Below are 72,089 nucleotides of genomic sequence, written 5' to 3'. Positions count from 1 at the left end.
CCGAGTGTGTAAGGAATAAAAATCAGTAAATAATAGACATGAGAGAAACATGGAGTAAAAGACTTGTCATGTACGTCTGCATAGCTCTGTGAATCATTTTATTTTTATAATGTCATGCATATGCATATAAATGTCATACCATGCATTGGTATATACGTTCATAACCTCATCAAGCCTCTGAGGGAATCTCATCATATCATTTCGGCCACTTTGGGCAAATCATCAATGTATACCAGCTGATCAGGTGGTGGTGCGTATATAACGACGTAGCCTTTTTCCATATCCCATATACATGTAAGTACATATATATAAGCGTATATAATGCCATCTTGTCATGGGTCAATGTACATGTATAAATGCATAAAATGCATAAGAAATACGTTAATAAGATTTTCTCGGAATGTCATAAAAATAATATGTTTGTCGGATAAATTTTATCAAATACGTATTTTTCTGAGAGCCATGAACAGAAGATATAATAATAAATTATATGGGGAATCAAGAATATAGACATCCCTAATATTTCTATGAATAGAGTCATTTATGAAAATTGTGCATTTGCTCGTTTCGTTCGTGTTGTATAGATCATGCCAAAAGAAAAGAAGGGATATTCTTAACATACTTGAACTGATTCTCGTAGAATTTGAAATTTACGCTTTACAAAATCAATCAACCAACATTATCAATTCTTGGTACGGATTTGTTTTGCTCTATAAAGAGCTCACGATCAGCCACTCTTCTATAAGAGATTCAGTTTGGATTTTTAAGGCAACATATGAATTCATACTGATGAAACATGAATCAAACTAGTTGTAGGAAGATGGAAACTCACGGCCAACCCACTCCTTAAGAGATTGAATTTCATTCTTGATCTTTAATCCTTGGTTACTAAGGAATAAACAAAGATTAGCTTGTATTTCTAAAGTGCATATATTTGTGTAAATCACGTTCAAAAGGCTTAAAGAATGCTAAAGTGCATATATTTGTGTAAATCACTTTCAGAAGGCTTAAAGAATGCTAAAGTGAATACATATATGCTATTTACGTTCAAAAGGCTAAGGAGAATATAAACATTGTTGTGTACTCTTATAATGTGACACCTTTCCATGTATTATTCGAGTCACTTAGTGGCTTTTTAACCACTTCCTAGGCTGCCACGTTGGTGGTAAGATCCATCAACCTTGTCCAATTATAATTAATTAGCAATTAACTTGGTAATTCTCCACTAATCTAACAATTAACCAATTACCCACATAATTAAGAATTATCTCAAATTACTTACAATACCACTCACTTTTAACATACTTTGTCACTTTAGTATCATGGTCATGTGATACCTTGTATGGCACTAGTCCATAGATACGGAGTATTATAGCTTAGACCATATTTTAGCCCAAAATGTCAAATTTTGACTAAATTCATTTTCTTTGGTTCGCTTACCCTCTCACCTTCACGAATTTACTTATCACTTATTTAAAATAACATAATACTTATAATCCCAAAATAATCTCATTCCCGAACTTATGTTGCTTAACTTACGATGAAACTTTAACGTACGAAAAATGTGGGATATAACATCTCATTTCCGAGTTTATATCAATTTACTTATGGAGTACTTTCACGTACAAACACATATAGTGTAATAGGCCAGGCCATGTATTATGCTCTTCTGGCTCGTTCAGAGGCAGTTACTTCCGACTCTGTCATCGTATGTATTATTCCAGTATGTTATAGAGATGCGTCTGTATTATTTAACCCAGACTCTACGTATTCATATATGTCCTATTATTTTGCTCCACATTTGGGTGTATCTCGGGATTCTTTGAGTTTCCCTGTTTATGTGTCTACTCCTGTGGGAGATTCTCTTATTGTGGACAGCGTGTATCAATCGTGCTTGATTTCTCTTAGTGGTTTTGAGACCAAAGCCAATTTATTATTGCTCAGCATGGTAGATTTTGATGTTATCTTATGCATGGACTAGTTGTCTCCACATTATGCTATTCTTGATTGTCACGCTAAGACCGTGATGCTGGTATGCTAGGCTTACCGCAATTAGAGTGGAGGGGTACCTTAGAGTATACACCTCGTAGAGTTATTTTATTTCTTAAGGCTCAACGAATGGTTGAGAAGGGGTGTGACGCGTATCTAGCTTATGTGATAGATGTCAGTATTGATACCCCTACAGTTGAGTCAGTTCCAGTAATGAAGGATTTTCTAGATGTGTTTCCAGCTGATCTTCCGGGCATGCCGCGCGAGAGAGATATTGATTTTGGCATTGACTTATTGCCGGGCACTCAGCCCATCTCTATTCATCCATACCGTATGGCTTCTCCTGAGTTGAAAGAGTGGAAGGATCAGTTGCAGGAGTTGCTTGATAAGGGCTTCATTCGGCCCAGTATGTCACCTTGGGGTGCTCCGGTCTAGTTTGTGAAGAAAAAAAATGGTTTTATACGTATGTGTATTGATTATCGCCAATTGAACAGCGTTACAGTGAAGAACAAGTATCCATTTCCTCGCATTGATGACTTATTTGATTAGTTATCGGTGCCAGGGTATTTTCCAAGATTGACTTGCATTCAGGCTATCATCGGTTGAGGATTCGGGAGCCAGATATCCTGAAGACTGCCTTCAGGACCCGATATGGTCACTACGAGTTTCTTGTCATGTCTTTCGGGCTGACCAATGCCCTAGCAGCATTTATGCATTTGATGCATAGTGTGTTGCAGCCTTATCTTGACTCCTTTGTTATTTTGTTTATTGACAACATTTTGGTGTACTTCCGGACTCAGGAGGATCATAAGTAGCACCTGAGGATTGTGCTTCAGACTTTGAGGGAAAATAAGTTGTATGCAAAATTTTCTAAGTGTGAGATTTGGCTAGACTCAGTGGCATTTTGGGTCATGTGGTATCGAGTGATGGGATCAAGGTGGATCCAAAGAAGGTAGAAGCAATGCAGAGTTAGCCTAGATCATCATCAGCCACAGAGATTCGCAGTTTTCTTAGTTTGGTGGGGTATTACGGTCATTTTGTAGAGGGATTCTCATCTATTACAGCACCTATGACCAGGCTAACCCAGAAGGAGAGCTTTCAGAAGCGCAAGATAGCTTTGACTACAACCCCAATATTGGTATTGCCTACATGTTCGTGGTCTTACAACGTATATTGTGATGCGTCATGGATTGGTCTTGGCGCGGTGTTGATGCAAGAGGGTAGGGTCATTGCCTACGCGTCCAGACAGCTGAAAGTACATGAGAAGAACTATCCTATCCATGACCTTGAGTTAGCAATTATTGTTCACGCCCTGAAGATTTGGCGGCACTATTTGTATGGTGTGCCTTGTGAGATCTTCACCGATCATCGGAGTTTGTAGCATCTATTCAAGCAAAAGGATCTTAACTTGCATCAGCAGAGGTGGTTAGAGCTTCTTAAGGACTATGATATAACCATTATGTACCACCCGGGGAAGGCAAATGTGGTGGACAATGCTTTGAGTCGCCGGACGGAGAGTTTGGGGAGCTTAGCATATCTTCCAGCAGCAGAGAGACCCTTAACATTGGATGTTCAGGCCTTAGTCAACCAGCTTGTGAGGTTGGATATTTCTGAGCCGAGTCGAGTATTAGCTTGTGTGGTCTCTAGGTCTTCCCTTTATGATCGTATCAAGGAGCGTTAGTATGATGACCCTTATCTGCTCGTCCTTCAGGACAGGGTTCAACGAGGTGATGCTAGAGATGTGACTATTGGTGATGATGACATGTTGAGGATGCAAGGCCGGATATATGTGCCTAATGTGGATGGGCTTCGGGAGTTGATTCTTGAGAAGGCCCACAGCTCGTGGTATTCTATCCATCCGGGTGCCACAAAGATGTACCAGGATTTGAGGCAACACTATTGGTGGAGGAGGATAAACAAGGATATAGTTGAGTTTGTGGCTCGATGTATCAACTATCAGCAGGTTAAGTATGAGCATCAGAGATCGGGTGGCTTGCTTCAGAGGTTAGAGATCCCAGAGTGGAAGTGGGAGCGGATCACCATGGATTTCGTAGTTGGGCTCCCACGGACTTCGAGAAAATTCAATGCTATTTGGGTGATTGTGGATCGGCTGACCAAGTCCGCGCACTTCATTCTAGTTGGTACTACTTACTCTTCAGAGCGGTTGGCTGAGATTTACATCCGAGAGATTATTTACCTTCATGGTGTCCCAGTTTCCATCATTTCAAATAGAGGCACACAGTTTACATCGTAGTTTTGGAGGGCCGTGCAGCGAGAGTTGGGTACTCAAGTTGAGTTGAGCACAACCTTTCACCCTAAGACAGACGAAGAGTCTGAGTGCACTATCCAAATATTGGAGGACATGTTACACATTTGTGTTATTAATTTTGGGGGTTCATGGGACCAGCTTCTGCCGCTCGCGGAGTTTGCATATAACAACAGTTATCAGTCGAGCAATTAGATGGCCTCGTACGAGGTTTTATATGGGAGGCAGTGTAAATCTCCGGTGGGATGGTTGGAACTGGGTGAGGCTAGGCTTTTGGGTACATACTTGGTCCAAGATGCATTAGACAAGGTGAAATTGATTCAGGAGCGGCTTATCACGGTGCAGTCTAGGCAAAAGAGCTATGCAGACATGAATGTATGTGATGTGTTTTTCATGATCGGGGAGAAGGTTCTAGTGAAGGTATCGCCCATGAAGGGTGTTATGAGATTCAGGAAGAGGGGCAAGTTGAGCCCCCGGTTTATTAGGCCTTTTGAGGTACTTCAGAGGATAGGGGAGGTGGCTTACAAGCTTGCTTTGCCACCTAGCTTGTTGAGTTGCATCCAGAATTTCATGTTTCTATGTCCCGAAAATATATCGGCGATCCGTCCCATGTTTTGGATTTCAGCACAGTTCAGTTGGATGGTGATATGACTTATGATGTGGAGCCGGTGGCCATTTTGGAGCGTCATGTTCGGAAGTTGAGGTCAAAGAACATTACTTCAGTAAAGGTTCAATGGAGGGGTCAGCCGGTCGAGGAGGCGACTTGGGAGACCAAAAGGGATATGCGCAACCGTTACCCTCATCTTTTCACAGCTTCAGGTATGTCTCGTTCGAAAACGAATGATTATTTTAAGAGGGGGAGGATGTGACGACCCGGCCAGTTGTCTTGAGAGTTAAACCCCCGATCCCTTATTAACTGCTTTACATGTATCTATTTATACTATTGTTAATTTTCGGGAGGCTTTTTGGAGTGTTTTGGGACACTTAGTCCCTAAATAGGAGCTTAAGCCTTAGGATTTAAACCGTAGTCGGAACTGTGTGGAGATGACTTCGGAATGGAGTTCCGTCGATTCTGTTAGCTCTATTAGGTGATTTTGGACTTAGGGACATGTCCGGATTATGTTTTGGAGCTTGGTAGCTCATTTAGGCTTGAAATGGAAAAAGTTAAAGTTTGGGAGATTTTGGCCGGCAGTGGAATTATTGATATCGGGGTCGGATTGCGATTTCGGAAGTTGGAATGGATCCGTAGGATTGAATATGACTTGTGTGCAAATTTTGGGGTCAATCGGACGTGGTTTGATTGGTTTCGACATCGGTTGTCGAATTTAGAAATTCTAAGTTCTTTAAGTTTGAATCGGAGGATGATTCATGATTTTAGCATTGTTTGAAGTCATTTGAGGGCTCGACTAAGTTCGTATGGTATTTTAGGATTGGTTGGTATGTTTGGTTGATGTCCCAAGGGCCTCGGGTGAGTTTCAGGTGCTTAAAGGATTAAAAATTGGACTTGTGCATATTCTGAAGTTTGCAAGTGAGCGAGCCTATTACGGCAGAGCGATCCCAGTTGGCCGAGATACAGAGCCAACTATGGAAAATTGGTCCAGTTCGCAGGTGAGCGAGCCTACTCGGATGCTTAACAGATGGAAAATTGGACCTGTGGTGGGAAGTCCGCAGGTGCGGCCCCGCAGAAGCGAAAAAGAGGTCGCAGGTGTGCTTTTAGTCTTGAGAGCCAGTGGTCGCAGATGTGACGGGTAAGCCACATAAGCTGAGCCGCATCCGCGGAAGGTGATCGCATAAGTGGATTGGGGAGGAAGCCAACTTTTCGTAGAAGCGGACGAGTTAGCGTAGAAGCGCATCCGTAGATGTGGATATAGGTGCGCAGGTGCGGAGTCTGGGGATTTAATGAAATTCTGCAGGTGCAAAGCTTTAGCCGCAAAAGCAGTTAATAGACCGCATGTGCGGTTTAACTGGCAGAAAAGGGGCTAAATCGAGGGTTTGATTCATTTTTGGACTTGGGGAGCTCGAAAATTGGCAATTGTTTGAGGGATTTTCAAAGAGAGCTTTGGTGTAACGATTCCTAACTCGTTTTTGGTTGTATTTTATTAATATGTAGTTGTTTTCTCCATTTAATTTCGGATTTGGATTGAAAAGTTGGGAAATGGGGGACAAGTTCCCCAGCCGAATTTCTGAGTTTTGATTCTGATTTAGACATCGGATTTGGATAATTTTGGTACGTGTAAACTCGTGAGTGAATGGATGTTCATATTTGGTAACTTTTACTCGATTCCGAGACGTGGGACTGGGTAGGCGCTTTTGGGCGAATTTCTAATTTTTTGCTTTAGCTTTGATTTTAGTAGCTAGATTAGTTCCTTATAGTTGTATTCATATTATGTAATTGATTTTGGCTAGATTTATGCCATTCAGAGTTGATTTTTATGGAAAGAGCGTTGTTTCAGATTGATTTGAGCTTGGTTTGAGGCAAGTGGCTTGCCTAACCTTGTGTGTGGGAGCTTCCCTTAGGATTTGTACTGTTTCGATATATGAGCGCCTTGTACGCGAGGTGACGAGTACGTACACATGCTAATTGTTGTAAAAACTCGATTTCTACTAAGTAACAACCAGTCTTGCCTCTTATTTGAGTCTTATCAATATGTGTAGTATCGTGCTAGACTAGAATATCATGCCTACTTGCCTTAACTATTTTTTCTTAACTTGTACTTAGGCTGAATTGTAGGATTCCGTGTTATAATTATTGAATTCTATTGTTTGGGCTGCATATTTACTTTGGGACTACGAAACAGTTTTCTGAAAAATCCCCATGTTCTGCATATTTATTTTGGGACAACGGAACGGTATTCCGAAAGATTCTCCTGTCTTGCATATTTACTTTGGGACTACGGAACGGTATTCCGGGAGATCCCCCTGCACATTTACGTTGGGACTACGAGATGGTATCTCGAAAGATCCAATGTTGCATTTCTTTGTACTGAGCTATTATCTTTCTATGATTTCTTTTTTGTTCAATTTCAGTACTTATTTTACTGCGATATTTCATTCTTGTCTTGCTTTATTACTTATATACCAGTAGGGCCCTGACCTGACCTCGTCATTACTCGACCGAGGTTAGGCTTGACACTTACTGGGTACCATTATGGTGTACTCACGCCCTTTTCTACACATGTTTTTCGTGTGCAGATCTAGGTTCTTCTTACTAGCCTTGTTCATAGTTGCAGTCGCTGCTGCTGCAGACTTCAAGGTACATCTGTCCGCGCCCGCAGATCCTCGGAGTCACCCTCTATCCCCTTATGTTCATTTTCCCTCTTTTCTATAGAAAGTGATGTATATAACAGTTAAGACTTCTTAGTAGCTTGTGACTTACGGTGTTCCGGGTCTTGGGGAGTGTTATGTATATGTTGCGAGTTGTTAATTGTATATGCCGAGCGACATTCAAATGCTTATTTAGATTTTTGTTACTGTTAGTTATTAATGTTCATGCTTTCATTTTATTTTCCGCAAAGTGTTAGGCTTACCTAGTCGTAGAGACTAGGTGCCGTCACGACAATTCACAGAGGGAGAATTTGGGTCGTGACAGCCATAGAGGCATGCGATATCACCTTATCTATTCCCTCTCTATATATATAGATTTCAAAATCCAAAAAGAAAAAATGGTTTAACATATGTCAAATTCCAACATAATAATAGTAAATTCCACTACAACTTAAGGTTAGGAAACATAATAAGTTTATAATTACATTCAACGACGAAATTCCACTTTAATTGCATCACGCATTATATGCCAAGTTTGTTAATGACTCATCATTTCTAATGTTAGGAGGTGTAGTTTCAAAAAATAGAATAATAAAATAAATAAAATATAAAATAAAAGTAATTACATGGAATCACAATAAATAAAGGTAGAGAAATAAAAGATAACTAATGTACAAAGAAAAATATAATTTAAAAAGAAATTAAAAAGTTAAAACAAAAGAAATAAAAAGTTATAAAGAAAATAAATTAAAATAAAAAAAGGAAAGAAACTAAAAAGAAACATTGTAATTACAAAGTGTAATTACCACCAATTCTTACCTCCCTTGAGAATTGGGGAGTGCAATTACACCCCTCCAATTACATATAATTCCATGCTGACCAAGTAATTACCTGGCCAAACAAACATACCAAATTATATAATTACATACCATTATACCCAAATCCAATTTTTTTGTGGCTTTCGAAACAGGCTCCTATTGATTAGTACAAATATTTTTGATCATTAGACGATGAGAACTTATAAAACACAATATTTGTAGATGTTTATTATAGAAATATTGTTGAAATCTTGTGAATAAAGTTATCAGATACCTCCGATGGTGGAAGCTAGCAAACAACTGAGTTAATGGTCGCGATACATACAAAATGGTCCTACACCATCATCACAAAACAAAACAAAACAAAACAAAAAGAAATCAAATAAAAATATACAAAGTTTTATTAATTAAATTTAAGGCCTCTTCTTAAAGTGTGATTTTAGGCTACCAATATCATTGAGCCGCACCTGGTTGCACCCCTAAGTATCGATAGTCTTAGTTATCCTCTGAACTTAGCTACTCCTATTTGGTATCCCCTCGACGATCTTATTCTAAAAAAGTGACATACACACGCTTACCACGTGGACTTTAATTCTGTACACATGGCATTCTTTATAGAGAAAAGGTCAAATTTGTTCCTCTACTTTAGTAAATTATCCATGTTTATCCCTAGTTCTACTATCGGTCTGAATATGTCCTTGTCGTTAAGAAAGTAAACAAAAATACCCCCAAACCTAACGGTTGTCCACGGTGGCAAAGGACTCCCTTAACAAAAAATGGCATGTAATTTAATAATTCTAAATTTTTATTTTATCCTTTTCTTCTTTTTTTTCCTCTCTTTTCCCCTAACATCTGAATCCCTTGCCTCCGCCATTAGCAAGCTTAACCACTAAACGCATGAAATAATTGGGTATCTAATACTTTGCGGCGGCGCCTTCAATAATCGTTCTCCACCTTGAACCACATTGAGAAAATCTCCTGCTACCATTTCAACTTCTGTCAACCGTCTTTCTCCTACATTTCAAAAAATCGCTAGATTTCATTTGTTAAAATCGCTAGTTTTCAACTGTTTCTTACAACAAAAAGGACTCAAGAACTGAAATTGCTTGCTCTTTTCATTAGTTTGGTTAATAAATTGTGTAGTATTATTCAAATCAACCATATCCAATAAGAAATAAACCAGTAAAATAGTGTGAAAGAAAATGCTATTAACCAATGTAAAGTAGATAACTTTTCAACCATATAGTATCAAGTGAAACCAAGCTGACCAAAAATTACAGGCCAAAATGCACAACGATAGGGGGCCGGAATCAGAGCTTCAAAGAAGCAAATGAACAAGACAAAATAAATGGGTGAAGATATCAAGATGCTGCTACAAATGGCGACAGATGTTGCGCAACTTCCGGCAAGATACCGGTGGTGGAGCCACTTCCATCCTGCCTTTCTGATTTTTGTACAGATCTATGTGTGTGTTTTCCCAATCTATCATATTTGGGGCTAGTGGTGCTCGTCGGCGTTTTGATTTTTTTGACCAGGATCTGGATATTGGTAAGAAGGAAGGTGAATCGTGGTCAAATAATCTTTGGGTCTGGTGGCTTCCGGTGGTGTTAAGATGGATCTGATTTTTAGTGGTGGCAGATATTTTTGGGTCGGTATGGTGGAGGGCAAGGGAGAGAAATGGGGATATTCTGAAGAGAGAGAAAAAAGAGAAAAGGTAAAAAATAAATATTTAGAATGAACTAAGAAAGAAAGGTAAGGGGTGAGTTATTTAATTACGTGACATTTTTTATTGAGTGAGTTCTTTGCCACGGTGGATATATAGCTATTAGGGTTGGGGGTATTAAACGTGGACAATTTACTAAAGTAGAGGGACAAATTTAACATTTTTCCCTTAGGAAATATGTTTTTTAATTTTTAAAATTCATTAATTCTTTAGGCCATCTATTTCGGTAAAACAATTTAAAGAAATTTGCAAAACTTCTAGAACTCCATTATTTAGGTTAATTTTTTTTATTTGGCTAAAAGCAGTACCAATGTTTAATTTGCAGCAAAGAGATTTGTACACATCAACATGTAGGATCTTTTGTCATTTCGATCCACATGTGGAAGTAACATGCAACTCTCAGAACCATAGAGGAATAGTTTAAAAAAGCATGTGAAACTCTATATTCCAATATACCTAGGACAAAATATTTTCTTTTAACTAATCGTTGGCAAAAGCGACTCGCGAGCTCTAATAGTACCACAAATATGTTAAATAATGCAACAATTGTTTTTAGAAGACCGTTGTGAATTCAAATAATACAATAACTAAGGGATAAAAAATGCTTATTTCTCAAACTTATAATATATGTATCACTCCAGACTTTGGAACTAATGTAGGTGAAATGTTGAAACTTGAAAGTGCATATAAAGTAATATGAATAAATTCAGACAAAGAAAGAAGAAAGTGAATTAAAATTTGGTTTCAAATAGTTTACTTTTTGTTGGAAAAACACTAAAAGACCAAATAAAAAGATGAAGAGTCAAAGCGGAGGAAATTGATTCACTTACGGGTACAAAATAAGAATCAGTGCATGAACTTTCAGAATTGCCTAACTTTTGCCAAACCAAATAGAGAAAATGACAAAAATGGAACTTTATGGTCGGGTAGGTTCAAAAAGATCTCTTAAATATACTCCTTAACAGTTTTGGTTTTTTAAGTTTTTCAAAAGTAAGCACTTACAAATATTTAACAAACTCTAATTGTTAAATTTAACAGAAAGTATGAAAAATAAGGATTTAACATGAACTCACATTTAGATGCCGTTCCTGCTATTTTTAATTTATTTTAGAGTTTGGCGCAAGTGCAACATTTTGAAGTGCCCTCTCTGCCACTTTTTATTTATTTTTGGTGTCTGGTGCAGTTCGGGTGTTGCAGTTATTGAGATTTTGACGGGTGCTTTCCACGTATTCTGTTAAATCTATCATGTGCTGCATAGATCTCACGGTAGGATTTTGAAATTACCGCTGTATTTTTGTAAAAATAGCTGACCATTAACACGTGCTTTGCTAATATCATTCAGCGCGCTAAGCGCAAAAAATATTTATTAGGGCAATATATACGAGTTCAACTAGGTATCGCGCCCTTATTTAAGGTGTTATACCTCAAATAATTGTACCCCAAACAGGTTTTTGCCTTATTTAAAGAGGTTAAGGATTTTCTAAAAATCCATTCATAAATATTCTCAAGTCTTCTGAAATATTTCTTCGTTAAGTTGTTTTGCATTTTGTCATAATGTCTGAAGAGTGAAGAATAAGGGTTTCATTATATTGGGAGGGGGGGAGGTTGTGGTGGCGAATAACTTAGAAGCTATAGTTTATCTCCACAGTATCATGTTAAGTTGACACTTATAATGAAGTATGATACATTGATATCGTTGTTATGTAAAAAAAAATGAGTGTGAGCAAACGTTCGGCAAACCTTAAAGTAACCGGAAGATATCCGTATTCTGTCACTCCGCAAATGGTTGCTTGTTATGCTAAGTTTAACATCAAGGACGATGAAACTCTAAGAGATTTTTTGAGGACTCCGGATGACTACCGAAAATTTCTTGTGATAAAAATATTGGAAATGTACGTCAAGGTTGAAGACGTTCGCAATAACGATGTTGCGCAAAGCAGGGATATCCCTCAGCCATCGGGTGGTTATTTTGGAGTAGTTTTAGCCGAACAGGTTCCGACTGAAAGAGTTTGGCATGATCTAAACTTATCTCCATAGGCGAATGAGGAGCGAGAAAATAATTTCTCTCCTAGTTTACATAATCCACAAGACGAGTGGTAAACTTCAATTTTTTTTTGTGTTACGATGTTTATTTTTGATACATTGAATTTGTATTAACACTCATATATTCCACATGGGGTACTAGACAGATATAAATTTTACAAGTTATGAACCAACGCCCAGTTGGAATATGCCTACTTTTGGTGTGTTGGATCATGGTGGTCCATCCGAGAGTCATCACCAACAGGATAATGTCCATCATGGGATGTAAACACATTACGATTTGTAAGTGAAGTGATAAAGCTATATGTAAAGTTTGGATCAATTTGAGTAACTCATTATTTTGTTGGTTGTGCAGTGAAAACGAGCAACTTGAAGGTCATGTCCTTACTCAATTGCCCGAAGACGACATATTTAATCGAGATTTGGCAGATGCACAGAGTCAGGAAGAGAATAGTGATTACGACAACAATGCCGATGAGTCTGGAGATGACTCACCCTTCCCTGATGAGGGTGATGATGAGGAGGAAGAGAATGTTGAACTTGATTTGACGAGGGAGCATGCTCTACCTCCCGTTAGACCAAGAATGTACGAGTCCCACGTGCCGTTTCATTCAAGGGAGATTCCCTACCTTGATCATTTGTCATGTATGCCGGATGTGGATGCCCTCAAAAGGGATATTGACGAAATTCAAACAGCAATGTGGGATGAATCTAGAGCAACGGTGCTGTCAAAGGGCATGCTTTTTCCCGATAAAGCGCGCCTAACCAGACGCGGTGCTAATGTATAGCGTAAAAGAGTGTCGTGAGATCACGGTATCAGAGTCATCTTCAGATGTATACAAGTTAGTCTTTCATAGATGGTTTACGGGCTGTAATTGGATGTTGCGTGCTAGGAAGTAGAAAACAAATATGTGGGTTGTGGGTAATTACTGATTGGCACCCACAATTGTGAAATGGACACATTCAATGAGAATCATTTTAACTTGAATATTGACGTGATTTCTCTTGTCTTGATTCCACACATTGAAGCATCCAAAAGGTACAAGATCAAAGAGAGTATAACATTTTTCCACCAGGAATATGGGTGTACCATTACAAAAAGAAAGGCATTTCTCGGGCGCAAACGTGCGTTTGAAATTGTTTATAGTAATTGGGATAAGTTCTTTGCATCTCTACCCAGGCACATAGACGCATTGCAACACTTTAACACCGGAATTATTGTTAAATGGAAGCTTGAGCGGAGTCCGAGAATACCAGAACATATATTCAAATATGTGTTCTGGGCATTTAAACCAGCAATTGATGATTTTCTGCATTGTCGGCCGGTAATATCCATAGACGACACTCATATCTATGGAAAGTATGATATTAAGTTATTGATCGTCGTTGCAGTAGATGCTAATGGAAGTATATTCTCCTTAGCTTTTGCTATTTGTGCCAATGAAAGCCAAGAGACGTGGACACTATTTTTGAACCACTTGAAGAAGAACGTTGTCAAAGAACGTTAAGGTATTTGTCTAATATCTGATCGACATCGTAGTATTTTAAGTTGTGTAAAGAATTTGTGTGCATGGCAGGAACCGTATACCTACCATCGCTACTGTGTGAGGCACCTGAAGGCCAATTTCCAGAAGGCATATCCCAGCAAGGATTTGCATGATTTAATGTGGATGGCTGTAACAGATCACCAAGAGTGTAAATTCAAGAGGCGCATGGAATCTATCAAGAAGGAAAATGAGGGAGCCTATCGTTGGTTGATGCGACATGAGCTTGACAAGTGGACTTTGCATGCAGATGGTGGTAGAAGATGTGGAATTCTGACTACAAATATGTCAGAGTCTTTTAACGGGTTATTGAAGTCTACACGTGGATTGCCTGTTACTTCCATGGTGTGGATGTCATTCAAGGAGATGGTAGAGAGGTTTGTCAAAAGGGCTAGAGGTGCATCGTCATTGATGGAAAGGGGTGTTGAATTTATTCCAATACCAATAAAAAGATTTGAGAAATACAGGTGGCGGGGTACATTGGCATTCATATTTACAATATTGCAACGAGCGAAATATTTTTAAAGTTCGCACTGCTATCCATCAAAACCGAGGGAATAATACACACACCATAAATGAAGCCAAAAGGTTATGCTCTTGTGGAAAATGGTCTATCTACCACATGCCTTGATCACATGCCATGATGTGCTTTCAATGTATAGGTTTCGCGGCAACCAACTACGTTGATAAAAAATATAGTGTTACTGCATACTTAAACACCTATAGTGGGTGGGTAGTTGCAGCCAGTGGGTGCTGGGCATTATTAGCCACCGGAACCATTTAATATGGTGTGTAACAAGGAGCATATACTTCAATGACAAGTGCAAAAAAGAACGCGTATACGGAACCAAATGGATGTTGGTGATACCGTTTATGCGCGTGAATTTGACATATGCTCGCAAAAGTATATGACCGTCGTAAATGTCCTTCAGTTGGTTAGGGTGGAGGTGGTAATTCAGATTCTGGTGGAAGTTCATCCAATGTGCCCAATTATCAAGGATACACGTAGTGTTTTGTTTCAATAATTTATTGTAATAAGTGTATGTACTTATTCATCTTGCAGAATGTATGAAATAAAATTATGTTTCCATTCTTGTTAAGTATTATTGATATTTAGCATTAATACTTCAGTATAACAATTTAGCATAAACCCATTTAAAAAAAAACAATTTTCATTCACCATTATCATCGCTGTCTGGCACAATTTCAATGTCACTGTCTTCATCTTCTTCGTCAACATCGTGTACGCACCCTTCGGGACAGAAGGCATCGTAATCTAGGCCCTAATTCACACACATTTCTTGAATTTCATCGTTATCATCAATAAGACCACTTTTTTGATTTCTACAATAATATGAGACTCCAACGTCTGTGATAGAAACTTAGATAGTCCCTCCCACTCGACAACTATTAGAAAAATAGGTTAATCATCGTCTTTATGCAATTCGTCATTTTCTAACAAATCTCAGTACTGATTCTCCATTCCTCCCAGGAAGTTAAGATCATCCATTGCATGATGAACAACTAGTGCCTTTTCCATCTCTAGAATCTCCTTCATCAAATGTCGAATCACTTTCGGTTCATCTTTGTGTGTATTTGTTTGGAAGGTTGAAGACAGTGCTTGTGGCACAACAATCCCATGCCAGCGACATAGTACTTCGTAATCACACCATTTTGAGTAAAGGGTAACCCATTGTAGTTTTTAGCCCCAAATTCACATACCTTCAAACTTTGTAGAATGCGAGACGCCCTCAATAATGTGCCCTGCAACTTTGTGATCAGTGTGTATATTGATAGGATTATTTTCCAAGGGACGCAGAACACTATGCCACTTGTCATCAACCAAGTCAGTGTAGAAACCTAACATATTTTTTTCAATGTAGGGATCGATAGTGTTAAGACGTGTTACATGGGGATCTGTTGAACTACCTTCACCTTTTTGCCTCTTTTTGAACCACTTGTTAAATGTTAGTGGCATATTTTTAAATGGATGCTAATGTTTATTCAAATAGTCTTTGAAATACGGATGACTTGGTTCAGTTTAAGCAGATGTCTTATACCCTAAAGAATCATTATCACGCAAAGCATAGCGCGATGAAATATCATGTTATATGTGTTGTCTTGTCGACCTGAAAAAGCTGTTGTTTCGCAAAAGCTATCTTATGGAAAAGCTGTATTGTACCCGAAAGAATCTTTAACACGCGAAGCATAGCTTGGCTACACTATTAGGATCATTCTCTTCACTACAAGAAATTTGATTTTTAACGACCATTTCTTCTTCGGGACATAAATCCGGTCGTTCTAAGTGTATTTGTAGCAACCAAATTTTTTTCCAGTCGTTAAAACTAATTTTTAGCTCAATATTAACGACGGGATAATATTAGGACGTTAAAATATAACACAACCGGTCGTTAAATAATTATTAATTAATAAAAACGTGGCGCTAACTTTTCCATATTTTTTTCCCAACCCACATATCCGCCAAATCTCCCGACCCCAACCCTCCTCCCCCCCCCAAAAAAAAAGGAAAAAGCCCTAAGACGCCGACTTCTCTAAACAATTGTATAAATCTAAAAAGCCCGAAGACGTTGACTTCTCTAACAGTTTGATAGTAAACCCCTGTTTTGAACGAAATAGCGTAGAACTGCTATGACAAATTCAAATAATTAGGGAAACTGCTCCACTCGTAAAATTTAGCGAATCAGCGAACGAAGCTGCTCGTCACCTCCATTGACAATATCTGCTGATCTTTGAGTTTCTTCTCATCAAGGTAAGGTTCAAAATTTTACCTTTTCTATGTGAATTGAGTAATAATTTCGGTAGAAAAGGCATTTGAACTAGGTGCAGGGATGAGAGAGGCCAGAGCATAGATTGTGATTTGACTCCCCATCTGTTAAGAGATATTTGTTTTGAACGAGCAATTGCTATATCTCCTATCACGATTAAACCATCTTCTCTAACAGTTTATTCTGAATGTCAATTTCGTACTATCAGTTTCACTGAGTGCCAAGTATAACTATCGAAATATCGGTCCTCCTAAAATTAAAGTTGATAATTTTTAGCTATTGTATAACTATAGGGTTGTGATCACACTTGTATGTAAATGGATGTTGGTGTTCACTTTGGTTAAAGAATGACACAAAATACAAAAATTATTTCTATCTATATATTGACTGATACTACGGTCAGGTCTGCTGGTTAATTGCTTATTTCAATCTGATCTATTATTGATTTTCAATCTTGGCCTCTCATCCCTTTTATATATGATGTCCTGCTTGAATGTAATTTTTTTGTGAAACTTGTTTCTTGTTTTAAACTATACAAATTTGATCAGAGGTATGGGGTATGAGAGTTGGCTAAGTTATTTGGTAGTATGTCTCTGTTTTCAATCTCAATTATATTGTAGTGCAAAAGATCTGTATGAAAGAATGAGCAAGGGTATGTTAGATATGTTGCACTTACCGGAGAGGTGGCTTATCCGGTTTTTGAACTTGTATCACAAAGTACTTCCTGCACATTCTTTACCTCCTCATTTATCACATGATCATGCTCATTGAGCAATGCTTCAAACGAGTTAGAAAACTCGATATTCTTTGATGTTATGACCTGGTCTTTCAGACCTGGAGATCTCCTATTTTTAGGTGATTGATGTGTCACTGCTTACTGCTGATTAGCAGGTGATCGAGCAACAACTGTCTAGTCCTCTCCAGCTATATTTTTTACTGTTCCATCTCCCATACCTATCTTCTTTGGCCCATATTAGAATTAGAGCTATTCCTCAAGCTAACTGTTGCAATTTGCTGCTGCCTGGAAGGTACAAAAGCGTGTGCATTTGGGCTTAAACCTTTCTTGCTTGACGCACTATTAGTTGAGTTGGAAACCTGCTCGTTATTCACCTTTGCTGCCTCTTCATTGGATCTAGGACTCGATGGAAACTGATCTGCCGCATCATCACTATCATCTTGAAGACTATCTGCATAATCTTCTTCATCCTCATCTATTTGATAAGCTCAGGTCTTACGAGTAAAGACTTCACTTGTAACAGGTTGTTGTTCCTTAGGAAAGCCATCTTATTTGTAGAATTTTCTTGAGAGATGGAGGCCATAACTTTTTCTACCTGATGGTTATTTCCAGTTGACATCAACTGCTGCCCAGAGTCACCCTCTTGCTCGCCAAACGATTCCAGAATCTATGAAGGAATCTCCCATGCTGATGTGCTTAGCGTAACCATGAAAGGCTTGGCCGTTGGATTGGGATTCAACATCATGGCCTGCTGTGTTTCCTTTATGATTTTAGTTACCTTCGGGTTGGAAATATGAAGAATTGGTGTGCCTACAGTAGGTTCTTGAATTCCTTCTACATTGCACTCATCAACAGTAACAATTGCCTGTAGACGAGCACCAATGTTCTTGGAGGTTTGCTGCTGCTTTTCACCACTTGGAGTGCTGTTTTGTCCAGCTTTTGAGAATGCATCACGATCCACCTGTTGCAAAATCTTCCCATCTTCTTTCCTGACTTATTCATGATCATTGATTAATGCATTAAAAGAATTAGAAACATCAGTGTTCTTTGATGCTATAATCTGATTTTTAAGACCTGGAGAATTTCTTTTGCTAGGGGATCGAGTTACAACTGTCCAAGCTCTACCTTTTGACTGATCAGCTAAACTCTTTTGAGACTGTTTAGCTTGTTCAAACACTGCCTTAACACCTGTAACAGCTGCACTATCCATAGCATCAACTCCTTCACGTTCCTTCCCCTCATCTTGTGTAACAGTAGCTAAAAAACCTACTGGTTTTTCAACTACATCAACAAGTGCAGCAGTAGATTTAGGATCCCCAACAGTAGGTCGATCACCAGTTGCATTCAATTCAACAATAGCCTCCAACTTCGAACCTATAGTAGCCGCTTCAATTCTAGCTTTTTCGACTGCCACTACTACATGATTCTTAGTATTGTTTCCTCGATCATGCCCTGTAACAGCTACACTACTCAAAGCATCTACATCTTCAAGACCTTGCCCTTCATCGTGCACAGCAGTAGGTTTAATAACTGCTGGTTTTTCAACCATCTCAAGTGCAGCAGTATTAGCTTGATCACCCATCTTATGCAAACTTGTATGGTTTTGTAAAGTTGATCCCACAGCCTAGTAAATCCTTGCTAACGCTGTAGCAGCAGGGAGATCCAGGAACTAGAGCTCCTTTCTCGTTCCTCGGATTGTCAAGAGCTTTTAAATTATCCATGTCATGAGTTACAAGAGCTTGGAGGATGTTTGTAGGAGTCAAATTATATTGTGCAGCCACTCCACTTGTAATAGCTACATGTCCAGTGGATTTTTGGATCAAATTAAGCTTAGAAACCGTACCTGATAGTTGTTGTCCAGTAAGAACAAAAGCAGCAGCATTAGGACTTAGCTTTGTCTTGATTTGCACATTAGGAGATGGACTCGCAACCTTCTTAACCACGGCTACTACCCCTTCCTTTGCTTTACCACCTTGTCGTGTTGACGAACCAGTTTCTTGAGTGTTTAGCTCCTGGGAATCACCAACATAATTTTCTTCACCTTCATCATACTCTTCTACTTGGTCAGCCCATGTCTTATGCTTACAGCTAACTGCCTCCTGTAGCTCATTTAAATTCTAGATAGGTTCATCATTCAACTCATCTTCACTTATCATGTCATCATGTTCTTCTCTTGTGCGGTCAGCCCCTCCTTTTGGTTGTTTTGTTGCTGACGACATCATGAATAAAGTTTGCTGGATGTTTGAAACTTGTAACATGTTGCCAGATCAATCAAATAAATCATTGGAAGGGATATCATGTTGGGATGTATTCAAACCAACCCCAACTATGCCATTGTTTTCTTTCACCTCTTGAAGAAATAGTTCTTTCGTTGGATTATGCAAAAACCAAGGCAGAACTTGCAAAGGATTCATGCTCTCCAGAATTTTAGCTCCAATTGTAGTAAGATAAACATTAGCAGGTGCAATAGAGTTACTGGAAGCTACCACAAGCTGCCCATTCTTATCTGTTGAATCCTTCTCTATGTTGGCACTTGTTAGCTGATCCTCCACAATCAGAACATCATAAGCATTTGTACTACAAAAATGCTTGTCACCACTCACCAGCAGATCGATTTGGAGAAAGAATTCCAGCTGATGCCTTCTTTTTGCGTGTTACTGAACTCCAGCCTTCCTCTCTATTCACATCCACTCCTTCCGTGCTACTAGAGTTTGCATCCTGTTCCAGTATCTCATTAGGATTAGTAGATGCATCATTAGCACAATCCTCCTGTATAGTTGTATTCCTGCTTAGCAGATTCTAGCGTCCCATTTCCTGCATAAGAGCCATTTTTACACCAGCAGTGGCATGATCAGCTATAGGTTTTTGTTGTTGATTACCATCTGTAATTACTGCCTTTACACCTTTAGGTGCTGCACTATCCAAAGCAACAACACTTTCAACATCTTGACCCTCATCATGCACACGAGTAGCTTTTAAAACTGCTGGTTTTTCAACTATTTCAATTGCACCAGTAGGTTGATCACACAACCCAGTTTTCTTCTCCTGCACAACAGTTTTTTGATGATCATTACTCTGCTCCTGCCTAGTATTAATTTGCCCATCAACTGTAGTAGCAACCTTAGCTTGAACACGATCAACACCAGGGCCCTTAGCAATTTACTTTTCCCCCTCCAAGTCATGAGAAACATTCTTCACAGCTGTAGCCTCAGAACCTGCTGGTTTACAGCACTTACAGCACTCACTACACCTCGATCATTAATCGTTTGAACCTCAGGAGCATTCAGTGCAATATTATGATTTTGTAGAGCAGAACCAACAGCCTGGTAAATCCTCGCTAAAGCAGTAGCAGCTGGAATGTCACGAGGGAGTTTAGAAACAGGTTTCTGTTGATCCATACTCAGTTGCCCAATTTCTATAGCATCAACCTTACCACTCCTACCTCCTTGATCAACCAGAGTAACCTCTTATTGTTCATTACCATATGTATCTCGAATCAAACCAGTACCATGACCAACAACATCAGCTGGGACAGTCTGCACAACAACAGCAGTCCCCGTCACACTAGGATTAGGATTGTCCTTCTCCATTGTTGAGCCTACCACAAAAACGCGTGAAGCCCTTCCTTGTTCAGCATCAACCAAGTTCCCTGTAAATTTAGCAAGCTCCAAATTTTGTTGTTTCTAACCATTCAAAGAGTCCCTAGCATCACCTTGCATTCAAATTTTGTTGTTTCTTTGCATTCAAAAAGTCCCTGGCATCACCTTGTTTCAGCATCAAGTCTGAAGCAGCCTTAAATTATGTTTTTTCTGACCAGACAACAACAACCCAATAAAATTACACCAGTAGGGTCTAGAGAAGGTAGAGTGTAGGGAGACCTTATCTCTACCTAGAGGGGTAGAGAGGTTGTTTACGAATATGGCAAGTTTTCTTCTTTGGTTGATAAATCAAGTTCATTACTTTAATAATACCCCAAGATGGCGTCATAAGTATTTACAAAGTGAATGAGTCGCTAAACAACATTTATCAATAAGTTTTTACAATCATCTAGGCATGAAGGTGATCATAGCAGACTTGAAGTGCCAACATGTTGGTAAAGCATGACTTATTTAGTAATTAAGTTGTTCGATTTGACTATTCCATGTTTGATTTGTTGAATGAATATAAAACATGACTAGACATGACCCCTTTTTTTTAGTCATTTTTTTCTGCCCTGAAGTTTTCAATTTCTCTACCTGAATTTTTAGTTGTTCACTTAAAATTCTTTCACATTCTTTTCCTTGATTGGTTATTTTGTTTCCTGAAATAACATTATTTTCTTAATCAACAATCACACTATAAGAACATCAATACATAGAAGTTCTTTTTAGTTTCCCTGATTTGTAGCTTATTTATAAAATCATTACAAAAAAATATTCTCAATTTTCAAAAGTACCAAAAATTTAACATATTTATTCATCCTTTAATGTAAAAATTAAGGTTGATTATTCAAACGGATTATAAAAATAATCTTCGAAAGTAGATTGATTAATATTCCTTAGTAAAGGTGACTAATATGTTTTTATTCGCTTATGTTCATTTCTTGTTCATTACTATACTAATATTTTTTGGTTGACTATATATGTATATCAATTTTGTGTATGCACCAGATTGTGGCACCTGATAAGCAATGGATGAAACTTATTTATGATCGACTTGATAACGCTTACATACTTGGGGTGGAGAACTTTCTGGATTATGCTTTTAAAAGATTGGGAAAAACACGCGAAATACGTTGTCCATGCGTCAAATGTTGTAATGTAATTTCAGGAATACGTGAGCTGGTTAGGTCACATTTAATAGTACACGGAATAGTTCAAAATTATACCTTTTGGTATCACCATGGGGAGAGATTAGGCGAGTCTTCTTCAGATTATGAATTTGTAGATAATAAGATCAATGAAAAGGGTGATGGTGAGGATTAAATACATGAAATTTTAAGAGATTTATATCCCATTTTTGAAGGAGACAATATGAACAATGATGGTGATTGGCAGTTTGAGGAGGAACCAAATATTGAAGCAAAAAGATTCTATAGGATCTTAAAAGATTTTGAGCAACCATTGTACCAAGATTCAAAAGTTTCTAAACTTTCTACTTTGGTAAAGTTGATTGATATCAAAAGTATTGGCAATTGGAGCAACACGTCATTTACAATGTTGTTGAAGCTTTTGAAGGAAGATTTATTGCCGGATGGATCAAACTTGACAGATTCATATTACGAAGCAAAGAAGGTAATTCGGCACCTAGGGCTTTCTTACAAGAAGATTGATGCATGTAAAAGTGATTGTATGTTATACTGGAAGGATGATAAGTCTTTTGAGTCTTGCAAAGTTTGTGGTGCATCTAGATGGAAGGAGGATAAACTTAGCGGGAAAATTAAATTTAAAAGTGGGAAAAAGATACCTTACAAGATTTTACGTTATTTCATCTAAATCCAAGACTTCAAAGATTATTTATGTCCTCAAAAATATCTTCTTTGATGAGATGACACCATGACAAAAGAGTTGATAATGGAATAATGAGGCACCCAGCTGATTCAATAGCGTGTAAAACGTTTGATGAACTTTATCAATCCTTTGCATTCGAGCCTCGTAATGTTTGACTTGGACTTGCTAGCAATGGTTTTCAACCATTTGAAAATTCCAAAACTCCGTATAGTATTTGGCCTGTGGTACTTATTCCTTATAATTTACCACTTTGGCTATGCATGAAGAAAGAAAATTTTATTTTGTCGATGATTATTCCTGATCCTGAGAGTCCTGGAGATGCTATTGATGTTTATCTCCAGCCTTTGATACAGGAATTAAAGGAATTGTGGGAATCTGGAGTGGAGACCTTTGATGTGTCAACTAAACAAAACTTTATGTTACATGCATCTTTATTATGGACCATTAATGACTTTCCCGCCTATGCAAATTTATTTGTATGAAGTACAAAGGGAAAACTAGCGTGCCCATACTACAATAAAGAAACTCACTCAATTAGGTTACAAAATTATAAAAAAACAGTGCTATATGGGCCATAGACACTTTTTTCCTCTTAATCACAAATGGAAGAATGATAAAGCATCATTTGATGGAACTAAGGAGCGAAGATTACCACCAAAACAGTTGTCTGGTGAAGATATACTTGATCAAGTGACTGATATAGATGGGTTACAACTAACAAATGATCCAAAGAAGAAGATTAAAATATCACATGAGAGTAGGGGTAATAATTAGAATAAGAAGAGTATTTTCTTTGATCTCCCATATTAAAAAAATCTTTTACTGTGGCATAACTTAGATGTAATGCACATTGAGAAAAATATATGTGATAATATTTTGGGGACAATCTTAAATATCAAAGGAAAAACCAAAGACACCATAAATACTCGGTTGGATTTGCAAGCAATGAACATTAGGAAAGAATTGCATCCAATAAAAATTGGGGATAAATATGACTTACCAACGGCATGTTACACATTATCTCCTGAAGAAAAGCACAGGTTTTTCAGTTTCTTGAAGAACTTAAAGGTCCCAGATGGATTTTCATCAAATATTTCCCAGTGTGTCAACCTTAAAGATCGCAAAATATCAGGTTTAAAAAGTCATGATTGCCATGTTCTTCTACAAAATTTACTCTCACTTTCTCTACGGGGCATGCTATGCAAATCTGTATGTGAACCGCTTATTGAGTTGTCTTTGTTTTTCAACGTGCTTGGATCGAAATGTTTAGGTGTGGATGAATTAGAGCAGATAGATGCCCAAATCCCAATAACTGAGTGCAAGCTAGAAAAAGTCTTCCCTCCTACATGTTTTTGATGTCATGGAGCACTTGCCAATTCATTTAGCTAATGAAGCTAAGATTGCTGGACCTTCTCAATATCGATGGATGTATCCAATGGAGTGATATATATATATATATATATATATATATATATATATATATATATATATATATATATATATATATATATATATATATATACACTTTATGAAACCATTTATTCATAATAGGGCTTGCGCAGAAGGTTCTATTGCAGAGGGATATTTAGCAACTGAATGTATGACCTTATGTTCAAGATATATACATACAATGGAAATAGAGTTTAATCGCCTTGAACGAAATTATGATGGTGGTATTATAAAATCAGATGGAGGTTTAACAATTTTTGTCAATCCGAAAGAGCTTTAAGAGGTGGCAAACCACACAAACTTGATTCAAATGAACTGGAGCAGGCACATATTTATATTTTGAAGAATTATGATGAAATTCAACCATTTCTCGAGTAAGTAATGACTTGTTTCAATAATTTACTTTTATGTACCTTCTCTATTTTTTTTAATTAAAATGACATGTTATTATGCTTTAATTATTTGTAGAGAGGTTTCACTAACTCCAGTTGATACCTCTCAAGAAAATTCTGATAGGCAATCCATTGGTTGGTTAAAAGAAAAGGTGAGTACTATTTAACATTAATATTTTTCAAATCAAGTATATAAATATTATTTGCTCTCATTCTCACGTGGTCCCATGATATACGTGACAAGTCATCGCGGTTACCTTATTAATGGATATAGGTTTCATGTGAAAGATTATGATAAAGGTTATAGAACTCAGAGCTGCGGTGTCACGACCCAAAAATCTATCCGGTCGTGATAGCGCCTATCGTGAAACTAGGCAAGCCTAAATCCAACATTTTTCTTTCATTTCAGTAAAACACCTTTTAAATTTAACAGCGGAAAGGTTTAACATAAATAAAAGCCCATTTAAACACAAAGTTACCCAAAATACGACACAACTGTCCCAATAATCGGGGCGTCACCGAGTACATGAGCATCTAATAGCCGGACATAGTCCACAAAATGTCTATGGAATTAAACATCAAAGTACAATAAGCTAAGGAAGAGAATATTGAGGTCTGCGAACGTCGTGCAGCTACCTCAATAGTTGTCAGGACCCAAACTAACCCTGTCGTAATGGCGCCTATCGTGGTACTAGGCAAGGCGACACATTACCAAAACGAATCAATATTTTTCATTTCAAAGATAGTTTCAAAGCTATTTAATATAAAACTTTCATAAGGAGTTCAAATCAAAACAAATGTGCGAAAAAGAAAAGCCCGACATCGGGTGTCACTAGTCATGAGCATCTACTACAATTTTGTCTGATAATATCGAGACTAACATATTATGGGCAATAATTAAATACAACTAAAGGAAGATAAGAGGGAGAAGAGCATGGCTGTGATCGCCAAGTAGCTACCTTGCTATCTCCGAGAAAATCTGTAACTGGAATAGTCAACAGCTGCTACCGTGTCCAGATACGCCTGGATCTGCATACAAGATGCAGGGAGTAACGTGAGTACGCCAACTTAGTAAGTAACAACAGTAAATAAAGACTAAGAAGTAGTGACGAGCAATAATGCAAGTAAAGTTCGTATCACAAACATTCAGAAAAATACGTCATGCTTTTAAAACCAGAGTTTGAATCAAATCAGCCCATTTAAATCCAGTTCCAGTAAAATTATTTAAAGACATCTTTCAACAGTTTTCAAACAAAGGCTCAATGCAAAGGTGAGCAAAAATGATGAAATCATAATTAGCGCCTCGGGCAAACATCACTCATATACAGCCCCTCGGGCAAACCTCACAATCACTCGTATACAGCCCTTCGGACAAACCTCACCATCACTCATGCCTCCCAGTCACTCAGCACTCGACACTCACACTCAGTAGGTACATGCGCTCACTAGGAGTGTGTACAGACTCCGGAGGGGCTCCTTCAGCCCAAGCGCTATATCAAGCCAAATCATGGCATGAATCAATGAGGCCCTCGTCCTGTATCAAATATGCTGCGGCGTGCAGCCCGATCCCATAAATATCCTCACAAATCAGGCCCTCGACCTCACTCAGTCATAAACCTCTCCAGCCTCTCGGGCTCTCAAAAAATCAAGGTTTTCAGCCCAAACAACATTTATATGATGCATCAAAAATAGAGTAATAGAGACTGAGCTATGCAATAAATATGTAAAAACGTGACTGAGTATAGGTTTTCAATCAAAACAATGCGAGGATAGCAAGAAAAGACCTCTGAGGGTCCAAACAATACTGACATAAGGCCTAAACATGGCATCCAGCCTGATTTATAGAAATTCTTTCTAAAACACATAAGAATCATATAGTTTCAACAAAATATTCAACTTTACAGTTCATACGGGATGAACCAAGTCACAATCCCCAACGGTGAACACCCACACGCCCGTCACCTAGCATGTGCGTCACCTCAAAATAGTCAAACCCGCCCCCGGGCCCACGTCTCGGAATCCAACAAAAATTACAAAACTTGAAAGCCCATTCACTCACGAGTCTAACCATACCAAATTTACTCCAATCCGATTACAAAATCCCATTCTAAACCCCCAAAATCCAACTCAAGAATTCTTCCTCATTTTCCCAAATTTTCCATACGAGGGCACAAGTTAAAGGATGAAATTAAAGGCATAATCGTGGAATTTGACCAAAATTAGATAGAATTCACTTACCCCAAACACCCACGCAAGAATCTCTCCAAAAATCGCCTTCTACCGAGATCCCATTTCAATTTTATCATATGAACTCGAAACCCTCTTTTTGAATCTTTTAAATCTGCCCAGATATACCTTTATCGTGATTGCGGAAATAGCCTCGCGATCGCGAATCACAAACAGGCTGCCCCACATATTTACTCTATACGAACACGAAAATCACGACGCGTTCGCGAACCTCTGCCACACAAACCTACACGATAGCAACCTGCCTCACGCCATCGCGTAGAGTAATCACCTCAGCTCCTCATCAGCTCTATTACTCCAACGCAAACGCGACACTGGCCACGCGTTCGCGAAGCACTACCTCACACACACACGCACGCGATCGCGACCCTAACTTTGCGATCGCGTAGAACAACTTCACCTCTACCCAAATAAGCTTACGCGATCGCGAACATACTCCTGCGATCGCGTATAAGGAAACCAGAAGAAAACACCAGCAGCTATCGACCATCCTCCAAAAGCCAAAAATGATTTGTTAATCACTCGAGGCCCTCTGGACCTCAACCAAATATACCAAAATATCCAATAACATCATACAAACTTAGTCGAGCCTTCGAATCACTCAAGACAACATCAAAATACCAAATTACCCTCGGATTCAAGCCTAAGAACTTCTAAACTTCCAAATTTCGCAAACGATGCTAAAACCTACCAAATCATGTCCGAATGGCCTGAAATTTTACACACACGTCACAAATGAAACTAGGAACCTACTCCAACTTCCAAAATTCCATTCCGACCCCGATATCAAATTTTCCACTGTCGACTAAAATCGCCAAATTTCCAAATCACATTCCAGGCGCGCTCCTAAGTCCGAAATCACCTAACGGAGCTAACCGAATCATAAAAATCCAAATCCAAGATCGTTTACTCATAAGTCAATATCTGGTTAACTTTTTTCCAACTTAAACTTCTAAATAGGAGACTAAGTGTCTCATTCTACTCCAAAATCAATTCGGACCTGAACCAACCAACATGATACGATAAAATATATCTGAAGAATACAAAAGGTTGAAGAAATGGGGGAAAACATGGCTATAACTCTCGAAACGATCGGCCGGGTAGTTACATCCTCCCCCTCTTAAACAAACGTTCGTCCTCGAACGAGTTCTAGAAACATACCTGGAGTCTCAAATAGGTATGGATATCTGCTCCAAATCTCCCGCTCGGTCTCCCAGGTGGCCTCCTCCCTAGGCTGACCCCTCCACTGCACCTTCACTGTATTTATGTCTTTTGACCTCAACTTTCGAACATGTCGATCCAAAATAGCCACCTGCTCCACATCATAAGTCATATCACCCTCCAATTGAACTATGCTGAAGTCCAAAACATGGGAAAGATCGCCAACATACTTCCGGAGCATGGAAACATGAATTACCGGATGCACACTCGACAAGATGGGTGGCAAAGCAAGCTTGTAAGCCACCTCCCCTATACTCTGAAGCACCTCAAAAGGCCCAATGAATCGGGGGCTCAACTTTCCCCTCTTCCCAAACCTCATAACACCCTTCATGGGTGATACCTTCTACAAAACCTTCTCCCCAACCATAAAAGACACATCACGGACCTTCCTGTACGCATAGCTCTTCTGCCTAGACTGCGCCGTATGAAGCCGCTCTTGAATCAATTTCACCTTATCTAATGCATCCTGAACCAAGTCTGTACCCAAGAGCATAGCCTCACCCGGCTCAAACCATCCTACCGGAGATCTACACCTCCTCCCATATAAAGCCTCATACGGAGCCATATGAATACTCGACTGATAACTGTTGTTATATACAAACTCCGCAAGCGGCAGAAACTGGTCCCATGAACCACCAAAGTCAATGACACAAGCGCGCAACATGTCCTCCAATATCTGAATAGTGCGCTCGGACTGCCCATCCGTCTGAGGGTGAAAAGATGTGCTCAACTCAACTTGAGTACCCAACTCTCGCTGCATGGCCCTCCAAAACTGCGATGTGAACTGAGTACCTATATCTGAAATGATAGAAACTGGGACGCCATGCAGGCGAACAATCTCTCGAATGTAAATCTCATCCAACTGCTCTGAAGTGTAAGTAGTACCAACAGGAATGAAGTGCGGACTTGGTTAGCCGATCCACAATAACCGAAATAGAATCGAACTTCCTCGAAGTCCGTGGGAGCCCAACTATAAAGTACATGGTGATCCGCTCCCACTTCCACTCCAGGATATCTAATCTCTGAAGCAATCCACCCGGTCTCTGGTGCTCATACATAACCTGCTGACAGTTGAGACACCGAGTTACAAACCCAACTATAGCTTTCTTCATCCGCCTCCACCAATAGTGCTGTCTCAAATCCTAGTACATCTTCGTGGCACCCGGATGGAATACCGCGAGCTGTGGGCCTCCTCAAGAATTAACTCCCGAATCCCATCTACATTAGGCACACATATCTGACTCTGCATCCTCAACACGCCGTCATTACCAATAGTCACATCCCTAGCATCACCTCGCCGGACCCTGTCCTGAAGAACAAGCAAGTGGGGGTCATCATACTGACGCTCCCTGATATGGTCATAAAGAGAAGACCTGGAGACCACGCAAGCCAATACCCGTCTCGGCTACGAAATATTCAATCTCACAAGTTGACATGCCAAGGCCAGAACATCCAATGCAAAGGGTCTCTCTGCTGCTGGAAGATTTGCTAAACTCCCCAAACTCTCTGCCCGGCGACTCAAAGTGTCGGCCACCACATTGGCCTTCCCTAGACGGTATAAAATAGTGATATTATAGTCCTTAAGAATCTCCAACCATCTCCGCTGACGCAAATTAAGATCCTTCTGCTTAAACAGATGTTGCAGACTCCGGTGACCAGTATAGATCTCACAATGAACCCTATACAAATAATGATGCCAAATCTTCAAGGCGTGAACAATGGCTGATAACTCAAGATCATGGACATGATAGTTCTTCTCATGGGTCTTCAACTGGCGCGAGGCATAGGCAATCACCCTACCCTCCTACATCAAAACACATCCAATGCCTATCCTCGAGGCATCACAATACACGGTATAAGAACCTGAAGATGATGGCAGAACTAACACTGGAGTTGTGGTCAAAGCAATCTTGAGCTTCTGAAAGCTCTCCTCACACTTGTACAACCACCTGAATGGAGCACCCTTTTGGGTCAAAATTGTCAAGGGCAATGCAATAGATTAAAATCCCTCCACAAAACGACGGTAGTAACCTGCCAAACCAAGAAAGCTCATAATCTCCGTGGCTGAGGACGATCTAGGCCAACTCTGCACCGCCTCTATCTTCTTTGGATCCACCTGAATACCCTCAGTGGACACCACATGCCCTAAGAATGCCACTGAACCGAGCCAAAACTCACACTTGGAGAACTTTACATAAAGCCTCTCCTCCCTCAATCTCTATAATACAATCCTCAAATGCTGAGCATGCTCCTCCTGGCTACGAGAGTACACCAGGATGTCATCAATGAATACAATAACGAAGGAGTCCAAATAGGGCAGGAATACATTGTTCATCAAATGCATGAACGCTGCTGGGGCATTGGCCAGCCCAAAAGACATCACCAAGAACTCATAGTGGCCATAACGGGTCCTGAAAGTTGTCTTAAGAATATCTGAATCCCGAATCTTCAGTTGGTGATACCCGGACCTTAAATCAATCTTGGAGAACACCCTCGCTCCCTGAAGCTGGCCAAACAAATCATCAATACGAGGCAAAGGATACTTGTTTTTGACTGTGACCTTGTTCAACTGCGTATAATTAATGCACATCCTAATGGAACCATCCTTCTTCTACACAAAAAGAACCGGTGCACCCCACGGTGACACACTAGGCCGAATAAACCCCTTATCAAGTAGTTCCTAAAGATGTTCTTTCAATTCTTTCATCTCCGCCGATGCCATACGATATGGTGGAATAGAAGTGGGCTGAGTGCCCGGCACCAAATCAATACAAAGTCAATATCCCTGTCAGGCGGCATGCCCGACAGGTCTGCAGGAAACACATCCAGAAAATCACGTACTACCGGAACAGAATCAATAGTAGGAGTCCCCGCACTAGCATCTCTCACAAAAGCCAAATAGGATAGGCAACCCTTCTCAACCATATGCTAAGCCTTTAAGTATGAAATGACCCTACTTGGTACATAATCTATAGAACCGCTCCACTCAACCATCGGAAATCCCGGCATCGCCAATGTCACGGTCTTAGCGTGACAATCTAGAATAGCATGACATGGAGATAACCAATCCATACCCAATATCACATGAAAGTCGACCATACTGAGCAGCAAAATGTCTACTCGGGTCTCCAGACCCCCAATAGTCACCACACATGACCGATATACATAGTCCACAATAATAGTATCGCCCATAAGAGTCGATACATGAATAGATGAAACTAAATACTCACGGGGTATATCTAGAAAATGTGCAAAATATGAGGAAACATATGAATTTGTGGAACCAGGGTCAAATAATACGAAGGTATCTCTGTGATAAACTGAGACAATACCTGTAATCACGGCATCTGAAGCAATAGCATATGGTATGGCTGGGAGTGCATAGAAACCGGCCTGACCACCACCCGATTGACCTCCCCCTCTAGGGTGACCTCTAGCTGACTGACCTCCACCCCTAGCTGACTGGGTGGGTGGTGAAGTAACTAGTGCTGAAGTTGATGGATGACTCCTCTGCTGAGGCAGACCTCCATGATGACGAGGACACTGCCTCCATATATGCCCAAACTCCCCACACTGAAAACAACCCCCTGATGCTGGTGAAGGGGGCTGAAGGGAACCCCTAGCACTGGGATAACTAGTAGAAGAACCTGGCATGGAGGAGCCCTGAACTGATGGAGCACGGGACGAACTCTGGGCTGGGAGGGCTCTAAGTGATGAGTGACCCTGATGAGAACTGTGAGAACCATGGCCCGATGATGCACCACGGTGAACTAGGCGAGCTGACTGAGCATGCCTGAATGGATGGACTCTGCCGTACTGGAACTGACCCCTTGAGGAGCACCGCTGAATCCACCCTTACCACGAGGCCTCTTGGCCTCCCTATCAAACCTCTCTTGACCACGAACTATCTCAATTCGCCGAGCAATATCTACGACCTCATTAAAAGTAGCACTAGACACTCTCTCTCTGGTCATAAGCAATCGAAGCTGAAAAACCGAGGCCATATATAAACCTCCTGATCCTCTCGCGGTCTATGGGAACCAACCGGATCTTATAATGGGCCAACTCGTAGAACCGCATCTCATACTGTGTCATAGACATATCACCCTGTCGAAGATGCTCAAACTGCATGCGCAACTCCTCTCTGCGGGACTGAGGTACAAACTTCTCTAGAAAGAGAACAGAGAACTGCTGCCAAGTAAGGGGTGCTGCGCCAGCCGGCCAACGCCTCTCGTAAGCCTCACACCAACTAAATACAGCCCTAGAGAATTGGAAAATAGTGAATAAGACCCCACTGGTCTCCAGAATACCTGTTGTCCGAAGCATCCTCTAACACTTATCCAAGAAACCCAGTGCATCCTCACCCTCTGCACCACTGAAAGATGGAGGCTGGAGTCTCCCAAACCTTTCCAATCTATGCTGCTCATCCTAATGCATAACAAGAACTACATAGTCCTGAGCAGCTGCAACCGGCTGGGCTGGTGGTGCCCCCGATGTCTAAAGCCCCTGAACAACCTGCTCCGGTGTGCGGGCGGTGGGAGTCTGAGTGCCTCCCCCTACCTGAGAAGTAGTTGCAGCCGTAGAAACATAGACCTCCTGAGCAAGGCCAGTACATACTGATAAAATCTGAGCTAGGGCCTCCTGAAGGCCAGGAATCATAATAGGCACAGGTGGTTCCTAAGCTGGTCCCGCTGGAGCATCTGCGGTTGGGACGTGGTCTGGAGCAACTGGAGGGTCTACATGTACTGCCCCGGCTGTCGTGCGGGATGCACCTCTACCCCTACCACGGCCTCGACCGTGACCTCGGCCTCTCTCGGCCCTAGCTGGTGGTACTGGTGGTTGATTACCCTGTACGGTAGTGCGAGTCCTCACCATATGAGAGAGAATGAAACAATAGAAGTTTAGTTACCAGAATCAACAGATTCGCACGATAAGAATTCAAGAATGTGAGATTTTCCTAAAGGTTCTGCAGCCTCTCGAAGATAAGTACGGACGTCTCCGCACCGATCTGAAAGACTCTACTAAACCTGCTCATGACTCGTGAGACCTATGTAACCTGGCTTTGATACCAACTTGTCACGACCCAAACTAACCCTGTCGTGATGCCGCCTATCGTGGTACTAGGCAAGCCGACACATTACCAAAACGAATCGATATTTTTCAGTTCAAAGATAGTTTCAAAGCTATTTAATATAAAACCTTCATAAGGAGTTCAAATCAAAACAAAAGTGCGGAAAAGAAAAGCCGACATCAGGTGTCTCTAGCCATCAGCATCTACTACAATTTTGTCTGACAATATCGAGACTAACATAGTGTGGGAAATAATTAAATATAATTAAATGAAGATAAGAGGGAGAAGAGCAGGGCTGCGATCGCCAGGTAGCTACCTTGCTATCTCCGAGAAAATCTGCAACTGGAATAGTCAACAGCCTCTACCGTGTCCAGATACGCTCGGATCTGCACACAAGGTGCATGGAGTAATGTGAGTACGCCAACTCAGTAAGTAACAACAGTAAATAAAGACTAAGAAGTAGTGACGAACAATAATGCAAGTAAAGTTCATATCACAAAAACTCAGTAAAATATGCCATGCTTTTAAACCAAAGTTTGAATCAAATCAGCCCATTTAAATCCAGTTACAGTAAAATCATTTAAAGACATCTTTCAACAGTTTTCAAACAAAGGCTCAATGCAAAGGTGAAGAAAAATGATGAAATCATAATTAGCTCCTCGGGCAAACATCACTCGTATACAGCCCTTCGGGCAAACCTCACAATCACTCGTATATAGCCACTCGGGCAAACCTCACCATCACTCATGCCTTCTAGTCACTCAGCACTCGGCACTCGCACTCAGTAGGTAACTGCGCTCACTGGGAGTGTGTACAGACTCCGGAGGGGCTCCTTCAGCCCAAGCACTATATCAAGCCAAATCATGGCATAAAGTAATGAGGCCTTCGGTCTATATCAAACATGATGCGGCGTGCAGCTCGATCCCATAAATATGCTCACAAATCAGGCCCTAGGCCTTACTCAGTCATAAACCTCTCCAGCCTCTCTGGCTCTCAGAAAAACAAGGGTTTCAGCCCAAATAACATTTATATGATGCATCAAAAATAGAGTACTAGAGACTGAGCTATGTAGTAAATATGTATAAATATGACTGAGTATAGTTTTTCAATCAAAACAATGCGAGGATAGCCAGAAAAGACCTCTAAGGGTCCAAACAATACTGGCATAAGGCCTAAACATGGCATCCAACTTGATTTACAGAATCCTTTCTAAAACACATAAGAATCATATAGTTTCAATAGAATATTCAACTTTACAGTTCATACGGGACGGACCAAGTCACAATCCCCAATGGTGCACGCCCACACGCCCGTCACCTAGCATGTGCGTCACCTCAAAATAGTCACATGATACAAAATCCGGGGTTTCATACCCTCATGACTACATTTACAATCGTTACTTACCTCAACCCGATTAAATCTCTACTTTGTGATGCTTTTGTCCCTCGATTCGGGCTCCAAATGCTCTGAATCTATTCACAACCAGTACAATACCATCAATTTATGCTAAAAGAATGATTCCACAAGAAAAACTATCAAATTAGACCCCAAACACGAAATTGGCTCAAACCCGGCCCTCGGGCCCACGTCTCGGAATCCGACAAAAATTACAAAACATCAAAAGCCCATTCACTCACGAGTCTAACCATACCAAATTTACTCCAATCCGATAACAAAATCCCATTCAAAACCCCCAAAATCCAACTCAAGAATTCTTCCTCATTTTCCCCAATTTTTCACCCCAAATCACAAATTAAAGGATGAAATTAAAGGCATAATCGTGGAATTTGACCAAAATTAGATAGAAATCACTTACCCCAAACACCCACGCAAGAATCTCTCCAAATATCGCCTTCGACCGAGCTCCCACTTCAATTTTATGATATGAACACGAAACCCTCGTTTTGAATCTTTTAAATTTGCCCAGATAAACCTTCATCGCGATCGCGGAAATAGCCTCGCAACCGCGAAGCACAAACAAGATGCCCCATATATTTACTCTATGCGAACGCGGAAATCACCACACGTTCTCGAACCTCTGCCACACAAACCTACGCAATCGCAACCTGCCTCACGCGATCACGTAGAGCAATCACCTCAGCTCCTCATTAGCTCTATTACTCCTACGCGAACGCGACACTGGCCACGCGTTCGCGAAGCACTACCTCACACACGTACGCGATCGCGACCCTAACTCTGTGATCGTGTAGAACAACTTCACCTCTGCCCTAAATAAGCTTACGCGATCGTGAACATACTCCTGCGATCGCGTATAAGGAAACTAGAAGAAAACACCAGCAGCTATCAGCCATCCTCCAAAAGCCAAAAATGATATGTTAACCACCTGGAACTCACCCGAGGCCCTCGGGACCTCAACCAAACATACCAACACATCCAATAACATCATATAAACTTAGTCGAGCCTTTGAATCACTCAAGATAATATCAAAATACCAAATTATACGATATGATACGATACGAACCAACCAACACGTTATGATAAAATATAGCTGAAGAACACAAAAGGAAGCAGAAATGGGGAAAATGAGCTATAACTCTCAAAGCGACCGGCCAGGTCGTTACAATAGTCCCTGACTTCAATGCGGAAAATCAGCTGCCGCCGCCGTGCCCAGAAATGCCTGGATCTGCAGATAAGGTGTAGGGAGTTACGTGAGTACACCAACTCAATTAGTAATATGTCCAAACTATGGACTGAAGATAGTGACGAACTCAATCTCAACATATATAATGGAAACAAATGCGCAGAATCGTAGGCATGCTTTCAAGTAAAATATACAGTGTAAGACAGTAAAGTAAATGCAGATCTGAACCGTGCATGGTATACAACTCAGTATCCTCTACATTCTAATGCACAGACTGTATGGCTGCGCCATGTGCTCCCACTCTCAAGTGTTCAACCACTCAGTACTGTATATGGCCATTCGACCCAGGGAAATCCATCCCGGAATATATATACAATACTGACTGAAAGTCACCCAGTACCGAGGATGAAAAGGGCAATCCAACCCGGTAGAGAAATCCATCTCCAGGTATCAAGTACTTCGGACAAATCCATTTCCAAGTAAATCCATCCCTCAATAATATCATCTGCGCTCACTGGGGGTGTGTTACAGACTCCAGAGGGGCTCCTACAGCCCAAGCGCTATCATAATCTTCAATATAACCGCTGCAGCGTGCAGCCCGATCCCATAAATGTCACCCATAAATAGGCTCTCAGCCTCTCTGAGTCATCACTCTCTCCAGTCTCACTCACGAGCTCACAATGTCATGAAAACAACCCGGAACAATGATATGATGAATCAATAAATAACTGAGACTGATATATGATATAAAGATGCATGATCATGACTGAGTATGAAATATTAAATGAAACTGCTGAGGTAACAATAAAAAATGACCGCTAAGGGTCCCAACAATACAGGCACAAAGCCTAAACATGATATCTAGCATGGTTTACAGCTCAACTACTTCATCACATGATGGAGACATGGATATTAATAGGATAGAGTCACTAAACGGTGCCATGGAATCATCCAGGCCAGAATTCTCACGGTGCACGCCCACACGCTCATCACTTGGCATGTGCGTCACCTCAATACTAATCACATAACACATAGTTCGAGGTTTCGAACCCTTAGAACCAAGTTTGAAAGCGTTACTTACCTCAAACCAAGCCAAAATCCTACTCCGGGATGCCCTTGCCTCTCGATTCGGCCTCTTAACGCCTCGAATCTAGACACAAATAATACAGCACAATCAATTTAGGCAAAGGGATCAAATCCAAATGAAAAGTATCAAATTATAGGCCAAATCCCAAAATTCACTCAAACCCGGGCCCCACATCTCGAAATCCTCCAAAAGTCACAAAATCTGAAAGTTCATTCACTCATGAGTCTAACCATACGAAATTTATCAAAATCCAACATCATTTGGTCCCTCAAATCCCCAAATTACACTCTCCAAAATCCCAAGCCCTAACCCCTCTATTTTCACCCCTAAATCCCACTAATTAGATGATAAAACAACGGGAAAACACCATAGCTAGGAGTATTAGAGCTCAAGAAACTTACCTCACTGAAAAACCCTTGAATCCCCTTCAAAAATCACCCAAAAAGCTCCAAGGTCCGACTTGAAAAGGGTAGAAATGAGTAAATATTCGCGAAGTCTTCTATTTATAGGTTCTGCCCAGGCTTTTCGCACATGCGGCTTAGAATGCGCACATGCAGTGCCGCTTTTGCGTAACAATCTCTGCATCTGCGGAAAATCACTTAAATCCCCAACTCCGCACATGCGTCCCCTATCCGCATCTGCGACCTCGCAGGTGCGGAACTGACCTCGCACCTGCGGCCACTGCCAGTCCTTTTCACTTCCGCTTCTGCGGACAACTACCCGCTTCTGCGGGCTCGCAGATGCGCACACCCACTCGCACCTACTGTCTTCCCCAATCCAACACACTTCTGCACCTGCGTCAATCCCACCGCACTTGCGGCGTCGCACCTGTGGCAATACCCTCGCAGGTGCAATTGCACCAGCAACAGGCCAACTTCAACCATTCTCCCAACTTCAAACTTGATCCTTAACCACCCGAAACACGCCCGAGACCCTCAGGACCTCAACCAAACATGCCAACAAGTCATACATCAACATAGGAACTTAGTCGAGCCTTCGAATCACTCAAAATAACATCAAAACACCAAATTACCCTCGGATTCAAGCCTAAGAACTTCTAAACTTCCAAATTCCGCAAACGATATTGAAACCTACCAAACCACATCCGAATGACCTCAAGTTTTACACACATGTCAAAAATGACACCACAAACCTACTCCAACTTCTAGAAATCCATTCTGACCTCGTATACAATTTTCCACCGCCGACCAAAATTGCCAAATTTCCAACTTTCGCCAATTAAAGTCTAATTCCACTACGGACCTCCAAATCACATTCTGGATGAGCTCCTAAGTCCAAAATCACCTAATGGAGCTAACGGAATCATCAAAATTCAAATCCGAGATTGTTCACACATAAGTCAACATTCAGTTGACTTTTCTAACTTAAGCTTATCTCAAAGAGACTAAGTGTCTCAATTCACTTCGAAACTACTTCGGACCCTAACCAACTAACCCGGTATAACACAATATATTTGAATAACAAAAAGAGAAGCAGAAATGGGGAAAACTGGGCTATTACTCTCGAAACGACCGGCCGGGTCGTTACATGCTCCCCCTCTTAAACAAACGTTCGTCCTCGAACGAGTTCTAGAAACATACCTGGAGTCTCAAATAGGTGTGGATATCTGCTCCACATCTCCCGCTCGGTCTCCCGGGTGGCCTCCTCCATAGGCTGACCTCTCCACTGCACCTTTACTGAAGCCATGTCCTTTGACCTCAACTTTCGAACCTGCCGATCCATAATGGCCACCGACTCCACATCATAAATGATATCACCCTCCAACTGAATCATGCTAAAGTCCAAAACATGGGACAGATCTCCAACATATTTTTGTAGCATGGAAACATGAAATACCGGATGCACACTCGATAAGATGGGTGTTAAGGAAAGCTTATAAGCCACCTCCCCTATCCTCTGAAGCACCTCAAAAGGCCCAATGAACTAGGGGCTCAACTTGCCCCTCTTCAGTAAAACCTTCTCCCCAACCATAAAAGACACATCACAGACCTTCCTACCCACATAGCTCCTCTGCCTAGACTGCATCGTGTGAAGCCGCTCGTGAATCAATTTCACCTTATCTAATGCATCCTGGACCAAGTCTGTACCCAAGAGCCTAGCCTCCCCTGGCTGAAACCATCCTACCGGAGATCTACACCTCATCCCATATAAAGCCTCGTATGAAGCCTTCTGAATACTCGACTGATAATTGTTGTTATATGCAAACTCCGCGAGTGGCAGAAACTGGTCCCATGAACCCCCAAAGTCTATGACACAAGCGCGCAACATGTCCTCCAATATCTGAATAGTGCACTCGGACTTCCTGTTCGTCTGAGGGTGAAAGGTTGTGCTCAACTCAACGTGAGTATCCAACTCTCGCTGCACGGCCCTCCAAAACTATGATGTAAATTGAGTACCCCTATCTGAAATAATGTAAACTAGGACACCATGCAGGCGAACAATCTCTCATATATAAATCTCAGCCAACCGCTCTAAAGTGTAAGTAGTACCAACTGGAATGAAGTGCGCGGAATTGGTCAGCCGATCCATAATAACCCAAATAGCATCAAACTTCCTCGAAGTCCGTGGGAGCCCAACTACGTAGTCCATGGTGATCTGCTCCCACTTCCACTCCGGGATCTCTAATCTCTGAAGCAAGCCACCCGGTCTCTGATGCTCATACTTAACCTGCTGACAGTTGAGACACCGAGCCACAAATCCAACTATATCCTTCTTCATCCTCCTCCACCTATAGTGGTGCCTCAAATATTAGTACATCTTCGCGGCACCCGAATGGATAGAATACCACGAGCTGTGGGCCTCCTCAAGAATCAACTCTCGAAGCCCATCTACATTAGGCATACATATCCGGCCTTGTCCTGAAGAATGAGTAGGTGGGGGTCATCATCTTGACGCTCCCTAATACGGTCATAAAAAGAAGACCCGGAGACCACGCAAGCCAATACCCGACTCGGCTCCGAAATATCCATCTCACAAGATGGCCCGCTAAGGCCTGAACATCCAATGCCAAGGGTCTCTCTACTGCCAGAAGATATGCTAAACTCCCCAAACTCTCCGCCCGACGACACAAAGCATCGACCACCATATTGGCCTTCCCCGGATGGTACAAAATAGTGATATCATAGTCCTTAAGAAGCTCCAACCATCTCCGCTGAAGCAAGTCAAGGTCCTTCTGCTTAAACAGATGTTGCAGACTCCGGTGATCAGTATAGATCTCACAATGAAACCCATACAAATAATGACACCAAATCTTCAAGGCGTGAACAATGGCTGCTAACTCAAGATCATGGACAGAATAGTTCTTCTCATGGGTCTTCAGCTGGCGCGAGGCATAGGCAATCACCCTATCCTCTTGCATCAAAACACCTCCAATACCTATCCTCGAGGCATCACAATACACGGTGTAAGAACCTGAAGCTGATGGCAGAACTAACATTGGAGCTGTGGTCAAAGTAGTCTTGAGTTTCTGAAAGCTCTCCTCACACTCATCCGACCACCTGAATGGAGCACCCTTTTGGGTCAATTTGGTCAAGGGCGATGACATAGATGCAAATCCCTCCAAAAAGCGATGGTAATAACCAGCCAAACCAAGAAAGCTCCTAATCTCCGTGGATGAGGATGGTTTAGGCCAACTATGCATCGCCTCTATCTTCTTCGGATCCACCTGAATACCCTCACTGGACACCATGTGCCCCAAGAATTCTACTGAACCGAGCCAAAACTCACACTTGGAGAACTTTGCATAAAGCTTCTCCTCCCTTAATCTCTGTAGTACAACCCTCAAATGCTGAGCATGCTTCTCCTGGCTACGAGAGTACACCAGGATTTCATCAATGAATATAATAACGAATGAGTCCAAATAGGGCTTGAATACACTATTCATCAAATGCATGAATGTTGCTAGGGCATTGGTCATCCCAAAAGACATCACTAAGAACTCATAATGGCTATAACGAGTCCTGAAAGGTGTCTTAAGAATAGGTGATAACCGGACCTCAAATCAATCTTGGAGAACGCCCTCACTCCTTGAAGCTGGTCAAATAAATCATCAATACGAGGCAAAGGATACTTGTTATGGACCGTGACCTTGTTCAAATGCCTGTAATCAATGCACATCCTCATGGAACCATCCTTCTTCTTAATAAATAAAATCGGTGCACCCCAAGGTGACACACTAGGCCGAATAAACCACTTATTAAGGAGTTCCTGAAGCTGTTCTTTCAACTCCTTCAACTCGCCGGTGCCATATAATACGGTGGAATAGAAATGGGTTAAGTGCCCGACACCAAATCAATACCAAAGTCAATATCCCTGTCAGGCGGCATTCCCGGCAGGTCTGCAGGAAACACATCCGGAAAATCACGTACCACCGGAATATAATCGATGCTAGGAGTCTTTGCACTAACATCCCTCACAAAAGCCAGATAGGATAGACAACCCTTATCAACCATACACTGAGCCTTCAAATATGAAATCACCCTACAAGGTACATAGTCTACATAACTGCTCCACTCAACCCTCGGGAATCCTCGCATCGCTAACGTCATGGTCTTAGCATGACAATCTAGAACAACATGGCATGGAGATAACCAATCCAAACCCAATATCATATCGAAGTCAACTATACTAGGCAGCAAAAGGTCCACTCGGATCTCCAGACCCCCAATAGTCACCACACATGACCGATACACAGATTCTACAATAATAGTATCACCCACAAGAGTAGATACATGAACAGATGAAACTAAACACTCACGGGGCATATCCAAAAAATGAGCGAAATATGAGGAAACATATGAATATATGGAACCAGGGTCAATTAATATAGAGGCATCTATGTGACAAACTGAGACAATACCTATAATCACAGCATCTAAATCAATAGTATCTGGTCTGGCGGGAAGGGCATAGAAACGGGCTTGGCTGCCCCCTGATCGGCCTCCCCCTTTTGAGCGGCCCCTAGTTGACTGAACTCCGCCCCTAGCTGGTTGGGCGGGTGGTGGAAGAATTGGTGCTGAAGTCGAAGGCTGACTCATCTGCTGAGATGAACCTCCCATCATGCGGGGACAAAACCTCTTGATATGACCCAAATCCCCACACTCAAAGCAACTTCTACCGGCCACTGGGGACTGAAGGGAACCCCGAGCACTGGAATAACTGCTAGATGGTCCTGACAAAGATGAGCCTTGAGCTGATGGTGCATGAGACAAACTTTGAGCTGGTAGTGCACCAAATGATGTCTGACCCTGCTGATAACCATGAGGTCTATGACCAGATGATGCACCCCAGTCTCCAGAAAGCCTGTAGTACAGAGCATCCTCTGACACTTATCCAAGAAACCCTGTGCATCCGCATCCTCTACACCGCTGAACGATGGAGGCTGGAGTCTCATAAACCTCTCCAATCTACGCTGCTCATCCTCAGGGATAACAGGAACCACATAGTCCTGAGCGGCTGCAATCGGCTGAGCTGGTGGTGCCCATGGTGTCTGCAGTCCCTGAACAACCTGCTCAGGTGCGCTGGCGGCGGGAGTTTGAGTACCTCCCCCATCCTGAGAAGTGGTTGCGGCCGTGGAAATAGAGATCGCCTGAGCAAGGCCAGTACTTAGTGACAGGATCTGAGCTATAAACTCCTGAAGGCCAGGAATCACAATAGGCACATATGGTGTCTGAGCTGGTCCCGTTAGGACATCTGCGATTGGGACCTGGTCTGGAGCAACTGGAGGGTCTGCAGGTACTACCCCGGTTGCTACGCGGGCTGTCCCGTTACCCCTACCACGGCCTTGACCGCGGCTACGACCGTGATCTCGGCCTCTCTCGGCCCTGGCTGGTGGTACTGGTGGCTGATCACCTTGTCCGGTAGTGCGAGTCCTCACCATATGAGAGAGAATGAAACAACAGAAGTTTAGTTATCAGAATCAACATATTCACACGATAAGAATTCAAGAATGTGAGATTTTCCTAAAGGTTCTGCAGCCTCTCGAAGATAAGTACAGACGTCTCCGTACCGATCCGCAAAACTCTACTAAACCCGCTCATGAATCGTGAGACCTATGTAATCTTCAATATAACCTACCCGATCGTGATGGCGCCTATCATGAAACTAGGCAAGCCTAAATCCAACATTTTTCTTTTATTTCAGTAAAACACCTTTTAAATTTAACAGCGGAAAGGTTTAACATAAATAAAAGCCCATTTAACCACAAAGTTACCCAAAATACGATACAACTATCCCAATAATCAGGGCGTCATTGAGTACATAAGCGTCTAATAGCCGGACATAGTCCCCAAAATGTCTATGGAATTAAACGTCAAAGTACAATAAGCTAAGGAAGAGAAGATCGAGGTCCGCGAACGTCATGCAGCTACCTCAATAGTCCCTGACTCCAATGCAGAAAATCAACAGCCGCCACCATGCCCAGAAATACCTGGATCTATACACAAGATGCAAGGAGTAACGTGAGTACACCAACTCAGTAAGTAATAGGTCCAAACTATGGACTGAAGATAGTGACAAACTCAACCTCAACAGATATAATGGAACTAAATGCGCAGAATTGTAGGCATGCCTTCAAGTCAAATGTACAGTGTAAGACAGTAAAGTAAATGCAGATATGAACCGTGCATGGTATAAAACTCAGTATCCTCTACATGCTAATGCACAGACTATATGAATGCACCATGTGCTCCCACTATCAAGTGTTCAACAACTCAGTACTGTATATGGCCATCCGGCCCAGGGAAATCCATCCCGGAATATATATACAACACTGATTGAAAGTCACCCAGTACCGAGGACAAAAAGGGAAATCCAGCCCGGTAGAGAAATCCATCTCCATGTATCAAGTACTTCAGACAAATCCATGTCTAGGGAAATCCATCCCTCAATAATATAATCCGCGCTCACCGGGGGTGTGTTACAGATTCCGGAGGGGCTCCTACAGCCCAAGCGCTATCATAATCTTCAATATAACCTTTGCGGCGTGCAGCCCGATCCCATAATTGTCAGCCATAAATAGCCTCTCTCAGTCATCACTCTCTCGAGTCTCACTCACGGGCTCACAATGTCATGAAAATAACCTGAAACAATGATATGATGAATCAATAAATAACTGAGACTGAGATATGATATAAAAATGCATGATCATGACTGGGTATGGAATATTAAATAAAACTAATGAGGTAACAAAACGACTGCTAAGGGTCCCAACAATACCAGAACAAAGCCTAACCATTATATCTAACATGGTTTACAGCTCAACTACTTCATCACATGATGGAAACTTAGATATTAACAGGATAGGGTCACTAAACGGTGCCATGGAATCATATAGGCCACAATTCTCATGGTTCACGCCTGCATGCCCGTCACTTGGTATGTGTGTCACCTCAATACTAATCACATAGCATATAGTTCAGGGTTTCGAACCCTCAGAACTAAGTTGGGAAGCGTTACTTACCTCAAACCAAGCCAAAATCCTACTCCGGGATGCCCTTGCCTCTCGATTTGGCCTCCGAATGCCTCGAATCTAGCCAAAAGTAATACAACAGAATCAATTTAGGCTAAGGGATCAAATCCAGAAGCAAAGTATCAATTTATAGGCCAAATCCCGAAATTCACTCAAACCCGGCCTCCGGGCCCATGCCTCGAAATTAGGCAAAAGTCACAAAATTCGAAAGTCCATTCACTCACGAGTCTACCCATATGAAATTTATCAAAATCCGACATCATTTGGTCCCTCAAATCCCAAAATTACACTTTCCTAAATCCTAAGCCCTAACCCCCTATTTTCACTCCTAAATCCCACTAATTAGATGAGAAAACAATGGGAAAACACCATAGCTAGGAGTATTAAAGCTCAAGCAACTTACCTCACTGAAAAACCCTTGAATCCCCTTCAAAAATCACCCAAAAAGCTCCAAGGTCCGACTTGAAAAGGGTGGAAATGAGTAAAAATTCGCAAAGTCTTCTATTTATAGGTTTTGCCTAGGCTTTTCACACATGCGGCTCAGAATGCGCACCTGCGGTGCTGGTTTTGTGAAAAAATCTCCGCATATGCGGAAAATCACTTAAATCCCCAACTCCGCACCTGCGCCCCCTATCCGCATCTGCGACCTCGTAGGTGCGGAACAGACCTCGCACTTGCGGCCACTGCCAGTCCTTCTCTTTATGGATGATAAGATGCGTGAAGCGAGGATTAGGTAGTTCGGGCACGTGCGGAGGAGGAGCCCAGATGCTCCGAATAGGAGGTGCGAGAAGAGGTAGAGGGAGGGCGGCCTAAGAAGTATTGGGGCAAGGTGATCAGGCAGGACATGGCGCATCTTCAAATTTCCGAGGACATGGCCTTTGATAGGAAGGTATGGAGGACGAGAATTAGGGTTGTAGGTTAGAGGGTACTCGAGCGTTTCTCCTCACTGCACCAGCTAGTCTGATAGTGTTTTATCTAGGACTGCTAGCGAATTTTGTTGTGTTTCATAATTTATTTTTTTTTTTGTTTTGTTGTTGTTGTCTTTCACATTTTGGCCCTTCCATTTATTTGTTGTATTTTACGATGCAGATACTATTTTTCTGGTTTCTGTTGTGGTTACGGATCTATTGTCTCTGAGACGAGGGTCTACTGAAAACATCCTCTCTATCCCTTCGGGGTAGAGGTAAGGTCTGCGTACATTCTACCCTCCCCAAACCCTACTAGTGGGATTCTATTGGGTGGTTGTTGTTGTTATATTAAGTGGCTAACCAGAATTTTGCAGGTATAGTGTTAATTTAGGAGACAAGTACAAGAAACTCGATCAATAGGTCTAAGTTGAGTATGCATCATCGTACGGGTAGTAAACCAATTAGGGAGATCATTTATGAATTGGTGAGTAAATCTTATAATTCTATTAAGGAACCTCATATTTGTTAGAAAGATTTCTTTGACTTGTTTATTGTAATGTGAAGGAAATCCACCAGATGTGGCAACTATTATTTTTGAGACTCGTAAGAAGAAGAACAAGCTTGTCGAACCTGAAACCAATGAGAAATATGTATGTTTATTGATAAATTTAAATTTATATTATTTATTTATTGTGTTGTAGTATTTTAATTAAATAATTTTTTATTTTACAGGATAAAATCAAATAATTGGTGCAATCTAAATCGTCTCTTACAAACATTGAGGTTGTAGAAAGGTGCTTCAGACCTCAACGAAAGAGTCATGTAGTTGGATTTGGTGGTGGGATAACTGTTAAGGAGTTGAAAGGTGGTAACTCCTCTAAAGTTGCATTGTTGGAAAATCTGAATGTTATTGTAAAAGAAAACGAATCACTAAAAGGACGTTTGGAAGGGCTACAGAGTAAATATGATGAGCTAGGGAGTAAATACGCATAGTTTGCAAAGATAGTGTTTGATCAGCCTTCATCACCATCTTCAAGCGGTCAATAGATTAAATCATGTAACGAGTTAGTACGTTAAAAATCCTATTTTACTCTATAAAGCGTACCTTTATAGTAACCTAATTTTAGTCCTTTTGATTTCTTTTGCATGCCCTAAGTTAAATTATCGATTTGTGCTTTTGTATTTTCCTGTTTCTTCATGTATCTTTTTAAGTTGTGATGTATCACCATTAGACGTTGTTAGAAGGGTATTTATTTAGATTTTTCTATGTGAAAAAAGAAGATCCAGTAATTAGTAATTTTTCTTTCTTCAGTGAATAGCTTCACATATGATGTCACGACCCAAGATCCGCTAGTCGTGATGGCACTTAACCCAACCCGCTAGGTAAGCTAACTAATAACTACCCAATTCCAATAATAGTAATAAGACAATCAAACAAAGAAATTATTTGAATCTTAAACCTTTCCCAAGGACTGGTAGTACAAATCATGAGCTTCTAAGAATAGAATTTACAAAGCTGATATGAAGCAAATACATCTTCTGTTTGAAAAGTACATAAACAGAGTTTTTATAAATCTAAGGCTACCATGAACAAGAGGCAGCTACAACAGAAACGCAGGTACATCGTCAAGTCCGGCAACCATCGAGCATAGCAACAACAACAGCCAACATCTGCACGCAATGTGCAGAAGTGTAGTATCAGTACAACTGACCTCATGTACTGAGTAAGTAACAAACCTAACTTTAGGTTGAAAGCAGTGACGAGCCGGAACATAGGTCGGATCCAACACTAATAACTAATAGCAATTCATAACAACGTATAGCATATATATAGGAAAGTAACTCAGAGATAAAAATGCTCAGCTTTTTTACAGGTTTTCAAAAATAGTTCCATTTTTCAAGAATGTCAGTGAAAACTCAAATCCTTTACCGAAATCATCGTAAAATATGAGATAGTTTGAAAATTGTATATTTTTTTCAAAATTTCTTTCCACAATAAATTAGATGTTTCGTTTTCTTTCCAAATAGCTAGTGTGAAATACCTCTCTATGCCCACATATCAATGTATGTAAAACGTCATGAATGATGTGATATAGTACAACATGAGGAAAATGCATCTCTATGCCTGTATGTCATGTGTGCATATCAATGCCATATATCTCGGAGATGAATCATGTACTCACACTCTCAGAGTACTCAATCTCACTGTCTCACACTTTCCACTCATCATGCTCAACCACTCGGTACTGTATATGGCCCATACGGCCCAGGGAAATCCATCCCGGAACATATACAACACTGACTATAAGTCACCCAGTACCGAGGAAAAAGGGCAATCCAACCCTGTAGAGAAATCCATCTCCAGGTATCAAGTACTTCAGACAAATCCATGCTCAGGGTAATCCATCCCTCAATAATATCATCCGCGCTCACTGGGGTGTGTACAGACTCCGGAGGAGCTCCTACATCCCAAGCGCCATCATAATCATCAATATAACCGCTGCGGCGTGTAGCTCGATCCCATAATTGTCACTTATAATCAGGCTCTCGGCCTCACTCAGTCATCACACTCTCCAGTCTCACCCACGGGCTCACAATGTCATGAAAACAATCCCGGAACAATGATATGGTGTATCAATAAATAACAACTGAGACTGAGATATGATATGAATGCATGAATATGACTAAGTACAAAATATCAATGAAATCAGTGAGATGACAACAAGCAACGACCACTATGGGTCCTAGCATTATCAGCATAAAACCTAAACATGATATCTAGCATGATTGACAACTCAGTTACTTTATCACATGGTGAAAACACAGATATCAACAAAATAGGGTGACTAAACAGTGCCATTAAACAACGGAGTCACAAATTCACAGGGTGCACGCCCACACGCTCGTCACCTAGCATGTGCGTCACCTCAGCATCAATCACATTGCACGAAATTCAGGGTTTCATTCCCTCAGCACTAAGTGTAGAAGAGTTACTTAACTCGAACAAGCCAAATTCTAATACCGAGCAAGCCAAGCGATACTCCAAGAATGACCTCACGAACGTAGCGACCTCTGAATGGCTCAAAACTATCCAAAAACAATTCAAATACATCAAACAATGCTAAAGGAACCAATCCCGATCGTAAAAGATCAATTCTTGAAATAAAACCAGAAATCGGCAAAAAAAGGTCCAACCCGAGCCCGCACCTCGGAACCCGATAAAACTCACAAAATCCGACAACCCATTCAACTACGAGTTCAACCATACTAGTTTCACTCGATTCCAACTCTAATTCAATGTTCAAAACTCAAAATTTCATATTATGAAACTTTAGGCCAAAACCCCCAATTTCTCTTTAAACTTCAACAACTAATTGCCAAAAATGAAGATAGATTCATGGAATGTAATCAAAACTGGGTAGAGAACACTTACCCGACTCTTTGTGATGAAATTTGCTTCCAAAATCGCCTCAATCCAAGTCCCACATCTCAAAATATGATGAAAGAACCAAAACCCTCGATTTTATAACTCTACCCAGCACTTCCGCTTCTGCTGACACATAACCACATCTGCGGTGTCGCAGAAGCAACCAAAATTCCGCTTCTGCGGTACAACACTAAAGTTGGGCCTCTGCTTCTGCGGTCCTTTCCCCGCATCTGTGCAACCACAGGTGCGGAACAGCCCATCGCACCTGCGCAATCATCCGCTCCTGCGCCTAACACCCCGCTTCTACGACTACTCATGTGCGGGGGAATCTTCGCACCTGCGACTACAGTTCACCAGCCGAAACCTCGCTTATTCGACCAATTGTCCGCATCTGCAGATACGCATCTGCGTCCATTCTTCCGCAGATACGAAAACACCAGAACCAACAGCCTTCAGCAATGCAACATGAACTAAAATGATCTGAACCTCGTTCGAAACTTATCCGAGCCACTTGGGACCCCGTCCAAATATACCAACAAATCCCATAACACAATACAGACATACTCGAGGCCTCATAAGACATATAAAAACATCAAAACGATGAATCGAACTTCAAATCCAACCTAATGAACTTTGAACTCTTAATTTTCCAAAACTCGTGCCGAAACATATCAAATCATTCCGGAATGAACCCAAATTTTGCACACAAGTCCCAAATGATATGACGAAGTTATTCCAATTCCTGGAACCATGATCTGAATCTGATACTTTTAAAGTCAACTTCCGATCAAACTTATGAACTTTCCAAGCCTTCAAATTTCTAACTTTCGTCATTTTGCGCCGAAACCTTCTATAAACATCCAAATGCAAATACGGGCTTACGTCCGATTCCAAAATCACCAACCGGACCTAATGGAATCATCAAAACTCCATTCCGAAGTCAAATTCTCAAAAAGTCAAACTTGGTCAATGCTTTCAACTCAAAGCCTCAACCATAAAATTCATTCTTCCAAACCGATTCCGAATAACCTGAAAACCAAAACCGACGATTCACATAAGTCATAATACACCACACGGAGCTACTCACGCCCGCAAACTGCCGAGCGAAGTATAAATGCTCAAAACGACTGATCGGGTCGTTACATATGAACTCTGTGGAGAAACTAAAATCTCAACGCATTAGAACAACTGATGTTTTGTGCAGCAGCACTCTGATTTTTGTGACTTGGTGCATTCTTTTTGATATTCACTAAATATGGCTGGTAAATAGATATGTAACTAACATGTATATCATTATTTCTAAAATGTATAATAGGATGTCATGCAAACTGGATGATAATTCCTAGCTCTAATTCTAAAGGTCTAGGTCTAGATGCTTTCTAGCTATTGATGGAGTTAAACCTGCAGGGGCAGTTTATAGGGTCATACTTAAAGTTTGTAACCTGTAATAGTCATACCTCTTTTGTTTCTCTTTAGCTATATGCTTGAGTTTCAGGTAATTGTACATGAGGCACTCCAGATTTAGAATTAATAGTAAAAATTCATTTACAAAGTTGGAAAACATGCAACAGTTGAAGAAACTCCTCACTTGTACTATGCTTGTGCGACTATAATTATATTTTAGATTCAGTCTTTTAGACTGTAGTAGCATAAAAGTGACTCTAAATTACTTGCCACATTTTGCATAATGTATTGATTATATCTGTCTCACATTACTCCCTTCACCTTGTGTGCAGATTCAGGCATTTCTGGTCACGGCGACGGCTGCTGATTTCGGCATTGGAGTCGGGGACTATCGAGGTTGTTGCATGACGTTCGCGGACCTTGATTTCCCTTCCTTAGTTTATCTGCATTTTTGAGTTTATTTCTATAGATACTGTTGTGGACTATGTTCCGGTTATTAGACGCTCATGTACTCAGTAACGCCCCAATTTTTGGGATGGTTGTATCGTATTTTGGATAAATCTTGTTTTCAAAAGGCTTTTATTTAAATGTTAAATCTTTTCGCTGTTATTTTAAAAGGTGTTTTATTGTGTTGGAACAAATCTTAGATTTAGGCTTACCTAGTTCTACGATAGGAGCCATCACGACAAGTTAGGTTTTTGGGTCGTGATAAGTTGGTATCAAAGCCTAGGTTACATAGGTCTCACGAGGCATGAGCGGGTTTAGTAGAGTCTTGCGTATCGGTACGGAGACCTCCGTACTTATCTTCGAGAGGTTACATAACCTTTTGGAAAAATTCCACATGCTTGAATTCTTGTCGTGCAAATCTATTGATTCTGGTAACTAAATTTTTGTTGTTTCATTCTCTAACAGTTGGTGAGGACTCGTACTACCGGGAAGGAGGGCTAGCCACCAGTACCACCAGCCAGGGTTGTGAGAGGCCGAGGTCGCGATAGGGGCAGAGGTGTAGCCCACGCAGCAGCTGGGGCAGTACCCGCAGATCCACCAGTTGCCCCAGATCAGAACCAGATTCTAGCTGTGGATGCACCAGCGGGGCCATCCCAGGCACCACCTGTATCCATCGTGATTCCTGGCCTTCAGGAGGCTTTAGCTCAGATTCTGATAGTGTGTACTGGCCTTGCTCAGGCGGTCTCTATTTTGACGACCGCAACCACTTCTCAGGCCGGGGGAGGCACTCAGACTCCCGCTGCTCGCATACCTGAGCAGGTTGTACATGGACTCCAGACACCATGGGCAACACCAGCCCAGCCGATTGCAGCTGCACAATACTATGTGGTTCCTACTATGATCGAGGATGAGCAACGTAGATTGGAGAGGTTTGGGAGACTCCAGCCTCCATCTTTCAGTGGAGTAGAGAGCGAGGATGCACAAGATTTCTTAGATAAGTGTCAAAGGATATTCCATATAGCAGGTATTCTGGAGACTAGTGGGGTCTCATTCACTACTTTTCAATTCTTTGGGGCTGCATTCAGTTGGTGGGAGGCTTACGAGAGGCGTAGGACGGTCGGCGCAACACCCCTTACTTGGCAGCAGTTCTCCATTATCTTTCTGGAGAAGTTTGTGCCTCAGTCCCGTAGAGAGGAGTTGCGCAGACAGTATGAGCAGCTTCGTCAGGGTAATATGTCTATGATGCAGTATGAGATGCGATTCTCGGAGTTGGCTCGTCATGCTATTGGTTCCCACAGACATGGCGAGGATCAAGTGGTTTATATATGGCCTCACTTATCAGTTGCGATTTCTTATGACTAGAGATAGATTGTTTGGTGCTACCTTTGATGAGGTTGTCGACATTGCTCGGCGTATTGAGATGGTTCGCAGTCAGGAGCGGGTTGAGAGGGAGGCCAAAAGGCCTCGTGGATAGGGTAGATTTAATGGTGCTCCTTCTGGGGGGTCAGTTCCAGCACGGTAGAGGTCGTCCTTTCAGGAATGCTCAGACGGATCGCCCAGTGCACCGGGGTGCATCATTCGGCCATGGGCCTCATGGTTATCAACCGGGCCAGACATCATTCGGTGCACTACCAGCTCAGAGTTCATCTCATGCACCATCATCTCAGAGTTCATTTGTGTCAGGACCTTCTAACGATTATTCTAGTACTCGGGGTTCCCTTCAGTCCCCACCGCCATTTGCAGGGCGAGGTTGCTTTGAGTGTGGAGATTTGGGTCATATTAAGAGGTATTGTCCCCGCCTTTCAGGAGGTTCATCTCAGCAGAGGAGTCACCCTGCGACTTTAGCACCAGTTCCTCCACCACTCGCTCAGCCAGCTAGGGGTGGAGCTCAGTCAGCTAGGGGCCGCCTGAGAGGGGGAGGCCGGTCAGGGGGCGGCCAGGCCCATTTCTATGCCCTCCCTGCCAGACCAGATGCCATTGCTTCTGATGCTATGATTACAGGTATTGTCTTAGTTTGCCACCGAGATACCTAGGTATTGTTTGACCCTAGTTCCACTTATTCATATGTTTTCTCTTATTTTGCTCATTTTCTGGATATGCCCCATGAGTCTTTAGTCTCATATGTTCATGTATCTACTCTTGTGGGCAATACTATTGTTGTGGACCATGTGTATCAGTCAAGTGTGGTGACTATTGGGGGTTTGGAGACCCGAGTGGACATTTTGCTGCTCAGTATGGTTGATTTTGATGTGATATTGGGTATGGATTGGTTGTCTCCATGTCATGCAATTCTAGATTGTCACGCTAAGACGGTGACGTTGGCGATGTCGGGGTTACCGAGGGTTGAGTGGAGCGGTTCTATAGAGTATGTACCTAGTAGGGTGATTTCATACTTGAAGGCTCAGCATATAGTTGAGAAAGGTTGTCTATCCTATTTGGCTTTTGTGAGGGATGTTAGTGCAGAGACTCTTGCCATTGATTCTATTCTAGTGGTACATGATTTTCCGGATGTGTTTCCTACAGACCTGTCAGGCATGCTGCCTGATAGGGATATTGATTTTGGTATTGATTTGGTGCCGGGCACTCAGCCCATTTCTATTCCACTGTATCGTATGACACCGGCGGAGTTGAAGAGTTGAAAGAACAACTTCAGGAACTCCTTGATAAGGGGTTTATTCGGCCTAGTGTGTCACCTTCGGGTGCACCGGTTCTATTTGTGAAGAAGAAGGATGGTTCCATGAGGATGTTCATTGATTACAGGCAGTTGAACAAGGTCATAGTCAAGAACAAGTATCATTTGCCTTGTATTGATGATCTATTTGACTAGCTTCACGGAGCAAGGGTGTTCTCCAAGATTGATTTGAGGTCACGGTATCACCAGCTGAAGATTCGGGATTCGAATATTCTTAAGCCAGCTTTCAGGTCCCGATATGGCCATTATGAGTTCCTGGTGATGTCTTTTGGGCTGACCAATGCCCCAGCAACGTTCATGCATTTGATGAACAGTGTATTTCATCCCTATTTGGACTCATTCATTATTGTATTCATTGATGACATCCTGGTGTACTCTTGTAGCAAAGAGGAGCATGTTCATCATCTGAGGATTATGTTGCAGAGATTGATGGAGGAGAAGCTTTATGCAAAATTCTCCAAGTATGAGTTTTGGTTCACTTTAGTGGCGTTCTTTGGGCATGTAGTGTCCAGTGAGGGTATTCAGGTGGATCCGAAGAAGATAGAGGCGGTGCAGAGTTGGCCTAGACCGTCCACAACCACGAAGATTATGAGCTTTCTTGGTTTGGCGGGCTATTACCGTCGTTTTGTGGAGGTTCTTTTATCTATTGCATCGCCCTTGACCAAATTGACCAAAAAGGGTGCTCCATTCAGGTGGTCGGATGAGTGCGAGGAGAGCTTTCAGAAGCTCAAGACTTCTTTGACCACGATTCCATTTCTAGTTCTGCCGTCAGCTTCAGGTTCTTACACCGTGTATTGTGATGCCTCGCGGATAGGTATTGGATGTAATCTGATGCAGGAGGGTAGGGTGATTGATTATGTTTCGCGCCAGTTGAAACCTCATGAGAAGAACTATCATGTCCATATCTTGAGTTAGCAGCTATTGTTCACGCCTTAAAGATTTGGCGGCACTATTTGTACGAGGTTCATTGTGAAATCTATGCTGATCACCGGAGTTTCAGCATCTGTTCAAGCAGAAGGATCTTAATTTGCATCAGCGGAGATGGTTGGAGCTTCTTAAGGACTATGATATCACTATTTTGTACCATCCTGGGAAGGCCAATGTGGTGGCCAATGCCTTGAGTCACCGGGCAGAGAGTTTGGGGAGTTTAGTGTATCTTCTAGCAGTAGAGAGACCCTTTGCATTGGATGTTCAGGCCTTAGCTAACCAGCTTGTCAGATTGGATATTTCGGAGCCGATTCGGTTATTGGCTTGCGTGGCCTCCATGTCTTCTCTTTATGAATGTATCAGGGAGCGTCAGTATGATGACCCCCACTTGCTCATCCTTTAGGACAGGGTTTAGCAAAATGATACTAGAGATGTGACTATTGGTGATGTTGGCGTGTTGAGGATGCAGGGCCGGATATGCATGCCCAATGTGGATGGGTTCTGGGAGTTTATTCTTGAGGAGGCCCACAGCTCGCGGTATTCCATCCATCCGGGTACCGCGAAGATGTACCAGGATTTGAGACATCACTATTGGTGGAGGCAGATGAAGAAGAATATAGTTGGGTTTGTGGCTCGTTGTCTCAATTGCCAGCAGGTTAAGTACGAGCATCAGAGGCCGAGTGGCATGCTTTAGATCTTAGAGATCCCAGAGTGGAAGTGGGAGCGGATCACCATGGATTTCGTAGTTGGGCTCCCACAGACTTCGAGGAAGCTCCATGCTATCCGGGTGATTGTGGATCAACTAACCAAGTCCGTGCACTTGTAATGACCCGACCAATCATTTTGAACATTTGCACTTCGCTCGGTAGTTTGAGGGCATGAGTAGCTCTGTATGATGTACTTTGACTTGTGTGAATCATCAGTTTTGGGTTGCAGGTATTTCCTAATCGAATTGGAAGAAAGAATTTCATTGTTGAAGCTTTAAATTGGGAAAGTTGACCAAAATTTGACTCTTTAGCATTTGACCTCGGATTGGAATTCTAATGGTTCCATTAGCTTCGTTAGGTGATTTTGGACTTAGAAGCACGATCGGAATGTAATTTGGAGGTCCGTGGTAGAATTAGGCTTGAATTGGGGAATTAGAAATTTGGCGATTTCGGTCGGAAGTGAAAAATTTAATATCGGGGTCGGAATGGAATTCTGAAAGTTGGAGTAGGTTCTTAGTGTCATTTATGATGTGAGTGAAAAATTTGAGGTCATTTAGACGTGGTTTGGTTGATTTCGGCATCCGTTGCCGAATTTGGAAAATTTAGAAGTTCTTAGGCTTGAATCCGAGGCTAATTTGATGATTTGATATTCTTTTGAGTGATTCGAAGGTTTGCCTAAGTTGGTATGTTGATATATGACTTGTTAGTATATTTGGTTGAGGTCTCAGGGGCCTCGGGGTGATTTCGGGTGGTTAACGGATTTATCGAAGTTGGAAAATGCAGCTGAAGCTGCTGCTACTGCTATTTCCGCACCTGCAGAAGGAGGAGTCGTAGGTGCGAGGCCGCTGGTACGTTTGGGGAAGCCGCAGATGCGAAAATAGACGGCCAAGGCTGGGAATGCAGGTGCGAAGAATTGGCCGCATCTGCGAGCCCGCAGGTGCGAGGCCTTGAGCGCAGATGCGGAGAGGAGGCTTTTGGGCTGGCTTCGCAGATGCGAAGAGTAACACGCAGGTGCGCAAGCGCAGGCGCGCGCTTTGGGCCGCAGATGCGAAATATGGTCTCTTTAGTGAGTTCCGCACCTGCGATGGAAATTTCCGTAGGTGCGGCATCGCAAAAGCGGAAAAAGAGGCTGCAGGTGCGATTGTGCTAGGCAGAAAAGCCCCAGCTCGTGGTTTTGTCTTCATTTTCAATTTTTGGATTTGAGAAACTCAGGAGAGGCGATTTTTCGAAGGTTTACAAAGAGCAATATTTGGGTAAGTAATTCTAACCTATAATGGTATATATTTCGTGAATTTATGGCTTTGTTCATCATTAATTAGTAGGATTTTGGAGTGAAAGTAGGGGGTTAGGGCTTGGAATTCGTAAGAGTTTAATTTAAGGATTTGAGGGACCAAACGATATCGGATTTTGATGAATTTGGTATGGTTAGACTCGTGAGTGAATGATCTTTCTAGTTTTGTAAATTTTGTCGGATTTCGAGACATGGGCCCGGGGGCCGGGTTTGAGCCAATTTCGGGTTTTGGTCTAATTTGAAAGTTTTTCTTGTGGAATTCATTCAATTAGTGTATATTGATGGTATTGTACTGATTGTAAATAGATTTGGAGCATTTGGAGGTCGAGTCCAGAGGCAAGAGCATTGCGGAGTATAGATTTGACCGGTTTGAGTTAAGTAACGATTTTAAATCTAATCCTAAGGGTATGAAACCCCGGATTTCGTATCATTATACTATTTTGAAGTGACGCACATGTTAGGAGACGGACATGTTGGAGTGCACTGTTGGGGATTGTGACTTGGTCCGTCCCGTAGCAACTGTAAAGTTGCATACTTTGTTGAAACTATATGATGCTAATATATTTTAGAAAGAGTTTTCTGTAAATTGGGTTGAATGCCATGTTTGGACCTTGCGCCAGTGCTGTTTGGACCCTTAGGGGATTTTTCTTACTATCCTCTCATTGTTTTCGATTGAAAATCTATACTCAGTCATGTTTATAATTGTCTACCGCATAACTCAGTTTTATGACTCTATTTTGATGCATATAAATGTTTTGGGCCGAATGCCCGGTTGTACTGAAATGCCCGAGTGGCTTGAGAGGTTTATGACTGAGTGAGGTCGAGGGCCTGATTTGTGAGGATGAGTGTGGATTGGGCCTACCTGCCTGCAGCATACTTTATTATTATAGCACGTGAGTTATCCGTGCAGATTATAGCGCTTGGGCTGAAGGAGCCCCTCCGGAGTCTGTACACACACCCGGTGAGCGCAGGTACCTATTGAGTGCGAGTGCCGAGTGCTGAGTGACTGGGAGGGAGAAGTGATTGTGAGGTATGCCCGAGTGGCAAGAGTGATTGTGAGGTATGCCCGAGTGGCACGAGTGACTGTGAGGTTTGCCCGAGGGGTTGTTTATGATTTCATCATTTTTTCTCACTTTTGCATCGACCCTTGTTTGAAAAACTGTTGAAAATTATCTTTAAATCATTTTTACTGGAACCGGTTTAACCGAGAGGATTTGATTCAAACACTGATTTTTAACGCATGTTGTACTTTACTGAATTTTTGTGATATGCACTTGATATGCTTTATTGCTCGTCACTAGTGCTTAGTATTTATTTATTGTTGTTAGTTACTGAGTTGGTGTACTCACGTTACTCCCTGGACCTTGTGTGCAGATCCAGGTGTAGCTGGACATGATAGCGGTTATTGATTATTCTGGTTGAAGATTTCTATTTTCTCGGGGATAGCTAGGTAGCTGCTTGGCTACCGTAGCCCCTACTCTTCTCCCTCTTATCTTCCACTAGTTGTATTTAGCTATTTTTCAGACTGAGTTAGCCTTGACATTGTTAGACAGATTGTAGTAGATGCTCATGAATAGTGACACCCCGATGTCGGGCTTTTCTTTTCCGCACTTTTGTTTTCTTTGATTTGAACTCCCTAAATGAAGGTTTTATGTTAAATAACATTGAAATTATCTTTGAAATGAAAATATCGGTTTGTTTGCAAATGAGTCGGCTTGCCTAGTTCCACGATAGGCGCCATCATGACTGGGGTTAGTTTTGTGTCGTGACAGATTGGTATCAGAGCCTAGGTTACATAGGTCTCACGAGTCATAAGCGGGTTTAGTAGAGTCTTGCGGATCGATACGGAGACGTCTGTACTTATCTTCGAGAGGCTGCAGAACTCTTAGGAAAATTTCACTTTCTTATATTCTATCGTGCGAAATTGATTCAGCCTGAGACATAACTCTTTGAATTCCTTCCACGCATCTCGTATGCGCACATGAGCGCTCGGTATCAGTGGTGCATCGCCGCCTTGTGATTCTATGAACAAGGTTGAGATGTGTATTCTGTGTTGTGGTGGTGGGCGAGTCTGGAGGACTTGAGGCCATGGCTAGACCGCAGCTTAGGCTCGGTAGCTTCAGTTGTAACCTATACATTTGGACTCATATGTCCGATAATGTCCCTACGAGTGGAATTGTGGTTCGATGAGCAGTAGAATGGCTTGTGGTGAGTATGATGTAACTGCGGGAAGTGTTAAGACTATATGAATGTGATGGGAAGTGTTTTCTTGAAATGTAAAGGAAGGTCATTGGGTGCTTGATTTTCGTTTTGATGCGACGTACCGTCTCGAGTGTGAATGTTTTGAAGGATCTTTCACGTTGTTAAATTTTGGGGCAAATTAAATTCTCATGTCTGTCAATGAGTTTTAACTCAAGAAGAGTAAGTAGTTGTGTAGGAATGGTGGTTGCGAATGGGTATTTTGATGTTGATGGCTCGGGAAAGATAATCTTTGAAGAGACTTAGAGTCAGTAACCTTCTATTGGTTCTGGAACGATAGAGATGCATTTCGAGTTGATGTAGCAATTGGGCAGCAAAGTATGAGGGAAGACATGACGGGAAGCATTTCGCGGTGGTTGAAGTACTAGCGGGTCAAGTAGGAGAAGTATAGGTTGAGAAGTTTCTTAAAGGGGATGATTTAACCGAAGTAAGAGTGGCAGATTAGCATATGAATTCACTGGTAGGGTAGTCGTGCGCCTTGAGAAAGTGTATAATGGTTTGGAATCGTGTTAGTATGTGATTTGGCCTGCAGACTCTATTTGGAGTGATGGTTACTGTACAAAGGAAGATTTAATATGGCAGAAAGGAGTGTGTTTGAAATGAAGAGAGGCGTGAAGATCTGATTATCATGTCAGGTGCAATATGACTTGAGTTCGGAAGGTATTGTTGAACGTACAGTTGATGTCAATAGGGAAAGTGCAGACTTGTATAAATGATGGGCGAGCATGAACTCAGGAGAATTTACGGATTTCGTGGTCGTTGCACTCAGTGCAGTGTCATTGGGAGATGTCGGTAAGGAATTCCACAAGTGGGTTATCTCCTGTGTGCAGCTAGTGGTGGCGTGATGTTGATGAAGCTTTTGCGAGGGATATTACTAGCTACCCGGTAAGAGGTCGCGTGTGTGATTGTGGCTGGCGATTCAGAATGTTTATGAGAAGCTTAACAAAAGACTTCGAGAAGTCTGGCGGGTTAACGGTGCCAGATCTTGGTAATCAAGAAGGAGAAATCCTTGCGGGTTCTAATTTTATATAATTGCAGCTTGAGGCTAAGTGGGGGGAGTCTGCTATCGACGAGTTGATTGAACAGTTATGTGTCGTATTAGTTTCGGTTTGGGGTATACTGGTGAATCGGTTATGACTTGTAGAGGTCGATATCGAGGATGACTCGGGTAAAGGAATTTCTGGACACAAGTTGTATTACACTCTATGGTTATAGGAGGACCATAAAATAATTGAGTAGTTATTCACGAAGAATGTAGTGTACATGGAGTGGTAATTTGCTCGGTTGCGTAGGAATGTGGGTTACTCTTTATTTCCCTTGGGTGTTGGTGTGTTAATGGGGCATAGGTCGTTTCGGTCCATTTGGTCGGTTAATTTGAGATTTGAGTAGAGTGGATGACTCTCAAGAATGGTTCTAATGGATTCAAGATTTATATGTAGCGATTTGGAATTTTCATGATTTATATATATGGCTAGAAAACTAGGAGTTGCATTGAATGGTGTCGAGACTCGTGGCATTTCATATCATTGTGAATTATGCATTTCAGTATCAATAAGGTGAAGGAAACAATTTTAGGTTCACATAAGGTCTCATCGGAGTAAGCATTTTGGTTGTGGAACCTTTGGGATACATAAAAAGGGAATTCAGCGGCTTATAAGCCTTAGGGCGGTGTGATTCTATGCTAGAGTTCGTGGGGCAAGTTTTAGTTAAGGATAGTAATGTTCTAACAAGGAAATAAAATAGCAATTTGAAGGCAATTTGGAAAGGACTTGGAGAAATAGGACAATTTGGTAGTAGGTTGGGGTAGCACAGTAATGGGTATGATCAGTTATTTGTGTAATTATGACGTGGCTAGTATCTACAGGTGCTTCGTGGCAATGCTCCCGGATTTAGCAACCTGTGTGGCTTGGTGAAGTTAGAGGAATTTGGTTCACATAGCTTGGTTATGTGCAAATGGAATTCAAAGTGTTCATGATGTTTTCTACCATGGTTTGAACCGGATAATTTCTACCGGTGTACGGAACGTGTTGTGTGTTATGATTTTCTCCTGGAAAGAAGCAAGAAAGAGGTTTCTGACTAACAAGGTATGTAATTTGCTAGTGACTCAGAGTTGATAATAGAATTCTTATGCTTGTCACATGATGGCATAATAGATGTGGTGTTGTGCGGGAATAAGATTTATATGTACAAGGTCACAGTTCAGTTTTGAAGGGAAGGACATAAATTCTTAGGCAGTATGGACGGTTTCCGATGTCTAGGTAAATGATATTACTATTTGGTATGGCTTGATGGGAGTGTACATTTCAGAAGGGGCAGTGTGTTTTGATTTATGGGAACTTCGCTGGTATTGCGGCACTGTCCCGGTTGATCGACTGATGATATTCAAATTTTTGCCAGGTGGTACAGAAGAATTTTTTTTTAAAGTATTTCTCGTGGGATGATTGTGTATGAGAGAGGTGTTAGACATTCGGGCGGTGGAGGTGGAATCAAATATGGTGATTCATGTGTTCTATGTAATTGGAGATTGGGAGTTCTCAGGAGCAGATTGTTTCATGGTTGTGGACTATGAAGTTATGACCGGAGCCAGCCAGATGATAGAATGTGTTATGATTCAGTCATTGTAGACTTTTGGAGGTTATTTATTGCGATTCGTTAGTTACATGCACATATGGTGCGATTCTATTATGGCCCTATAGCGGAATTTGAGCGAGAATAGTATTGGATATTGCTTGGTTGATGGCGTATTGGTCATGTTCTTTCGGGTTTTGTGTGGCATGGTGTCGTTTGCTTCTCCATGCTTATGGTAATTCACATTGGGTACTTGATGTCGAATTGCGCATGGTTATTGATTTTAGCAGGGTGGCTTGAGGTGTTTCATATGGACTAGTATTTGGATAGGGTCACGTATTGCAGCAGAGTTATGTGGGAATATGATCCTTTGTGTAAGATTCATGTGTTATGGGTCTGCGGTGTGTGATGGGTTCTTAGCATTGCGTCAGGGTGGTACCCGTCGAGCTTGCGGAACGGTTCTCCTGTTTGGGTCATTGTTACGATTGGGTACACTTGGAATGTTGTTATCTGGTGCACGGATTGCACGGGTTGTGGCTTTAGATTGTATTGATGTGTCATGTCACTAGAGTGGTCGTGTGGGATGAGACGAGGTCATTGGGCCTAGAATGGATGCTATCGGATTTGATTTTGGTATAATTGGGAGGATAATATCGGAAGTCGACTTTGAAATTGGCTATAGTTCTTGTAGAAGGAATGAGCACTCCATGACCGGTTGGTCTAATGAATGGTTATGAATTTGGTATGTTTCTTTCATCATCGGCAGTGTACGGAGGTTTTGAAATGAGGTTTTGTCTGATATAAGGTTATTACCGGCATTGGGTTGATTTGAGTCAATATTGTGATTAGAAATCATTGCTTTGAGCATTCGAGCTATGCGGTATTTGAATTTGAGTATTTGAGTTATGGTTACGGCTTTTGGTACAGATTGTTCAGACTTATACGGTATGTAGATGCAAACTTCTCATCTTATAGGAAATTTCGGATGTTGGAAATTTGATTCGAAGGCTTGTGGGCTAGGTTGAATTTAGAAATTTCAGTTATGCTGTGCTATCGGACCTGTATGGGATAGGGTGACGTGGGATTACCCCCAAGTATGTGCATGTGAAAGCTACACAGCGATTTGATGGCTTTTGGAACAACTTTGGGCACGTTCGAGGATGAACGTGTGTGCACGTTCGAGGACGAATGTGTATTTAAGTGGGGGAGGATGTAACGACCCGACCGGTCGTTCTGAACATTTTTACTTCGCTCGGTTGTTTGAGGGCATGAGTAGCTCCGTATGATGTACTTTGACTTGTGTGAATCGTCGGTTTTGGGTTGCAGGTATTTCGGAATCGAATTGGAAGAACGAATTTCATTGTTGAAGCTTTAAATTGGGAGAGTTGACCAAAATTTGACTCTTTAGCATTTGACCTCAGATTGGAATTATGATGGTTCCATTAGCTTCGTTAGGTGATTTTGGACTTAGGATCGCGACCGGAATATAATTTGGAGGTCCGTGGTAGAATTAGGCTTGAATTGGCGAAATTAGAAATTTGGCGATTTCGGTCGGTAGTGGAAAATTTGATATCAGGGTCGGAATGGAATTCCGGAAGTTATAGTAGGTTCGTAGTGTCATTTGTGACGTGTGTACTTCGGACGTGGTTTGGTTGGTTTCGGCATCGGTTGCCGAATTTGGGAAATTTAAAAGTTCTTAGGCTTGAATCCGAGGGTAATTTGATGATTTGATGTTGTTTTGAGTGATTCGAAGGTTTGACTAAGTTGGTATATTGATATATGACTTGTTGGTATTTTTGGTTGAGGTCCCAAGGGCCTCGGGGTGATTCCGGGTGGTTAACGGATTTATCGAAGTTAGAAAATGCAGGTGAAGCTGTTGCTACTGCTATTTCTGCACCTGCGGAAGGAGGAGTCGCAGGTGCGAGGTCGCTGGTACGTTTTGGGAAGCCACAGATGCGGAAATGGAAGGCCAAGGCTGGGAACGCAGGTGCGAAGAATTGGCCGCATCTGCGAGCCCGCAGGTGCGAGGCCTTGAGCGCAGATGCGGAGAGGAGGATTTTGGGTTGGCTTTGCAGATGTGAAGAGTAACGCGCAGGTGTGCAAGCGCAGGCATGCGCTTTGGGCCGCAGATGCGGAATATGGGCTCTTTAGTGAGTTCCGCACCTGCGATGGAAATTTCCGCAGGTGCGGCATCGCAGAAGCGGAAAAAGAGGCCGCAGGTGCGATTGTGCTGGGCAGAAAAGCCCCAGCTCGTGGTTTCGACTTCATTTTCAGTTTTTGGATTTGAGAAACTCGGGAGAGAGGCAATTTTTCGAAGGTTTTCAAGGAGCAACGTTGGGGTAAGTGATTCTAACCCATAATGGTATAAATTTCGTGAATTTATGGCTTTGTTCATCATTAATTAGTAGGATTTTAAAGTGAAAGTAGGGGGTTAGGGTTTGGAATTCGTAAGAGTTTAATTTAAGGATTTGAGGGACCAAACGATGTCGGATTTTGATGAATTTGGTATGGTTAGACTCGTGAGTGAATGAGCTTTTTAGTTTTGTAAATTTTGTCGGATTTCGAGACGTGGGCCCAGGGCCGGGTTTGAGCCAATTTCGGATTTTGGTCTAATTTGATAGTTTTTCTTGTGGAATTCATTCCATTAGCGTATATTGATGGTATTGTACTGATTATAAATAGATCTGGAGCATTTGGAGGCCGAGTCCAGAGGCAAGAGCATTGCGGAGTATAGATTTGACCGGTTTGAGTTAAGTAACGATTTTAAATCTAATCCTAAGGGTATGAAACCCCGGATTTCGTATCATTATACTATTTTGAAGTGACGCACATGTTAGGAGACGGACATGTTGGAGTGCACTGTTGGGGATTGTGACTTGGTCCGCCCCGTAGCAACTGTAAAGTTGCATACTTTGTTGAAACTATATGATGCTAATATATTTTAGAAAGAGTTTTCTGTAAATTGGGTTGAATGCCATGTTTGGACCTTGCGCCAGTGCTGTTTGGACCCTTAGGGGATTTTTCTTACTATCCTCTCATTGTTTTCGATTGAAAATCTATACTCAGTCATGTTTATAATTGTCTACCGCATAACTCAGTTTTATGACTCTATTTTGATGCATATAAATGTTTTGGGCCGAATGCCCGGTTGTACTGAAATGCCCGAGTGGCTTGAGAGGTTTATGACTGAGTGAGGTCGAGGGCCTGATTTGTGAGGATGAGTGTGGATTGGGCCTACCTGCCTGCAGCATACTTTATTATTATAGCACGTGAGTTATCCGTGCAGATTATAGCACTTGGGCTGAAGGAGCCCCTCCGGAGTCTGTACACACACCCGGTGAGCGCAGGTACCTATTGAGTGCGAGTGCCGAGTGCTGAGTGACTGGGAGGGAGAAGTGATTGTGAGGTATGCCCGAGTGGCAAGAGTGATTGTGAGGTATGCCCGAGTGGCACGAGTGACTGTGAGGTTTGCCCGAGGGGTTGTTTATGATTTCATCATTTTTTCTCACCTTTGCATCGACCCTTGTTTGAAAAACTGTTGAAAATTATCTTTAAATCATTTTTACTGGAACCGGTTTAACCGAGAGGATTTGATTCAAACACTGATTTTTAACGCATGTTGTACTTTACTGAATTTTTGTGATATGAACTTGATATGCTTTATTGCCCGTCACTACTGCTCAGTCTTTATTTATTGTTGTTATTTACTGAGTTGGCGTACTCACGTTACTCCCTGCACCTTGTGTGCAGATCCAGGTGTAGCTGGACACGGTAGCGGTTGTTGATTATTCTGGTTGAAGATTTCTGTTTTCTCGGGGATAGCAAGGTAGTTGCTTGGCGACCATAGCCCCAGCTCTTCTCCCTCTTATCTTTCTCTAGTTGTATTTAGCTATTTTCCAGACTGAGTTAGCCTTGACATTGTTATACAGATTGTAGTAGATGCTCATGACTAGTGACACCCCGATGTCGGGCTTTTCTCTTCCGCGCTTTTGTTTTCTTTGATTTAAACTCCTTAAATGAAGGTTTTATGTTAAATAGCATTGAAATTATCTTTGAGATGAAAATATCGGTTTGTTTGGAAATGAGTCGGCTTGCCTAGTTCCACGATAGGCGCCATCACAACTTGGGTTAGTTTTGGGTCGTGACAGCACTTCATTCCAATTGGTACTACTTATTCTTCAGAGCAGTTGGCTGAGATTTACATCCGAGAGATTGTTCGCCTTCATGGTGTCCTAGTTTCCATCATTCCAGATAGAGGCACACAGTTTACATCGAAGTTTTGGAGGGTCGTGCAGCGAGAGTTAGGTACTCAGGTTGAGTTGAGCACAACCTTTCACCCTCAGACGGACAGACAGTCCGAGCGCACTATCCAGATATTGGAGGACATGTTACGCACTTATGTCATTGACTTTGGGGGTTCATGGGACCAGTTTCTGCCGCTCGCGGAGTTTGTATATAACAAAAGTTATCAGTCGAGCATTCAGATGGCTCCGTACGAGCCTTTATATGCGAGGCGGTGTAGATCTCTGTTAGGATGGTTTGAATCAGGTGAGTCTAGGCTCTTGGGTACAGACTTGGTCTAGGATGCATTAGACAAGGTGAAATTGATTCAGGAGCAGCTTCGCACGACACAGTCTAGGCAGAAGAGCTATGCGGACAGGAAGGTCTGTGATGTGTCTTTCATGGTCGGGGAGAAGGTTTTGCTGAAGGTATCACCCATAAAGGGTGTTATGAGGTTTGGAAAGAGGGGCAAGTTGAGCCTCCGGTTCATTGGGCCTTTTGAGGTGCTTCAGAGGATAGAGGAGATGGCTTACAAGTTTGCCTTGCCACCCAGCTTGTCGAGTGTGCATCCAGTGTTTCATGTTTCTATGCTCTAGAAGTATATTGGCGATCCGTCCCATGTTTTAGACTTCAGCACGGTTCAGTTAGATAGTGATATGACTTATTATGTGGAGTCGGTGGCCAATTTAGAGCGGCAGGTTCGGAAGTTGAGGTCAAAGGATATAGCTTCAGTAAAGGCGCATTGGAGAGGTCAGCCTATGGAGGAGGCCACTTGGGAGACCGAACGGGAGATACGGAGCAGATATCCATACCTATTTGAGACTCCAGGTATGTTTCTAGACTCGTTCGAGCACGAACGTTTGTTTAAGAGGGGGAGGATGTAATGACCCGGCCGATCGTTTCGAGAGTTATAGCCCCGTTTTCCCTATTTTTGCTTCTTCTATGCCTTACAACTGTATTATATTGTATCGTGTTGGTTGGTTCGGGGCCAGAGTGGTTTCGGAGAGAAATTGAGATACTTAGTCTCTTTATTAGAAGCTTAAGTTGGAAAGTCAAGTGGTTTGAGAGGCAAAGATGCGCAGATGGATCGCAGGTGCGGCTTGGGTCCCGCATCTGCGATGGCCGCAGATGCGGTCAAGTGATCGCTGGAGCGGAGTCGGGCTTTTAATGAACTTCCGTAGAAGCGGAGCCCGGTTCGCAGATGCGGTTCCGCGGGTGCGAAACTAGGACCGCATGTGCGATTTTTGCTGGGCAGAAAATAGCAGCTCAAGGATTTGTCTCTCATTTTCAATTTTGGACTTGAGGAGCTCCGGAGAGAGGCGATTGTTCGAGGGAGTTCAAGGAAAAATGTTGGGTTAAGTAATTCTAACCCGTATTGGTCTAATTTCCATGAATCTATGGCTTTATTCATCACTTATTTAGGGATTTGAGTGGGAAATTGGGAGTTTAGGGCTTGGGGATTTGGAGAGTGAACTTTGGGGTTTTGGAGGGGCAATTGAGGTCGGATTTTGGTAAATTTGGTATGACTAGACTCGTGAGTGAATGGGATTTCTAGTTTTGTGATTTTTGTCGAATTTCGAGACGTGGGCCCGGGGGGTCGGGTTGAGCCGATTTCATGTTTTTGGCTATACTTCGGTATATTTCTTGTGGAATTGATTCCTTTAGCCTATATTGATCGTATTGTATTGCTTGTAGCTAGATTCGGGATGTTCGGAGGCCAATTTGAGAGGCAAAGGCATTTCGGAGTAGGATTTTGCTTGGTTTGAGGTAAGTAACGCTTTCAAACTTGATTTTGAGGGTTCGAAACCCCAAATTATGTGTTATGTGATTGGTATTGAGGTGACGCACATGCCAAGTGACGGGCGTGCACCGTGAGAATTGTGACCTAGGTGATTGCATGGCACCGTTTAGTGACTCTATCCTGTTGATCTCCATGTTTTCACCATGTGATAAAGTAATTGAGCTGTAAATCATGCTATATATAATGTTTAGGCTTTATGCTGGTATTGTTGGGACCCTTAGTGGTCGTTTCTTGCTGTCATCTCACTATTTTCATTTATATTCCATACTCATTCATGTTCATGCATTTTTATATCATATCTCAGTCTCAGTTATTTATTGATTTATCATATCATTGTTCTGGGTTTGTTTTCATGACATTGTGAGCCTGTGGGTGAGACTGGAGAGATTGATGGCTGAGTGAGACCGAGAGCCTGAGTATGAGTGACAGTTATGGGATCGAGCTGCATGCCGCAGCAGTTATATTGTTGATTATGATAGCGCTTGGGCTGTAGGAGCCCCTCCGGAGTCTGTAACACACCCCTAGTGAGCGCGGTTGATATGATTGAGGGATGGCTATTCCCTGGACATGGATCTTGTCCGAAGTACTTATTACCTGGAGATGGATCTTCTCCACAGGACTGGATTGCCCTTATTCCTCGGTATTGGGTGACCTTTGGTCAGCATTGTATATATATTCCGGGATGGATCTTCCCTGGGCCGTATGAGCCATATACAGTACCGAGTGGTTGAGATATCGAGTGTGAGGGCATTTGAGGCTGACACCATGGTGCATCATTTACAGTATATGTATTGGCATGTAGTGATAGTAGAGTTATTTTCATTACATTGTATGGAACTGCTAATTTTCGGTTATGAATTGCCTAAATTGTCTTAAGAGCATGTTTGCGTTTCTGCACATTTATTTCATGTTATTTGCACCGGTTGAGTTCGTCACTATCTTCAGCCCATAGTTTGGGCTTGTTACTTACTGAGTTGGTGTACTCACATTACTCCCTGCACATTGTGTGCTGATTCAGGCATTTCTGGTCACGGCAACGGCTGCTGATTTCGGCATTGGAGTCGGGGACTATCGAGGTAGCTGCACGACGTTCGCGGACCTTGATTTCCCTTCCTTAGTTTATCTGCATTTTTGAGTTTATTTCTATAGATACTGTTGTGGACTATGTTCCGATTATTAGACGCTCATGTACTCAGTGACGCCTCGATTTTTGGGACAGTTGTATCGTATTTTGGATAAACCCTGTTTTCAAAAGGCTTTTATTTAAATGTTAAATCTTTCCGCTGTTATTTTAAAAGGTGTTTTATTGTATTGGAACAAATATTGGATTTAGGCTTGCCAAGTTCTATGATAGGCGCCATCACGACAGGTTAGATTTTTGGGTCGTGACAGAATGTCTACAATTATGGATTTGCCTTGGAGTTAAAGGGTGTACTAAATACTTCTCCACATTTGGCGCGCTGGCAGTCCTTTGGCCAGCCTCGTAAATCCACATTTGGGCATTAAAATGTTCTAACAAATTAAAGGAACTTACTCTTAATGAATTGGGTTTATTATGGATTAATTGCATGTGGGCTCAGATTGGAGCCCAGGATATTGTAACAAAATAGACTCAACAAAGCAGTCTGATAGACATCTTTTCCTGGCCCCATTAAATAGGCCTGAAGCCCTTAGTTGATAACGACTTTCCCAAACTGGGCCATTTCATTACCAGGCCCAGAACCAAAATAACATACATACAAACTTCAAACAACAGAATGAATTTCGAATTTAACCAATACTGGAAAACAAACATTATTACAAGCTTGATTTCAAATGAACTGTTATACAACTTGACATTCAAATGGTTAAACTATTACTCTTGCTTCTGATTTACATGTTCATGATTCTCATGCGGGCCTTGACTTCAAACATTAAACACACATTTCAGTAGTAAGCAGGTATTGAGCCAAATCCTCGAAATTGTTTGAACATTGTTGTTCGCATTGCTAGAGCATTTCACACTAACATATCAATTAGTCACAATTAGATAAGCTTCTACTTCTGAATTCAAATACAAGTATGTCACAATAGTAGACTCAATTTGTACAACAAGGCTCATTATAGACTTCACCAGAATCATTAGTAATAAGCGAAATCAGTTCAAAGTTCAGCTCAAAAAAAACAACGAAACCAATTATCGGCAAACAATACAAGTAGGAGCAAGTTTAACCATTAAGCATATTTGAATTCATGAGATTAACCACAAATATAGCCTGAACAATTCGAACTCCATTTAAACTAGGGCGAGAATATACCTATTGAAAAAAAGACGGGGGCGAGAATATACCTATTGAAAGAAAGTCGAAGCCATTAAAACCATTTCCGACGAAGCTTGACCGGTCAGTGGTGAGTTGGCCGGAATCCGATGACTTCGGAATGAACCAAAACTAACATGAATCGATTGCTTATGTCAAGAGCAATCTATTCACTTAAGTTTAAGCCATAACGAACCCGAAATTTCATAAGGGCCGGATTTAGGTTTTTTTGACCTTCTTAGATTTGAATTTTGCCGAGTTTGGTTGGGGATTTTGGGGAAATTAGAATGGGTTAAGGTTTAGGTGGATGTGGGGGATTATGTGGTACAAATCTGGGTGGAATTGGAGACGGGCCGTGTCGTGGAATTGGAGTCCAAATTTAAACTAATTAATTGATCCTAACATGTAAAATAAAACCAAGAAATATTATGTGTATTTTTGTAATTTTTTATATTTTAGCAATGCTTTTAACACATGATTAAATCCTAACGTGCAATTAAAATTCTAAGCTAAACTAGATGAATTATAAAAAATATTTTTGGTGATTTTTTATGATTATAAAATATGCACAAAAAATGCAGCTAAATGCAAACAAACAATTTTTTTTAAAAAGAAATTCCTAGAAATTCTATCAAAAACAATTAGAAAAATTTACTTTTTTATGGATTTTGTAGGACTATTTTCGTATGGAAAAAATTACGTGCTCACAGCTGCCCCTATTTGCTCAGAAATATGAAGAGTTTTCGGAGGAAGATAAAGTGAGCAATTACGAGCAATATTTGCCCGCTTGACACTCCACGGGAAGCAATTTTGAAAAAGTTTGACCGAACCTTGCTTCGGCGGTTGCCTACATATCCTTGGCTATTAAGGAATCAGGTCAGTTTAATTCTGGAAATTTTGGTAGCTGAGACTACCAGAAAAGCTGTGATTTCACTGTTGTTGCTGCTATTGCTGCTTGCTGAGCTCCTTATTACACCAATATCAAAATGAAAAGAAACTAAACAAGCCTATTGGCTATGAGTTACAAGATTCCTATCTATAAGTCTTCTGAAATTTGATCTTGAGTCTTGGCTGGTTCTTCACTCAGACTCTGACCTAAATCTTGATGTTTGCTAGCTGCAGGTGCTAGTTCATTCTTCTACGGCTTATCTGATCAAAACGGAACATGCAATGCTCGTGACTTCTGTCATGTCTTGAGCAGTCCACATCTTTTCATCTGCTTCTGAATTTTGGATTCACTTCTTTTCTTTTCTTTATTTAGGGTCGAGACTTCTTCTCTTGATTATCTCGAACCTGTGCCTCGAGGTAAAATCTGCTCAGACACCAAAGCAGAACAAACGAATGAAATTTTTCTGCCCCGGTTTTGACTAGGAAAACTTCATGAGTTATTCGTAACAAAACTTTATACTACTTCAATATTGAAAGCAATAAAAGGTCGGGATTGGTGTACCCCAAGAAAACTGAGACTAGGGATTGGAGACCCTATATCTAGTATAAAATCAAATAGGGAGTGGAGACCCTATGTTGGAAAATCGACTAGGTAGTGTAGACCCTATGTATAAATACATCAACTAGGGAGTAGAGACCCTATGTTGGAAACACAGACTATGGAGTGGAGACTCTATGTCTAAAAATATCAACTAGGGAATGGAGACCCTATGTTGGAAAAGCGACTAGGGAGTGGAGACCCTATGTCTAAAAATATCAACTAGGGAGTGGAGACCCTATGTTGGAAAAACAGACTACGGAGTGAAGACCATATGTCTAAAAATATCAACTAGGGAGTGAAGGCCCTATGTTGGAAAAGCAGACTAAGGAGTAGAGACCCTATGTCTAAAAACATCAACTAGAGAGTGGAGACCCTGTGTTGGAAAAGCAACTAGGGAGTGGATACCCTATGTCTAAAAATATTAACTAGGGAATGGGGACCCTTTGTTGGAAAAGCGACTAGGGAGTGGAGACCCTATGTCTAAAAACATCAACTAGGGAGTGGAGACCCTATGTTGGAAAAGCAGACTAGGGAGTGGAGACCCTATGTCTAAAAATATCAACTAGGGAGTGGAGATCCTATGTTGGAAAAGCAGACTAGGGAGTGGAGACCCTATGTTGGAAAACATCAACTAGGGAGTAGAGACCTTATGTTGGAAAAGTAGACTAGGGGGTGGAGACCCTATGTCTAAAATAACTTCAACTAGGGAGTGGAGACCCTATGTTGGAAAAGAGACTAGGGAGTGGAGACCCTATGTCTAAAATAATTTCAACTAGGGAGTAGAGACCCTATGTTGGAAAAGAGATTAGGGAGCGGAGACCCTATGTCTAAAATAACTTCAACTAGGGAGTGGAGACTCTATATAGGAAAATGCAGCTAGGGATTGGAGACCCTATAGTAGCATGATTTCAAACTTTCTTTCTTTTCTTTCTTTTCATTTTTTTAAGAGAATGAGTAAAATGAGGGAAAGAATTTGGAGAAAACTTCCCTTTTTTGAAGTGTTTGTTGATGCAGAGCTATTTTAGTCTCTGCGCGGTTTCTTTTGGTTGCACCTGCTTTTGCGAGGTTGCATTTGGATTACACATGTTTCTCGTTTTTTCAAACAAATAACAATTTGTTAGTTTGAAATGGTGGTTGGTTTTGCGGCTTTGATTGTTTCAGTCACTTGATCTTGGTCCGTCTTCTTTGATGATACTTTCAACTTCAATTGGTTGTTTCCTGAAGACCGATTTCATTTCTGGCCCCGCATAACCCTTGGCTTTTCCAAAACTTTACCATGACGGTTAATCGCGTGAGACTTAACCTTTTCAACTTTATTTTGCCTTCGTGGGCATTTCAATCTGATATCCTTCTTTCACTTTTTAACTTCAGAGC

The 72,089-nt window shown here is 41.7% G+C and overlaps 2 long non-coding RNA genes across 4 annotated transcripts; one reads left to right on the top strand and one right to left on the bottom strand.

Moving 5' to 3' along the window:
- Window positions 1-16,253: 16,253 nt before the first annotated feature.
- On the top strand, window positions 16,254-46,418 carry LOC117274245 (uncharacterized). Of its 3 annotated transcripts, XR_011411135.1 has the most exons (6): window positions 16,254-16,417; window positions 24,347-24,481; window positions 24,576-24,651; window positions 45,500-45,609; window positions 45,690-45,775; window positions 45,858-46,418. It is a non-coding gene; the product is annotated as an uncharacterized lncRNA (long non-coding RNA). The 3 variants fall into 3 exon arrangements; XR_011411136.1 differs by lacking the exon at window positions 24,576-24,651 and having other exon boundaries at window positions 16,255-16,417; XR_011411137.1 differs by lacking the exons at window positions 24,347-24,481; window positions 24,576-24,651 and having other exon boundaries at window positions 16,256-16,417.
- A 22,269-nt stretch (window positions 46,419-68,687) lies between these two features.
- On the bottom strand, window positions 68,688-69,489 carry LOC104107222 (uncharacterized). The gene is made up of 2 exons (XR_688749.4): window positions 69,259-69,489; window positions 68,688-68,932 (listed from the first exon to the last, which is right to left on the bottom strand). It is a non-coding gene; the product is annotated as an uncharacterized lncRNA (long non-coding RNA).
- Between the last annotated feature and the right edge of the window lie 2,600 nt (window positions 69,490-72,089).

The sequence above is a fragment of the Nicotiana tomentosiformis genome, chromosome 9 (genome assembly GCF_000390325.3).
Source record: "Nicotiana tomentosiformis chromosome 9, ASM39032v3, whole genome shotgun sequence".
Classification (NCBI taxonomy): domain Eukaryota; kingdom Viridiplantae; phylum Streptophyta; class Magnoliopsida; order Solanales; family Solanaceae; genus Nicotiana; species Nicotiana tomentosiformis.
Note: the sequence above shows the minus strand (reverse complement) of the source record. Positions and strands in the feature narration are given on the sequence as shown.